The 72,089-nt window shown below is 34.4% G+C and overlaps 3 protein-coding genes and 1 long non-coding RNA gene across 6 annotated transcripts in view; 3 read left to right on the top strand and 1 right to left on the bottom strand.

Annotated features, from left to right (window-relative positions):
* LOC120354436 overlaps positions 1 to 1,256 on the top strand; it is a 5,016-nt gene extending 3,760 nt beyond the window's left edge. For all 3 annotated transcript variants that reach the window (XR_005573017.1, XR_005573019.1, XR_005573018.1), the window contains 2 exons: positions 1 to 259; positions 1,203 to 1,256. The exon at positions 1 to 259 is cut by the window's left edge and continues 240 nt beyond it. The gene's annotated coding sequence lies outside the window, so the exon portion shown is untranslated. The remainder of the gene's footprint in view (positions 260 to 1,202) is intronic.
* A 3,797-nt stretch (positions 1,257 to 5,053) lies between these two features.
* Positions 5,054 to 9,663, bottom strand: LOC120354440. Its single transcript, XR_005573029.1, has 3 exons — positions 8,922 to 9,663; positions 7,350 to 7,439; positions 5,054 to 5,327 (listed from the first exon to the last, which is right to left on the bottom strand). It is a non-coding gene; the product is annotated as an uncharacterized LOC120354440 (long non-coding RNA).
* A 4,414-nt stretch (positions 9,664 to 14,077) lies between these two features.
* Positions 14,078 to 15,758, top strand: LOC120354437. The gene is made up of 2 exons (XM_039441606.1): positions 14,078 to 14,203; positions 14,920 to 15,758. Exons 1-2 carry the CDS (start codon positions 14,083 to 14,085, stop codon positions 15,294 to 15,296), a joined length of 498 nt encoding a protein of 165 aa, XP_039297540.1. The 5' UTR covers positions 14,078 to 14,082; the 3' UTR covers positions 15,297 to 15,758.
* A 3,669-nt stretch (positions 15,759 to 19,427) lies between these two features.
* Positions 19,428 to 58,142, top strand: LOC111060212 (mannose-1-phosphate guanyltransferase alpha-A). Its single transcript, XM_039441601.1, has 7 exons — positions 19,428 to 19,723; positions 21,697 to 21,895; positions 22,125 to 22,345; positions 48,302 to 48,464; positions 51,086 to 51,365; positions 52,728 to 52,992; positions 57,356 to 58,142. Exons 1-7 carry the CDS (start codon positions 19,684 to 19,686, stop codon positions 57,454 to 57,456), a joined length of 1,269 nt encoding a protein of 422 aa, XP_039297535.1. The 5' UTR covers positions 19,428 to 19,683; the 3' UTR covers positions 57,457 to 58,142.
* The last annotated feature ends 13,947 nt before the right edge of the window (positions 58,143 to 72,089 follow it).

Raw genomic sequence — 72,089 nt, 5'->3', positions numbered from 1 at the left:
CAGCTGCCATAAATGCGTTTCAAGAAATGGAAGAAATTCAAGTTCAGCCTTGCGGTTTGTTTGTTGACAAAGAACATGACTTCTTGGCGGCTTCACCTGACGGACTGGTCGGAGGTGATAATCTGATTGAGGTGAAATGTCCGAAGTCTGCTGAAAACCTCACTATCAGCGAAGCCGTGATCAAAGTGAAATCATTCTGCTTGGAAAAACTACGTTGTGAAAACGTCCGTCTCAAGAAAACCACAATTATTATTACCAGGTAAATTCATAGGTAATTTTTGATATATCTAACCCACAATAACGGAAACTTTCAAAACCGTCATGAAATAAACGTGAGATGAGAAAAATAATTTTATTTATGACAGAAAAAACTCAAAAACTTGCCACTTAGGGATCAATATCGGGGCACCGAGCTTCGCTCTGGAGTACAAAAGCATATAAGCATAAACGCATAGTTTATCATATTCATAAGTGATAAGTGAGTGTTATTTTATTATTCAATTTGTTTTGTAAATAATCTAAGTTAGAACGTTTATGTTTTCAAATATTTGAACTGAAAATTTGACCTGAATTCAAGTGTATGGATCATAACCTACTTTTTGGAATATTTATAGTGTATAAATCAAAATTCGGGGAAGAAACCGTTTTGGGCTATGCCTGTTAGTCCTTCCCCAATCATTTTGGAGAATTGAGTTCTGTTTATCAATAAATAAATAAATAACAAGCGAAGCTCGGTGCCCCGATATTTTGTTACGGTAATCAATATTGCAAGCTAATACTTCTCATGGGATAAACTGATTGATTGCAATAGTTCAACAGCTGAACATAATTCTGTCTCACTCCTACACAGGCACTCCCATCTTCAGTTATTGACAGAGGGCTAAATTATCAGCTGTTTTACCAAGGATGAATAACTATTATCCTAGTTTGTCTACGTTTAATCATAGAGAAAATAATAATAGCGTAAATTATGCTATTGTTTCTCTCTGGTTTAATTCATCGAATTGACATTTGAAAGTGACAGTATTTTTCGAAAAATGTTGAGCAAGCCTAAATAACAAGATACAATAAGGTACTGGCTGATTCATTAAAAAAATTAGTAGCCCCTCATGATACCATAGGATGATAAATAGTTTCATACGTGCACGTTTACCTAACAATGTGTGGAATTTTCTAAGTTGGGCTGTTTCTTGATTTTTCAGGTGCAAGGGCAACTACATGTAGCTGAGAAAAAATCTGTTATTTTGTAGTATGGAAAAAAAAGATATCCATATTGAAAAGATCGAGAGGGGTGTTGGTTTTGGACCGAGAAGATGAAGAAAAAATTAATTTATTTCTACCATCACGCCTTGTTGCCAGAGATACTGGATCCTCGAACTTGTCGAAGTATGGCAATCAGGGAGCCATCAATCCCTTTTTCTCATTTTTAAATAAAGTCTCATTGAAAATTATCACATCTATTGGTTTTTTGTTTGTCCTTCTTGGTTCTTATAAAATAAACAGTTGTAATAACATTAAAAATTAAGAGCATGGATTAAAAACGTTGACCACACACCTTAAAGAGTAAAGACCTAAAGGTATATGAACGAACTTAATATAGTTAGAATTAAAATTAAATCAAGATAATAATATTTTTTCAACTTTACTGTATGAACAGAGATATTGTGGAATTTCTCCATATCAAGGTGAAATGAAAGCGATGTTGTCAGTTCCACATAATTTTTTTTTTTTTTGAACGAATAAACTAAACCAATATGGCTCAAATAAATGATGTGGAACTGACAATATCGCTCTTATTTCACTATTCTATTGAAATTATATACAAAAAATATTTGAAAATATCAGCAGTATGTACAACTTTTCTTATCATAAACTATTCCATCATTGTATACAAATCGAATTTATACGATTTCCAACTTGATTAACCTGTATATTTGCAGTTATTGAACGAAAGCTATAACATGATTTGACGACATTTATTGAGGATATAACCATACCTACTAAATAGAAAGCTATTACTAAGTAATAGCGGGTATTGAATCAGGGTAACATTGGAATTATTGTGTAAGAAAAAATGTGTGGTGACATCACCAAACCAGTTGATGGGTGTCTGTGTTTTGCGAGTAATCATACAGAATGTCTGTCGTTTATGTGTCAACACGTGATTTCAGCTGTCTGTCTTGAATTTTGATTCTGACTTATTCCATAATATATAAAGTATTCATAAAGTTCTATAAGTTACATTCACAAACACATGATGAGTAATATTATTATACGAATCGCGGATTTCAAAATTAGTACAATACTTCCTGAGTGAGTTTTACAGCTCGGGAGGTTCACTACAGTCATGTGAAGGAAAGAAAGACATTAGAGGTGTAGGTGGTGATAGACAAAGGATGAGCGGTGTGAAATGGGTAGGTGGTGACAACTATTGAGGGTTGAATTTGCAATGACAATGGAACTGAAAGAAGTTAGGACGAAGGACAATGCTATAGTAGGACAATGTTGACAGAAGAGGGCTCACCTTCATTGTTTTGATGTTTCAAAACTACACTCAAGTTCACACTACAGCTATTCATTTGTTTTATTTTTGTCATTGCACAATAATCGTAGAATTGTTGATTGAAACATTACGCAAAGAAATATATTTTGTGAATTGCAAACTTTGTCAATCACTCCCACAACAATAACCATGATAATGGTCACTGACTATAGATCCAAAGAAAGAAAGTTCTGAGACTAGTTAGAAAGGAAATGAGAAAGAGAGTGAGAGAATATGAGAGAGAACTAGTAAAAAGGCTCACAATCAATGCATTAGGCAGTGAACTGACCGTGTGCTACTGTTCTGACTCTTTCTATTTATATAATAATAGAGACCTGGGAATATGGATTAACAGCTCCTTAGAATGCCCTATTTGTAATATGAAAGAGAAGGAATTTGTGAATTTGTGGAGCATTTTCTGTTGAGGTGCCCGATGTCTGGTGGAATAAGAAGACACTAGAAAAATTCACTACAAATGTAGTTACTGACGATGACAAACTCATGGTTTTACTTCGAACTTTATGGAGCAGAAAATCAACCGTTTGTATGTGTATACAATGAAAGCAATCGAATTCAGATCTATGATAATAAGCACTTGAATAATGTCCGATAATTATAGTCAGGAAACAGAGGATATCATTGAAAATATTAAAAGTATTCGATGCTCATTTTAGACGGTTAAGTGGGGAATGCATTGAGCTGAATAAAGTAAGTTTGATGGGGATAGATTGAGCTCTAAAAATTAGATAGTTGGAAATAGTTATTTGTGCAACTAGTGCGCAAAGTGACAGTTTGCTGCACCGAAAGAAACGTTTACGCCCGAGCCGTAGGCGAGGGCGGAATGGTTTCTTGAGTGCAGCAGAGGAACTTTGCGCACGTATTTCACATTAAGTTTTTCCTACAGTTACCATTGAATATGAAAAGTGGGTAATTATGGGTAAAATTGCCTGAAATGCATCAAATGTTTTTCTGTGTATTTTTATTATTGATAAAAACCTTAATCCTAAAATCCTAAAGTCCTCGTTGTCCTTGGTTATAATATAATAATGAACAATAATTAGCGCGTTGTGCTTGGTTGCACCTCTGCTCACTATAGCAGACCAGTCACTGTTACCAACTTCATTTTGATCTTGCTGCACTGTTGCTCCATATAACCTACTAAGTATTTTGCATTGCCATGTTGCAAATCTGGAGTGCAGAAAAATTTTTCCCGCACTAGAGCGGAAAAGTGATTCTTTGCGTTCTGTAATCAGTGCAGCAATGGCCACTTTTCAACGTAACTGTAGGAAAAGATTATTGTATGTGTGATGGATTATTATATAAAAATGTATTATTTGTCTAGAATTTATTATTGTTGAAGTTAATACTGTTATTACTCGTTTTGTTAATAAAATACGAATGGGTAGATATTTAAGACTAGAATGTTATTATTGTTGATTACTATAAATGGTATTTTATTAGTATGTAAGAAATGTAGTATTGGATAAATTTTATGTAAAATTCATTATTTTCGTAGTTGAACTGTTATTGCACGTTTATAAAATATGTATAGGTAGATATATAATACTGGAATGCTATGATTGATAGATATTATGGAATTATTATTAAATGAAAATGTACAGATTGATATTTTATTTTAAAATTTCAAATTTTTTGATTGTAATAGATATATTCTTCTGTATATTAGGAACATATACTTACTAAAGTACTCTTACTTGTGATATATATTTAAAGCATATATGATTTAAGACATACCAGTAATTTGATATCATGGAATGTAATGACTGTATTCAACTCAACTCGTTTGTATTATCAAGCATATGTGCTTGAAACAAATAAATTTATTTATTTATCATTATTATTTTACTGTTCTGACTGCGTGAACAATACACTGCAATTGAACAATGCATTGGAACTAAAAATGCGCTTCCGACAGAACTGTTAAACCGATTTGTTTGAAATTAAATTTTAAATTTGCCTTTAAAATGACTACCTTCATTACCTAATTTTTTTCTTAATATAAAAATTATCAATTGTAAAAACTTATTCAAATTGGAAAAAAAATTAAGCATATGGTAGCGAGTTTCAAACCTTTAAGCTGATTGCAAAACAGTTTTGGTCTTCCATATTGGACTAAAAATAAGTGACTAATCACATAAAGTAATTTGACCTCAACAGTGCTGCTATCTATAGGGCTAGAATCACAATTTTTTCCATGCTGATTCGCCTTAATAACTCGTGTTATTAACTCCAGTGTAAACGCAACTCAAGCACACCTGAGGAGGCGCAGCTTGGTGATACAAAGTGTTGATCTTATGGAGATTGCCTTATCACACCGTTCCAGGCCAAGTCCGATTCAGTGTGTGTGAGTTCTTCCATTCAAATCAATATAAGCAAGAAGCACCTGGATGCAAAATGCCGCATCGCGCCTCCCAAGGTTTGTCATGAGATGCATTAACTATTTGGTGGTATAAAGTTCGCCGGGCCAGCTAGTATAAAATAATAATCCAATGAAGTACATAATACCTTTTAATTTTTTTCAAAACATATGAAAAATTGCAAAAGTAACAATAAATATTGCTAATTTACATAAACACATTATTATTCATGTCAGAACACATGTTTTGTAATGTACAAAATTATACAATGGAAGTGGATACTATGGTAATGGTGAAACGATGTGTATGGTGTCAAACTATAGGATTACATGTTCACTGTCTTTGCAGAATGAGATACAACACACACGATGAACTGTCTTTGCGGCCTTTGTGATATATTTTGGTGCCTGAAATGAAAAATGAAATAAATTATTTTCAAAGTCTGCAATCGATTGGAATGAAAGGAATACCACTTAATAACAAAAGTAATGAGTTATACAGAAATGTTGTCACACAATAGTCCAGTCACTATATACATTGGTTCTTGCAATTAATATTATAGTTCTGATTTTTCAAAATATCATTTGGATACATGAGAGAAGTCCAGAACCAATTTCTTCATGCATAATTTCCTTGTGCTAGATACAGAATGGCCCAAGAACCTTGTATTTTCGGTTCATTTTCCAGTTTTCAGCTATTTCTGCCAAATCCAGTAATCAGACAGAAAAATTGGCTCTCGCCTTTTAACAGATAAAATGAGATCATTCAGAACTCTCTATCTCCAATGAGTACTGATTTATGATTTTTTTAAAATGTGTAAAATTGAAAGAAAAAATCAATTCTGATGAATTTTAGTTTTTGATCAATATTATCTTCCGATTGTTGCCATTTACATGTATAATTCAAAATCCCTCTAGGAGCATTTTTGTGCTTTACAATCTAAGATCAGGTAGAGCGCTTCATCTCATATAGATTTCCAGGTAAACCTGACAACAATGCTCCTTGTATTGTGAAAAACACCTAATTTTCAGCTTCATCCATCATCACCAACTACATTGTCCTGCACAATGACAAAAGTTCATGAGATTATGTTCTATGAGAATCATTTCCTAGTGGAGAGGCGCGCATAAGGACACCTCAAGGATCAAAATTTCAAACTCTTATAACTTTTGACACAATGCTCAGATTTCATCTTACTACACTTCATTCTTCTCAACTCGTTAAGGCGGTCCAAAATCATGCATCATAAGTCAAATTCGGTTGAGAATTGGAAAAATTGCTGTTGAGTGTACGTAGCCCATATTCCAATACACAAAAATGGCCAATTTCTATATTTCTTTTATTGCAAAAAATAGCAGATAGAACAATTTGAAATGAACCACCTCTCACTCATTGCAAGATTTTATTCATAAGACTGGGTATTATGAATTTACCATGTATTTTTATATACACATGCTTGTTGTTTGCAAAGTCTAATTTAAATGTATTTCCCAGTCATAATAATGTCCACTCTCATCACACACTGAATTAATTAAAGATCTGAGATGAATTTTACTATTATAGATCTAGTCATACTAGTTTCAAGGCCTGAGCAAGCATATTTTATAACCACCTACCGTTAGGGAATTACCTGAGAAGGAATACAAGAGAAAAATTAGAAAGTTCCTATTGAAGAAATTTTTTATAGTCTTGAACAGTATTTTAGCATTAGGTTGAACAGCATAGAATGATGTGATAATTTTTTATGTTAGGTGTTAAGTTGTGATTTTTATGTAAATTCACAGTGTCTGTACAATATTTTATATAATGTGTCTTGGGCAATAAATAGGCCTAAAATTTGAATTTGAGTGCGACCAGCTTTGTTAGTATTTGAACAATGAACGGTTTTTTTTAGTCTATATCTAATATGTCTTCTTAGTTGTTAGGTGTGGTTTCTAATATTGACTCCACAAAATGAAAGTCATTGAACTAATAAAAATTAATGGCCTACCGGCCCGGGTGTGTACCCAGGCTAACAAACAATTAGTAGGGAACATCTACAGAACCCAAACAATGAAGAACGGTCTTGTCTCAAAAATTTGTTTTGGAAACACCAACAATAATTATGAATGTTCCGGGCAGCCTCCAATAGGAGATCAAGGCAGTATTGTAATGTTAGAATGCAAAACTCTAAAAAAGTACATTCGTGTGGCTTTTGTTGGTGGGGAGTCTCTTGTGGGAAGGTCTCTCTGCCTGAATATATTTAAGCCGACAATGGGCCTTACAACTGTCATACTTCAGCCGGGACCGACAATTTAGCGTGCCCATCTGATAACACGATACTGCGAAACTCTATTATTATTGATATTGAAAGTAATTTGTCATTTTTATACAGCATCGACAGGAAAACAAACATGATTTGATAGGTTGATAATTACAAGAAAGCTCACCTGATACTTGATACTGTGATCACCAGCCCTAAACTAGCAAGATAGACCCAGCAGCAAGTTTCAACCATAGCTCACACAGCCTGTTATTCTCTGAAAAAAGAAAAATAATTATTACTAGACCTGCTAAGAGTTTATATGACAGTATATACAGTAGGCTACCTGTATCATACGTATTTCAATGATTCTTTTAAAAAAAATCTGTTCTCAAAACCTGTTTTTTGAATTTGGTTTTGAAGGGTTCAATCCTAAGTGAGACAGGAGTCAGGTGTTATAACGTGAAGCTTTATATGCAACCTAAAGCATGCTATATAATGCATAACCTATAACAAGGAAAAAAGAAAAGATTGATTCTTTATTGATTGATACACTAAGTACATCATCAAAATGATAGGAAAAGAAAAAATAAGTTAACCTTGTGCTATTCCTCTCCCAGATTTAGTTAAGGTTAGACACATAGTTCAAAATAGGTTAAGTCTTGTAGTTGTTCACTACAAGATAATAGGTAAATTAGATGATAGGTAACGTGTATTATTCAATATTCTGACCAAATTTATACTCGTCCATCAACTCCTAAAATGCAATAGGCTACTTGCCCCACTTCAGTGGCGGATCTACGGGGGGGGGCTTTCGGGCTCAAGCCCCCCCCCCAAAACGCCTAAATTTTTTTTTGTAAGAATGTAAATTTTATACAAATATAATTAGTTTGAAGCTGGTAAAGTATATTCATTGGCAAGAATGACCTAATTCCACTACTACGTCTTCAATTGTATGATATCCGTTAACGTTTTAATACTTTGTATAATATCTTAGTTACATTTACATTGCCTGCCCGCTCCGTTTATCTGGTTTCATTGAAACAAACGCGCACTATAGAGGACGCACATACAGTGACTTAGCGGTTTCCCCTAGAGACGTTTTTACTCCATAAAACTTCAACAATTAACTTCATTAAATGTAAGCCCTTTCACAAAATTTTCCCCTGTTCAGCCCCCCCAAAATAAAATTCTAGATCCGCCACTGCCCCACTTTAATAAACTCTATTGAGAAAATAGAAGATGCACATAGATTTCATTTTGATCTTGCTCAATGGCTATTGAATATGTTTGTATTAATTTTGTTTATCTTTAGATTGACTAATAACTACTGTATTCCTAACTCTACCGTTCTGTCTGTAGGCTAAAAAATACAGCAGATTCTAATAATCATAATTTTATTGTTTACATGTTTTATCAATAAAATTTTTCAGTGGGTAGTTAGCCTATTCAATATTACAGTATCCTAATCAACAGTATCCTAAAAAGTTTCCTAATCAGGTCCCGATTTGTAGTAGCCTATTTGAGTATGGATAGGCGAAAATAAGTGACAAGCATTTACTTATATTAGTATATCATTTACTTATATCCAGTGTAAGTTATTCGCCACGGTCCATAGATCGGGGGATTGTTTGGTTTTATTAAAATTAAAAGTGACTGTTCTGTATAATTAGCAATACTTGTTTTGAAGGTACATTTTAGATTTTAAAATCTAAAAATTATTTCAAATAGGGCCAAGGCAATATTATTTTAATCTTACCTGGTACAGTGATGAATAGCCTAATCATAGCCTACTATTAACAGTTTCAACTTTCTGTTTTAAACGAATTTATCAATATTATGTCTTTGTGTTTTTATAAGAATAAACCCACCAAGTTATGAATAATTTTGTATCTACTGTACTTTGTTACAGTTCATATTGTTGATAAAACATAACCTAATCTCCTTACAATCCCACTAAACATAACCCGTCGCTTACGTAACTACAAGGCTAGAACCATCAGGTGATCAGCTGTTCAAAAGCGTACACTTCAACCCGTGTTTACATTGAAAACCCTATGTTGAATGGAATTTTTCGTGAATAAACGTTAATAATTCAACTGATAATCACTCTTTTCGAATAAAGACTTGTTATTTTATTTTTCCAATTCAAATTTTAACCTACATCATAAATTTCAAGGGTAGTAATCATTGAATTATATTAATATTTTTAGTTGTTGGTTAACCAATTTGTAGGTTACTTGTTTCAAGATAGCTTATTCAAATTCAAACTTACTTCTTTTACAAAAATATCAAGTTTAGCAGAGGCATGGTTTATAAATAAGAATTATCATGTTATTGAACAAAAATAAATTATAAAAACATTGTTGATAAACTAAATTAGTTTCTTTCTAAACGAATTTAAGTACAATGTATTTACGGTTGCGCTCAACTCTATTCTGGAGTTTAAGACTAAATTCATTATTATTTCAAAACTTCCAAGTAAAAAAGTGTTGATTTTAAATCGTGTAGGATAAATATTATATATATATATATATATATATATATATATATATATATATATATATATATACATATACCATATATATGATTCATGGCTGGCATACATTAATAGAGAATGAGTTACAATTTATAAAATAGTGTACCCTGGTAGGTCTACAAAATTAACTGTATAGTTTAACACCGTAATTTTTTTATTGAAATTATGACATTTACAATCATGAATAATATTTCAATTGAACTACTGTATATACCTATACTTTCTTCAAAGTTTAGAATCATTAAACTGCCAGTAGTGTTTTGGATTACGGTATGTGTTTCCTCTGACCCCACAACTGTGGGTAATTGATAAAGGAGAAGTTATTGAAGATCGTGCTGTAATTCAAATAGCAGAGCTTCAAAACTGAATGAAGTATGAACATATCAGTTTTTGACATTATATTTTATATTAATATATATTAGGTAGAAGTAAAATGACACTCATTCTTTCACCCATTAATCTATTTACTCACCCGGATAAGTAAGAAAGTCGTGTTTCAGTTGATTCGTTGTTGATTATCCATATTTATTACCAATATTATTACAATGTATTGTATTTTGATAACTTTAAACTGAAAAAGCACATTCTTTTGGTGTAACGACGACCGTTTAGTGCTGGTGTTGTACATTCTCAAGCCAAACAGAAACTCGAAACGGTCATCGCCACACCAAAAGAATGTGAATGTTTTTTCCCTTTAAAGTTATCAAAATGAAATATAGTTAATGTTCAACCTTCTAGTGGCGCACTAAGACACTACCTCCGTAAACTCGGAGGTGTAGTGACTGAGACCGTAATTGAAAAAAATTTCAAAGACGACCAATACGGTATGCGCTTTTTCAAGAATTGACAGAAAAATGTTGTTAATGTTGTTCAGTTATAGGGTCTAGAAATTTAAAATAACTAAACCTTATTGACTTCTATATGGCCCAGAATAGGCGATTTTTCAGCTCTTACCAGCGTTTTCTTAGCTTTCAAGAGAAAATTCTTACGTTTGGTACAAAATTTCAGGTAACTTGAGGTGTATTAGTTATGTAGGCTATTGAAAGGGCTTAGAAGGTGTGCTAGAAATTGGCGTTTCCAGTGTTTATCTCTGTTTTATCAGGATTTTCAAAACCAAATGAGCAGAAAATGTTCAAATTTTATACACATTTTTAGCATATGAAATAACAGTTCAATGAATGAAATGACAAATTTATAGCAACACTGAATTGGGTTTTTAATTGTGCTATGATTCCCCTGCCATTTAGCAGATAATCTTAACTCAGCTGGGGGACTCTAGCCTTTGCATGTTAGAAGAGACCATCATGAATATTAATATAATTTGTGCAAGAGCGCGCTTAATTATGCATAACCAAGCGTGCAGACAAGAAACGTACAATATCTGAAAAGAGCAAAAGGAACACTAGCTCACACTGAAAGCGTGCTTGGTTGCGTTCAGTGTAAACAACGTGTTTCAATAGCACTTTTCAAATTTTGTTTTCTGGGTCATGCATGATTCTACGTAAATTTGCACATATCCATTCAATGTGATCATACAATTATTCTCATGTATCAGGATATTATTCATATTATTACTGTTGTGACCAAGAATAAATCTTTCAAGTAGTATCCTACCAGAGCGTCAATATTTCATTGGTTCATTAGCGCTATTGAAGAATATGCATAGATTTTTCATGATATGACATGGTCTTACATATGATATAAATATAAAAACTCTGATATCTCACTCTGCAATATTATTTACACTGTATCGATCAGCCATAACCCATAAAGAACACTTTACTTACTTACCGGTACAGTACTTACTTCCGATGAGTAAGATGTACTGTATTCCTCATGGTCCTGGATCGGGGAATCGTCAAATTTTCAAATTGTGTCAAACCTCACTTTGTTAAGAGTAGAAACAGATTAGATAAAAATGATTCATGTAAGTTACTGGATCAGGCTGAATATTGAAATCCTTTACTGAGTAAGCTAGCAGTATTATCATTGATCACATATAATCGTTTATAATAATATTGTTAGAGATACCGTAATGTATGTTCTGTTTTAATACTAAAGATAACCTACACTGCAAAATTTTTCTATTTCAAGCCATTCTTGTTATGATTTGATAAGAATTCTTATTCCAATAGTGACTTATATAATAAAATGAGTGATAGCCTACCAATTTACCTTTTCAAAAAAATTATGTTTCATCTAAAAATTCCTTAAATCTAATAAAGCTATAAATATTAGCATACTACAAAAGCCGTGGTTGTAATTCCTCTCGTAGAAATTGAGCAATACTGTAATCAAAATTGAAAAAAAACAATAGTTAGGCCTAATTCAAAGCTCAAGCAACTCAACTTTACACTATATTTTTTTACAATAATTGAAATACGTGTTTGAATTTGAAAAAGCTAATTTAAAACATGGGTAACCTACAAATTGGTTAACCAATAACTAAGAATATTAAGAGAACTCAATGATTACTACCCTTGAAATTTATGATGAGAGATAAAAATTGTATTGGTAAAATAAAATAACAACCCTTTATTCGAAAAAGTAGTTATCAGTTGAATTATTAACGTTTATTCATGAAAAATTCCATTCGACATAGGGATTTCAATGTAAACACGGGTTGAAGTGTACGCTTTTGAACAGCTGATCGGCTGTATGTACTGGCCATGAGTTGAGTAGGCCATGCATAACCTAAAAAATGACCAGTAGAAGTTTTAAACCATTATGTTGGTCAAGATGGCTACGTTTGGTCTATTTGCGTTTTCTCTTTCGTTAAGATCATTCGATCGATACTCGGTTGCAATCAGCTGATGGTTACCGGGAACACAGAATAGTTTCGAATAACTCTATGATAGCTGTGACCGTTGCCGGTCATTACTCTGTATGTTGAGCACTTAGACCAGTTATAGAATAGACACGGCCAATTTTATATTCATACTAAAAGTCGATGAAGCCAAAATCTACTGCCAAATTCGCCCACCTTGACGTCACGCATCGTATAGACATTGTTGTTGAACATAGCTTGTTTTCCATAGCAGATTATCATTTATTTATGTAATTATTATTCATGAAAATGGTAATCCCCTGCACAGCATATAATTGCACTGAATTTTTTAGGAAAAAAAGTGGAATATCTTTCCATGCGTAAGTTGAAATTTATACACATAAATATTGTAAGTTGTAACTGTTTATTATCCTTGGTTATGATGTAAGTGAACTCATTTCAGCATGACAATAAATTAGTTTTGTAGGCTACCATACTTTATTATTTTCAAAACACATTATAACTTTGAAGCCGATATTACATAACACATAATAAATTAACATATATCGTTTTTGCCCGTAGCTAGAAATAACCTAAAAACACCATGAATCTGAAATAGACACAATCTGAAAGTTTTTCAATACGATGCTTGACGTCAAGGTGGGCGAATTTGGCAGTAGATGTTGGCTTCAGAGGCTAGACTTCTAAGCGTGTCTATTCCATAACTGGTCTAAGGTTGAGAAATGAGTCGCTTCTCTTTGTCTCAGATACAGAATAACGACCGACAACGGTCGCAGTTATTACGCAGTTCTTCGAAAATACTATGTTTTCTGTGCTCCCGGTAACAGTTACTCTGTCTTCTGTAACGGTCAGCTGACTGCGACCAAGTATCGATCAGCTGATTGGATGCCGGCAAGATTCAACTTGCAAGATTCAATTCTCATCTTCAAAATAGGTTTGGTTAAGTTTGGTTAGGTTAGATTCGGTTTGGTTAAGTTAGGTTAGGTTAGGTTTTGATCAGGTTAGGTCAGGTTAGGTTAGGTTTGGGTCAGGTATGGCTAGGTTAGGTTAGGTTGGGTTAGGTTTGATCAGGTTCAATTAGGTTAGGTTGTGTTAGGTTAGGGTTAGGTCAGGTTTGATTAGGTTGGGTTGAGTTGGTCTAGGTTGGTTTGGGTTAGGTTAGGTTGTATTGAGTCAGGTTGGTATAAATATAAAAGGTTAGGTTAGGTTAGGTTAGGTTTTTTAATATTCAATAAGAGTTGGTTAGGTATTGGTTGGAATGAGTAAGGTTGGATTAGGTTAGATATAGGGTTAGGTTAGGTTAGGTTTTGGCTAGGTTTGGTTGGGTTAGGTAAGATTAGGTGAATTTTTTCATTTATTGTGATTTGGTTTTACTTTTCAGACTTCTTGAAATGGAAATTTGAATTACGTAAGAGCTCACTGTTGCAATATATGAACAGTAGGAGTTCAAAAGGACGAGATGGTGTGCCAAAAAAAGATTTTTTAGTCTGTCACCGATTACAATTGAGTAGGGATTTAAAACCAAAAGAAGGAAGAAAACGATCACTAAAATCACAAGGATTGAAAAAGACAACTCGGTCTTGTCCATCTCGTATGACTGTGATGCATAACCCAGATACAAGTTTGTCAGTAATGTACTGGACTGATCACTTTGGGCATGACAATGAAATTGCTCATTGCTCCCTTGACAAATCAACAAGGGATAATCTTGCAAGTATGTTTATTCATAATGAGCAGTAACTTATTTTGCTTACTCATAAACAGTTTATTATAAATATTGTTATATTTTCCAAGTATGTATTCATGACAAATATTTGTGGAGATGATATATTCTGTATAATTTGTTGTTGGTACATACTTGTTCTTGTTACAATCATTGATGAAAATGCTGACTTTTCAAGGTAGACACTCAACGTCCATGCAAAAACCAGGAAGTGGACTCAGAAAGAAGATTTAAAATGATATTCATCTTTCTCTAATAAATAATATTTTGTGATTTGTAGTAGTTCATACAATCATTATTAAGTATAATTTTCATAGTTGGTTCATGGGATGTAAATCCTATCATATCAAGCGAGCAATTTCTGTATATTTATATCTGGTTATTTTTATAATTTGTTATTTATGTTCAACGGATCTCGGAAACGGCTCTAAAGATTTCCACGAAATTTGGAACATAGTGGGTTTATGATATAAAAATTCGATTGCACTAGGTCTCATTCTTTGGAAAACTCGCTGAACGACATTAAAAGAATAATTCATCCTTAGAAAACAGATGATAATTTCGTTGTCTCTCGATAACAGAAGATGCGTGTGCCTGTGTGGGAGAGAGACAGAATTATTTCAATTGGCGAGTAATTTTATCTAGCTAACAGTCTATGAATGAGTAGCTGTTCTTGATTAATCAGTCACTTTCCTCATATCTTTCAGGGAAGCTGCAGGATGGAGTGTCAATGCAGCACATCATGGATGACATAAGGACACATGGAATAGACAACGATCCAAGAGCACTCCTAATTGATAGGGTGGATCTCCATAACATAAAACGCGACTACAATATCGATTACTGCACGAAACTTCACAACGATGATGCAACAAGTATAAAATTGTGGGTGCAAAAGATGGGAGAACTCAAAGAGGATTCACCAGTTTTGATGTTTAAAAATCAAGGTTATTATCATGCAAAACTGCATGATGATGATTTTATTCTGATTCTAATGACACATTTCCAAGCAAATCAGATACTTAAGTTTGGCTGTGAAAAACTTTGTGTAGATGATACCCACGGCACAAATGGTTATAAATAATTAAATAAATAAATAATTATGACATAAGTCTAACAACATTATTAACAGTGGATGAATTTGGTGCAGGCTGCCCAGTTGCTTATTGTTTTTCAAACAAAACTGATGAAAATCATATGACTATTTTTTTTGAGACAGTAAAAAAGAAAGTAGGAAATGTTAATTGTAAAACATTCATGTCTGATGATGCATCAGCATTCTATTATGCCTGGAGTAGGGTGATGGGTCCTCCCGAACATAAACTTTTATGTTCATGGCATGTCGATAGGTGCTGGCGTAGAAATTTGTCAAAGGTGAAAGGGGGCACAAGTAAAAAAAACTTGGTATATGAAACTTTAAAGGTTTTGATGCAAAATCTTGATGAAGATATATTTCCAACACTATTGGAAAAGACTACAACAGATCTATTGAATGACCACGATTGTTCTGCTTTTGCAGAATATTTTATAAGGTATTATGCCAGTCGACCAGATCAGTGGGCCTATTGTTTTCGAACGAACCTAGGGATAAATACTAATATGTATTTAGAATCATTTCATAGATCTCTTAAACACATCTACTTAGAAGGAAAGAAAGTCAAACGTTTGGACAAAACTATCAATGCAGTAATGAAAATGGCTAGAGATAGTTTGTTCAAACGTTTGATAACTCTTTCAAAAAAAAAGTCATCAACACGAATCAACAAAATAAAAAAATCACATAAAGCCAGTGAAGTAATAGCTGCTTCCGACTTCACAGTTGTCAAAGAAGGTGAAGAATGGGTAGTCATTGCTTCAAATGGCATTGGGTCATATGTTATTAACAAATGTGAGACAATATGTGAAGAAGCCTGTATGAAGTGTACTCTGTGCAGCATTTGCATTCACAGTTTCAAGTGCACATGCACTGATAACATGATAAAAATGAATGTTTGCAAACATATTCATGCCTGTTGTAGGGTTTTCAATCTTACTAGCTCCTCTGATTCCGCTGTTGTTGACATTGATCCTCTCATAGAGGAAACAAAATTAAATTATGTTTTTGAAACGAAACAAAAAATAGATGTAAGAAGTGCAATAGAAAAACAAAAAAGATTTACTTTCAAGAAGAAAAAAACCCTAAATGAAACTATTACGACACCCACAGAACATGAAAGAATAATTATTTTAGATGGTTTGATTAACGGAGAAAAAATGATAAACACACATACAAGTAGCGAAACAGACCATTCCTATTGTAAGAAATTATAATTTTAGTAATATTATAAATATAATCTGTTGTTGAAAAATTATACACTAATCTCTTAAAATATTTAAATAGGAAACATAATGCCAAGTTATGCTCAATATAAAAGAATTTATAACGATGGGAAAACATTTTGTTGCCAACTTTACTGTAAACTTGGCTTGACATTAAAAAAAAGGGTTACGGTATCTATTAATTATCATCATAAATATTATAGCTGATACTTTCAAACATATATTAAGGAAGTAGAATAAATAAAATATATCCATTTTGTTAGGTATTATTGATAATTTTATTCATGGTTGCTTCTTCTTTATTGTAATTATTATTGTTATATAACATGTTGTCAGGGTCGTGTTATGTAAATAATAGATACAGTTAAAAAAATAATAATTACCAATTTTATTACACTTCATGAAACTATTACCTACAGATTAAAATAGGCTACTATTGGGAATTCAACAATTCATTTCCACTGTTTTGAGATAGAACAAGAAAAAATTCATTTTATTCTCTGGATATTTCTAATTATTTGATAAACTATTATAGAGCATGATGCCAGGCTCAATGAACCCATTAATTGTAAATGAATAATTTCATTAATTTTATTTACAAGTGACTATGAAGAGTGACAGCTGCGTTTTTTCCATGTACAGTGAACTTTGAAATGATTAGATAATATAGTAGTATTAATATGTGTTTACAGTAGTTAGAATTGAGGTTTATATTGGTATCATCTCAGCCGCCAACAATTCCATACTACAGATTACTATATTCAAGTACAATGCAAAGCTTTATTGTGTTATATCTAGTCCAGATTGATCGAAACTTGTCAAACATGATGTTGAAAATAGTAGAATTCAGAATGAAAACACAATTTGCTGACAACTTTGTTGTGAACGTGGCTTGGCATTGATAAAAAGGTTATCTATTTATTATTATTAATAGTATGAATATTACGTGATATTTTCAAACATATATTTATGAAGTAGAATAAATAATACATATATTTCTTATTTATTGTTGTTAAGTTCTATTGAGTTATTTCTAGTCGTATTTATGAAGTAGAATAAATTATACATATATTTCTTATTTATTGTTGTTGTTAAGTTCTATTGAGTTATTTCTAGTCGTAAAGATTTAAGATATACAGTTGTAAAGCTATATTGTGTTATACCTAGTGTGTTCTTATTAAAAGTATGAACAAATCAAATGGAAGCTTTTTAGGTGTTGAATTTTTTCAAATATTGGGTTGTGATTTTTCACATGGATAATGTAAAGCTTACATGTTTATTTAGTTTTGGATACAAATAAATCTAGAACTCATCCTTTATGTTTAATGTCTCACTATCATGTCCAAAATCGAATATTGACTTATTAGGCCTGCCATGTGTTTCGTATTTTTTATTATAATTTTTCTCAATATGTGAGACATACCATTTTTGTCTTTATTATCAATATATTGCCTTAATTTACGGTGCTTATATTTATAGTGAAATACACAATTTAAAAATTAATATTGTTCAGATTTCTTATTTGAAATAGCCTACGTTAATCTTTATGACATAAACATCATGCTATTCTATATAATCAACATATTACAGTGGAAAACAGATCCCCAAGGACTTGGGGTAGTTTAAAAGCTTGTCTTTAAGCTTATAGTGATAAGCTTAGTAGAATGTAAGCAGAACAACTGTGCTAACAATTCATTTCAAACGGCTTGATGAGAATATTCCATTATATACACTAATAATTGAGATGAGAATTGAGTGTTACACTAGACATTACCTTGTAAAATGATTATATGTAACTTGTAAAAATTATATTAAGTTGAATTAGGCTACAATACTGCTTGAGTTCTTACTCAATAACGCTGCGTTTACATCAAATTTATTAACAAAATGTTTATTTATCGACAAGAAGGAAAGAACATTGGGCCCTGTCTGTGGTTCATAATATTGTATTATTGAATACGCTACATATATATATATATATATATATATATATATATATATACCAGGGTTACTTAAACAAGTTATAATCTATACGTATAGATCATTTCTATTGAAACTAAACAGTCTACAATAATAAATTATTGTTATAGTAATTTACACTCGAAGACCACTTTAGCCAACACTATAAGCATCACTTGAAAGAAGCACTTTAGAAAGGTACGTACTTACCATATATTTAATAGTTTAATATAATATATTTATTCCAGTATATGATAAAAGAGTGCTACAGGTATAATGTTTAATTAATACAATAATTTATTACAATTTATGAAAGACCTTAAAGAGAATTTTGCTTTTTTAAGGTCATTGGAATCTATGATAATATATAATTATTATTATGATCATATGATTGCGTAGAGGTTATGTTTGGTGATAGTGATAGTAGTAAATTTAATTTGTGATTACTTATTCTTCACAGTGAACTCTAAACTAACTCCAAACTAGTTTAGAGTTCACTGATTCTTCACAGCTGTATGCAGGTTGCAGTTGTGCCATAATGTTACAATAATTATTACTCGAAATTTATTCAAACTTTGAAAATTAGAAATAGGAATTTACAGAATTGAAATATAAAAACTCTTGGAATATCATAATTCATTTTATTAAAATGTAGAAATTGCAATTCCGTATGATATTTCATATTCGTACAATTATATTACTCAATAGTACTCCTTTTTCGATTAAATAAGATAATAAATTCATTAACTATGATATTAAATTGAATTTTATATAATCATGGAATGATAATATTATAATCAAATAGAATAACAGTCTTTTTTAGTGGTTGCACATGAACAAATGTAGTGTAACTGTTCGCTGCCAGTTCCAGTTACAGTGCTCGGTAGCCGTCATGACAAAGAACGGTGAAAACCCGCTATTTGCGCATGCGCAATTTGGTGCTGTCTGAGACAGAGTGGTTTGTGAGAAATGAAAGTATTTTTGAAATCGCGAGAACATCTGTTTTATAATAATAATCAGCTGTCTGTAAGCGAAAACAACATCAAATATTAGCAAATTGGTTGAAAAAATTGTATGATGACAATAATTATAGTTATTTGAAATGAGATGAAGTGTCTTGCATAATAAATTTGACGTGGCTAACGCTGGAAAGTTTCAATGAAGAGAATCTAACTCAAAATATTAATTCCAAAATGTTGAAAGCTGTGATACTTGTTGGTGGCCCTTCGAAAGGTAGGCTAACCTGTGTTGTTTATACAATTATAATTTAAATTTATTGTTCTGTTGGTGTTAAATATTTGAAATACATAATAAATTACTCATTTGGTCAAACAAATATTCTTTCAATAATTATTATTGGAAAATAATTATTTTTTCCATGCATTCAAACTCTCAATTGGGGGGCACTTTATTATATGGGCCGCGTAATAACACCAGTAGGCCTAGTTGACCATTTGATACATACATTCTTTAGAATACGATTTCTGTATGCTCTAACTATTAAAAATCTGGTGTGATACACTAACACAACTTTCCTTGCTCATATTTGAAACTACGATCAGACTTCTGTATATGTGTATTGTTTTCAGAGTACGTTTTCCTTTGTGTAAATTGTGAAATTCGATTAATTTTTTTAAAGTCGTCAAAACAGCTGTACCACAGATGAAATATCTCGACTATGTGTTCTTTTTATGAACTGCGCTACCTACCTACCTCATGCACGAGAAGGAGGCTACTAAGTTCATTTCTCAATGATGGGGTGGACCCCCCATTAGTTTCCCTGAAAGGAGACTCATGCCAGTTGATAGAGCTGATAAATAACTATACAGGGTATGAATTTGAAAAAAATCGGTCTAGTTATTTCTGAGAAAGTCGTGAAAAACATGGTGTTTTAGTAATTATCCGCCATTTTTCTCAAGAATAATACGGAGCTCCTGCAATTTTCCCACAAATGAGACTCATGTAAGTTGATAGGGCTTATAAATAGCTATCCATGGTATAAAATTGAACAAAATCGTCAGAGCCGTTTTCGAGAAAACCGTGAAAAACATGTTTTTTTAGTAATTATCCGCCATTTTTTCCGCCATCTTGAATTGAATTTCTTATTGTCGGATCCTCATGGTATAAGGACCTTAAGTTTAAAATTTCAAGTCAATCGGTTGATTAGGAATGGAGGTATCGTGTTCACAGACATACACACACACACACACACACACACAGACCAACACCCAAAAATCATGTTTTTGGACTCAGGGGACCTTGAAACGTATAGAAAACTTGAAATTAGGGTACCTTAATTTTTTTTGGGAAAGCAATAACTCCTGGTATTTTGGGTAGATGACTGTTTATTGTTCCCAAGCAGCCTTGCATTGATTTGAGGCTGATTTTATTCTTTCCTCAATAGACTTTCTCTTAGCAGCTTTCCGGTAAGCTTTGTATAGGTTAGAGTGTGCTTTAAAGAAAATGTTTCTCTTTTCAGGTGAATTTGCTGCTTTGTAGTGTGAATGCATTAGAACTACATTACCCTTCAAGTCCTGTAGACTTTCATTGAACCATGACTTATCTCTGAGAATAGTTTGTTTCGTATATGTCTTTGGATCTTTGGTTATAGTTTGGGGAAGCATAGGCTATCATTTAATTTGATTATGTATGTTAGAATCAATGTGTCAAATTGTGATTTAGGACTAATATTTTCAAATATTGAGCCCCAATTCAGTTTTTAAAGCTTTTTTTGAAATTGGGTTATGTGGTCATCGCTGACAATTCTCTTGTGAAACAAGTAGTTGTTTGTCCATGTTTCCTCTTGACTATGTATGTTTTGCTGTCCAATCACTTCAAAAACTACTTCAGTGTGGTCACAAATGATTGGTTCATTTTACATATTACCGTAATCATGTGTTTTAAGCAGTGGGGAAAAAAGGTGAAACATATGGGAGTTGTTTGGTAATTTTCTGATATTGATTTAGTGGACACCCTGATTAAGTATCTTTAGTAAATTAATGTTATATTAAAGTATACTATTTGAATATTAAAATTTATCAATAACAGCTGTCAGTAATCGATTTTTAATCGAATGTGGTACTTTAAAACCGGGCGTAGTTACCCAACAGAATGATTTGTTGATCTGGAAAACTGTACAAAATTCAAACCAAAATTGATTGTTTTGTATTAGCCTATATTGAATCTTGCTTCTGTTTGTACTGCAGGTACTCGTTTCAGGCCCTTGTCACTTGACATTCCAAAACCACTGTTTCCGGTGGCCGGGCTGCCTATCATACAACACCACATACGAGCTTGTGTCAGTGTCAAGGGTTTAAAAGAGATTCTTCTTATCGGTTACTATCCAGCTAAAGACTTACAGGAATTCATCCAAAGTATGATTCAGGAATACAAAATCAATATAAGGTGAGCTATCGGTTTTATTACTTCTGAGTACAGTTCCGTATCTGGCTCTACGATCGATATTGAACAATCAATTCTCACTAATCCAATTTGCAACGTTTCTGGTGAGGAAACAAGAACATAATATTTTAACTTAGAATTTACGCACTTTGAATTTTTTACTAAATCATCTGTATTATTGCAGTAGAAGTCTTCAAATTCAGTTGCTGACTTTGTTGATTTGATTCGGCAGGTACCTCCAAGAATTTATGGCTCTAGGCACGGCAGGTGGAATGTACCATTTCAGAGATCAAATCAGGAGCGGAAATCCAGAAGCATTCTTTGTAATGAATGGGGATGTGTGTGCTGATTTCCCATTGGTTGAGATGCTGTCTTTTCACAAATGTCGACCACAGAATGCACTTATAACTGTGATGGCGACTGAAGCCACCAGGCAACAAGCATGCAACTATGGTAATTGTTCGTTTCTGCTTCACTATTTAAACTGAACCGTTCAAAGGTTATGTATCTTCTCTATTATACCTGAAACACACTGTTGTAAATGTGCTTTAGTAATTGACACTTTATTCATTAAAAGTTTACATTGAACAAGATAAAAATTAAAATACTACTTCATATTTTAATATCTCTCATAAAACTCCAACTAGTTATTTACTTGTAAACGTTCGTTGCTAAAACAGTCACCTTGGCAACCGTGTTCACATGATTAGTATCCATGTAGGGCTAGCCTACATCAACACTATATCACAATAGCAATAATTCCTTTATTCGTTATCATATTTATAATATATATTTATGTATTATGGCATGTAGCATGCAAATGCCTTGTCATGAAAACATTCAAATACGTTTTGAATTCTTAAACTTCTTGAGATTCAATATTGAATGAAAACAACTTGGTATTGTTAGAAACATTGACTTATTGAAAAAATTTAAGATTATAGGTTCAGTTATTACAGGATTATCAATTTCTAGTAAACTAAAAGCTCAAACAGAACATATAGTTTGGACCAAGCCGTAAGATTGGACTTTAGTTATTGACTAATCAAGGTTGATCTCTATCATTAGCAGAGATAATACACAATTGCAGTTTACCAAATATGGTAATGAGAACCGTTCAACAATGATAAATAAAAAAAATTCAAGTATCTAAAAAATATACTATATTAAAGCTAGGTGAACACAAAAATACAAGAAATAACAAAAGCACAGATAAAATTAATATTAACGACGATGCCAATATCAAATGTGAAATAATAGAAAGATTGAAAATGGACACTACTCTTGAGATAAATCCAAATTAGTGGTGTGCTGACTAAAATGAGCTTGTTTGTTTAAACTGAACATAGCATCGTTTTCCTTTATCCTGGCTTTTTATACTATATTTGAAATGTTCAACCATTCAATTCACCGTTGTCTTCAGTCTTGAACTTACAGATAATTGTTATTGAATGTTTGGAATAATTTTAGTCACCTTTCTGGTTTCTCCAATCTGATATACTTTTCCACCCTATAATATTAGCTTCAAACTAATTGTCAATTATTACCGAGTTTTTGCATATATTTAAGGTCATGCCACACCGAGCTCGCAGCCGCTGCGGTAGCGAAGTTGAAAAAATCTAGCTGTTGTTATCGAATAAGATTAGGCCATACCGAGTTTGCTACCACGGCGATATTATCGCCTCGTACAGTAGCGCTAGCTGAGCTATTTCACGAGACTTCCGCCGTGGTACTACCGCAGCGCTAGCTAACTCGGTGTGGCCTGGTTCGGTTTGATTAGATGACGAGAGATTTTTTAAACTAATCATGATGTTTTAACGATCCCAATACTAGAGAATACCGCCGCGAGCGCGAGAGAAAAAATGTCCTAGCTCGCTACCGGTACTAGCGGTGACATGGTCTTTACTTTAGACATATGAAATATAAATTGTTCTCGAAAAAATACTTTGGTGTGAAAAGTGGAAATCCTAAATTTTAAGCCCACTATAAGCTCCAAGTGTTTATTTCAGTATTTCATTGCGCAGTAGAACCTCGTTAGATATTTATATTTTTGAAAGCTATATCATGATAATAATCTAAGTATGTCATGATTCTCATTGAAATATTTGATGGCTCAGGGATATCAACAGAGTATACAACGTTAGATTAAAGTTTTTGAAATCTTATGTAGATGTATCGCTTCTTGAGCACTGTTGTGGAAAATCAATACCAGTATGTTCTACTAACACCAGCTGAGTCAGGTGTCAAGTAAGAAACTCTGTAAAACCGTTTACTTCGCTATCATCTATTATTTATTCAGTATGGTGTACTCGTTTGGGGTGGACTGTATTCTACCCTCCTGGAGCCGCTTGCGGTGTTGCAGAGGCAGATAATATGAACCATTTTAAATAAGGAGTACCCATTCCCAATCGCCCAATTATTCACAGTATTCCCGGTATTAAACATAAGATATTATTATTGTAATGGTTATGATATTGAAATAAATTTATTGATTGGGTTCATTTAAAAAGTTATAGAATTAGGACTTTTCCAATGAGACTTTAGTGATCTTTTAGCTGAATTTTGTCTGTAAACTTTTATCGTGAGAAATTTATTTTTCTGTTGAAAAATAATTTTCTCACATTAAGATTTTGATAACTTGCGTCCGGGAAGACTCAAATTTTATGCAGGGTTGAAGTAGTCTCACGGAACTGTATTTCCATTAGCGATGAAAAATACTCGAGTATTTGGGAATATTTCAAACTTGCATTTTCCTTTCCCACGGAATTGTGCTCTGTCTCCACGTGTACCGTCGTCTCGTTGGTTGAAGGGGAACATAATATGCGTGGAAAAGTTCAGTTCTAATCAAGCCGCGGCCGGAATCAGATTAAAATCTAGAGGTAGCCTTGGGCCTCGTATTACCCTAATTGGCCCTAATTGAACGTATTACATGTGATGAAATATAAGTAGTGTATAAATTTTCAAAATGTTTGATTCGTCCGATTTCATGAAGTTATTTAAAGTAGTTTAAATTGTGTATGTATTTTATTGTTTATTATGAATGTCAGTGAAATAAACATCAACAACGTAGTGTAGTGCAAAGTTTCAGTCGTGATGAGATTAATAGATTCAGTCTTAGTCGAACAGCCGATGAGTAAACCTACATCATAGCGTAGAGTAGTTTTAAAAACAGTAGTAAAAAGTAGGTCAATAGCAAGGTGTTAGCTTTCAATAGCGAATACAGTGTAGTTATCTAACTTCCAAACATCAGAATTATCCGATTTAAATCAGCAAATGTTTCATTCACCAACAAAGCCACCATATGGATTGATTTCGGAATACGAAGAGGAGGAGGAAGAAGAAGAGGAGGTCAACCCACAGGACAAGGTACAGGGCCAGGAAAGGAAGGATCAGCCAACAGAAGGTAAAATGCATAGTAACATAACTTCAGTTATGAAATCGGAATTTGAAAAAGACATTCAAGATATTAATAGAACTATTCTGGAGCTCAAAGAATGGGCTGAAGAAGAATTTGAGAGGAGGAAAATCTTGCGTGAAGATTATGACAGGTTTTTAAATATAATAAGTCGAGCTACGGAATCTGTGATTAAAATTGATACCCGTGCAACTACAATAAGCCAGTTAACATCCATATTGAGCTCAGGCGGCCCAAAACTGGAGTAATCAATTATTAACTTGAGTAGATCTGTTCAAGAAATTAAGAAGCCCACAAGTTTCGCTGATGTTATTAAACTGCCAAAAAAAGATAGCTTCAGTAGACCAACAAATAACGTCAGGAAGTTACAAGCAAAAGAGCATGCTGTTCTACTGAAACCTTCCGAGTTGAAAGGGGACGAGAAGCAAAGCAACGAAAACTTAAAAAAAGCTTTAAAAGAGAACATCCCAAAAAAGACAATACTAGGGTCAAGAAAACAGTCAACGTGCGAGGAGGTGGACTTCTTTTAGTATTAGACACATTAGAGGATAAGAAAAAAATACTTCAAAACAAAGGCTTGCATACTTCAGGAACCATTAAAATCACGGAATCCACCAACAAGAAGCCGAAAGTAATTCTGTACGATGTACCTTCTGACATCACCAAAGAAGAGCTATCTGAAATTGTCGATAGTAAAAACTTGAGTAATACTGAGATTTCAAAATCAGATTTCAAGAAAGGTTGTATCCCAGCTTTCAAGCTAGGCCCTAAAAACAAGGAAACGCTGCATTGGGTATTAGAGTGTGACCCTGAAATCAGGAAGCTCATCATAAATAAGGTTAAGATTTATATTGATTTTACTAGTTGTAAGGCAAGTGATTACATCGCAGCTCAACGTTGCTTTAAATGTCAATCTTTCGGACATATAATGAAGCACTTTAAAGAGGGAGCTGTAGGTTTGCGGTCATTTTGCTGTTTCAGGTCATAAAACCAAAAACTGTCCTTCTTCCAAGGAAAATCCAACTTGTTCTAATTGTAAGAAAATAAATCATGAAGCAAATAATGCCAAATGCCCATGTTACAAAAAGGCTTTACAACAAGTAATTGACAGAACTAATTATGGGATTGTTTAAAAAATTGAAAAATAAAATTTTGAACCACGAAATACAAAGTAAAGTGAATATTAACGAAATAGAGTCGATCACCCTTGAAAAATCATTGAATAATATAAATAGATTGAACGTGAATAATCAAACAGCAAAAAGTAGAGTATCAGTGATAAATAATTTTGGAAAATACTCAGACATCAATTTATCATTTGCCTACGTAGGTAAAAAGAAAGTTCGAGTGTCAGATGGATTGTCAAATTTACTACAATCGAAATCGCTGACGCTCGAAGAATGGAATAACCTTGATTCTATTTATTGCCAAAATAGAGTCACATCTGTTTCATTTCAAACTATAAACAAACCTGACAAACAAACTGTACGTAACTTCTTGCTGCCAGTGAGTAATGAAAATGTTCTTGAGGAAACTAAGAAATTATTATCAGAGATAAATGAGTGGGCATCACATAATTACCCACTTGTAGGCATAGATGAATTTAATCAGCTTGCTGATATATCATCTGTTGAGTTGCTCAGCTTCATCTTATCAACTGGTCATTTGAAATATATATTCTTTCATCGAGGCACTGGTAGTATGAATTTTCTTGATATTCCCGAAACAGAACGACCGGACGAGAACGAATGTCCAAGAGGCTATCTACCGGAAGATGATGTGAACAATAGATTTGTCAATTGCATGACAGAACTTAGAAATCTTTTACAGCAATACGATAGAGTCAATGGAACAATTCTCAAAGAAGTTTTGCTGACACTCCAAAGCACAAATATACATGATTATTCGGCAGTTTTCAGAATTTGAGGGGTATGAATGTGTATAACAACGAACTGAAAATGTTTTTAAAACCAACAAGTTCAAAATACAGAATGGGGTTTAGTCTTGAGGGAGGCGGAATTTATGTACCCTTCGATAAACACGATAAACACAGGTTCAAAACTAACGAAAAATATATTATTGTTAGTAGAGATGTTAAATGAGGAACTGATGTATTCTATCAACAAAGTTAATATAGCAAAATGTGTATTACCAAAGGTCAGATGGATAGATGGTGTACCTGGTAGTGGAAAAACACAACTAATTATAGAAAAGCATGAGCCATTGAAAGACCTCATATTAACTCAAACAAGGGCAGCAGTTAGAGAAATAAGAGTAGCCATACAAAAAAATACGAGAATAAATACAGTTCTATAATCAATTCCAACTATAGAACAGTGTCGTCATTTCTGATAAATGGACCGCACAACAAGAAATATAATCGTGTGTTTATCGATGAGGCCGTACTAATGCACGCTGGCTTCGTAGGATTCGTCTCTGCGCTGACGGGCGCTGATGAAATAATTCTGTTTGGTGATTCGAGACAAATTTCGTACATTGAGAGAAGTGATTTACCGGCAATATGGAAACATATTTCTGTGTTTTCGGAGCCAAATCATTACCAATCAGTCTCTAACAGATGCCCAATGGACGTATGCTGCCTACTGTCGAATTACTACAAGGATATCTGCACGAGGAACAAGATTATACGCTCAATCATGCCAACAATCAGTAACGGAGGCTATCATCAACTAGGACCAGAGACATTAATCCTTACATTTACACAGGCTGAGAAGCAAATGGTGATGGAAGCAGTGAATAATAAGGCTCCTGTCGGTTCACTTAAGGTACTCACAATACATGAAGCTCAGGGTCTAACATTCAAAGATGTTGTATTGGTGAGGAAAAATATAAAACCGTTAAATATTTACAACAGTATCCAACATGTGATCGTTGCACTGAGTAGGTCTACCCGGTCTTTCAGATACTTAACAATTGGGGAAGAAGATTTGATGATGTCATTAACGAGGAAAATACTAGATATCAAGGACGAGGATATTCTCAACTGGCATATAAATAACTACAAATTTTCAGTGAACAATGAATAACAATGATGTTCTAACATTGAGAGAAGAACTAGAGGTTTTCGAGGAGATATATGATTTATCTGTTAATCAAGCAAACAACTTAGTAAGATTGCTTGAAGAGTACAACTTGAAGATTTTCTGTCTCAATATAACAAGTATAAGAAAAAACTTCAATCAATTGATGGTACAACTGCAAGATATGTCTGTAGAATTCGATATTATTGTTCTTACTGAATGCTGGATAAAAAATGATAATATTCCACAGCACATGAAGGATTACAATATAATTTCTTCGGTAAACAATCCACTCCAAAATGATGGAATCGTCATCTACATCAAGAAATGCTTCAATATCGAATTAATAGTTAGACAGGCAAATGTACTGAATTTGAAGTTGGAAACAAGAAACAACTGTTATAACATCATTGCAATTTACAGATCTCCCTCGCATCATGACAACAGATTTTTTATGTGATATGAGACAAGTTCTGGATAACCTGCAACGTAATGAAGTCATATGTGTTGGAGATATGAATATAAATACACAGCTCCGTCACCCACATCAACAACTACAGGATTATCTGAATTTTTGTTGTGAATATGGTCTTAAACATTGTACCAAAAAAGCTACAAGGACTACTGGAGAGACAGCTTCCTGTATAGACCATATTATGATCAATTTCGAAAAGCAAGTATTACTTATAATTTATGAATCCAGCATCACAGACCACTTCAGCATAATCCTGGGATTAAAAGAAAGTACTTCTACTGATGTCAGCAGCAACGACAGCAATACACTTCGAAAATCCATAGATTGATTAGACTGAAACAGAAACTTTCTACAGAGAACTGGGAAGGCGTCATCAACGCTCAAGACACCAACATTTCCTACGAAAATTTCATCACCATCCTCAAGAAACACATAGAAGATGATACCAACTACTACCACCAACGTAAACGTCTCAAACCTATCAAACCATGGATCACAAGAGGACTAGTCTCAGCTATAAGGAGAAGGGATCTGCTCAACAGAAGGAGGAAGATGCATCCTGACGACTTCGAATTAGCACAACACTACAGACAATATCGCAACACTCTAGCAACATTAATTAAAAATACAAAGGAAGAATATTATAGAACAAAACTAAATGGAGTACAGGACAATCTAAGAAAAACCTGGCAACTGATAAGGGAGGCAACAGATGCAAAGAAAAGGAATGAGGATACATTGAGTAAGATCATTATTAACAACAACATCTTGTCAATCGAAAATGATCACGAAATCATTCTTGAGAAGACTAATGAGCATTTTGCTAACATTGGAGCGAATCTAGCCAATAATGTTGCAATCACATTTGAAAACTCGCCATCTTCGATGTATTTCCAACCAGTAACAGAACAGGAAGTACTGGAAACTATCAATACTCTTCGAAATGATAGTGCCCCAGGTCTTGACGAAATCGACAACAGAACTCTGAATGCAATAAAAGAGCACATTGCAATATCGCTAGCGGATGTTTTCAATAAGAGTCTTTCAAGTGGCGTATTTCCAAATTCAATGAAAGAGATTTGTATAAGACCTTTACATAAATGGTGGCGATAGATCTGAACTCAACATCTATAGGCCAATAGCATTAGTCAGTAATATTTCAAAGATCCTTGAAAAACTTGTAAAAAAACCATTAGTTAATTATCTTGAATCAAAAAACTTGTTGTCTCCCAATCAGTATGGCTTTCGACAAAACAGATGTACAGATGATGCTATATTTGAGTTGACAAGGTCCGTAATTAACGATTTGGATAATGGTAAGAAATGCCTTGCAGTATTTCTGGATCTAGCATAGGCGTTTGATACAGTTTCTCATGGCATCTTACTGAAAAAGCTTCAGGCTATGGGTGTAAGAGGTGTTGTCTCAGAATGGTTCAAGTCATATCTGGAAAATCGTAGGCAGAGAGTCAGGATTGAGAGAAACCTAAGTGCAGGAGATGGCCTTCCAGTTAGCTTCGGAGTACCATAAGGAACCGTTCTTGAACCAATATCATCTCATCTTTGCCAATACCTCATCTTTGCCAACGAGCTGTGCTGTATGGATGTCGGTGGCAAGATTATCGCCTTCGCCGATGACACAGCAGTATTATTCCAGGGAACCAGCTGGGATGACGTCTTCAGGTCAGCTGAACTTGGAATGGGAAAAGTTACCTCCTGGCTCTTCAATAACATTCTGACGATCAATGCCTCAAAAACTGAATTTATTGCTTTCTCACTAACAGACTCCAAGAAGCCTTCTAAGCAGACAATCAAACTACATCATTGCAAATTGGATAGTATAAATGTAATTGTCCTTCAATAGAGCGCACAAACAATATAAAATATTTATGAGTCATAATAGATGAATTACTTCGCTGGGATAAACACATTTTACATCAAACGGCTAAAATCAGAAAATTAATTTACAAATTCATCCAACTCAGGCAGCTACTATCAATAGACATGATGAAAAATGTTTATTATGCAATAGTCGAGTCCATAGCAAGATATGGCATTTTGGCCTGGGGAGCTACAAATTTCTGCCACATCGATCCTATCTTCAAGGTTCAGAAACTAATTTTGAGGATAATAGGACGCAAACATCCACTCTTCCCTTCAGTACTACTATACTCGGAGCTCAGCATCCTCAGCATTAGACAGATTTATATTCACAGAATTCTAACATTCACCAGAAAGAACTCACAACTCTTCATCAATTTGAATCACCCGCAAGGAACACGCAGAAGGAACATGGACTTGGCAATTCCCAGGATGACATCAGCTGCTCAGAGGTCAGCCACATATTTAGGACCAAAAAATTTCAATAAACTGCCAATAGCTATTAAAGAAACAGTTCCAATCAATTCATTCAAATCGAAAACAAAAAAGTGGCTTCTGTCCAATAGAATCAATCATGGAGAACAATTAGTTCTATGAAAAATTTTCCATACTGTTTCATTCTCATTTTCTTCATTATAATGATTTTTTTCCCATGAGTATTATAAATGTTTTTTATGTTAAATTATTATAAAATTTCTACATCTTAGGTTATCAATTTTCTTTTTTAAATTTGTGTATAGAAATGTGGTTTTTATGAACTTCTAATGACTGGCAAAATGTATCTTTATTAGAATTTTTAACTTTTGGCATAAAATCTTAAACAATAGCAAAATTAGTGGCATCCCGACACATATTCATATATGGTGGGGGCCACATTTTCTTAGATCAGCAAGTAATCAACCAATTGTATTAATACTTTGTAAATAATTGTACCTTATATGCTTTTTGTAATCATGTCTATAATTTGAATAAACTCCTCTGGACGTGTTGTACCCTCGAATTGAATTGGTTGTACATTATTATTATTATTATTATTATTATTATTATTATTATAATTTCGTTACTTGTGTATGAACAGTCAAAGAATTAAAGAGCGACTCAAGTGGTGAAAATCGGAACTTACTGTATGTCAAACTCTCAAGAATTTCCTCATTGTAGAATAAATACAGTAATGATTGAATGTGAATATATTATTATTATGTAAATGATTTTGACACTCCTCAATTAGCTATAAGCTAGAGGAGTACCTAAAAGCACTGAGTGTATTATGATTGTAATGTAATTTGAAGGAATGAATAAATTGAATTGAATAAATTGAATTATTGTATTATCACGAATTATTATCATATTATCACGAAGGCAGTGACTATTATAATAACGTAAGAATAAGCAAGTGAGAAATAAGTGCTTCAGTATAAAAGTTGAAAGAAAAATAATAATGTTTTAAGTTATTTTTTGGCAGAGAACTTGATAATTATTGTGTAAATAATATTTGCTACGAGTCATGGGAACTTTGAAGTCGGTAAGCCTAGATTTCGAAAAAGTGAGGTTAGGAAAACAAAAACTTTAACCAACAATCTTAGAATTTAACTGTTATTCAGTGAAATATTATCAATAGATTAAATATGGATTGTTCAGTCTGCGATAAGGCTTTGCCGATTGATAACGATTGTGTGGCTTGTGGTGTCAATTGGAATATCACTTTCACTGTTCGGGGGTATCTAAGTCAACATGGAAGGCGAAAAGTGCCCAAAAAAAGCAGAATGGGAGTGTCCTCAATGTAGGGGTGCAGCAAGACCAAGGAAAAACAGTACGGAAGAAGAACTCACCGATGGGACACATTTGATGCTGAAACGCCTAGTGGAGAAGATGCTCAGTGACCATGAAGCAGTGATGGTGAAAAAAATGGAGGAAATGAAGAAGCTGTTCACTGGAATTGAAGAGAAAATTGGGGGGGTTTTAGAAGAAATAAAAAACCTTAAAAAGAAGACAGAAATCTTAAAAAGCGATATTGATGACTTAAGAGTGGACTTGGAATGTGAGCGACAGTATGGAAGAAGCAGAAACATCATCATATCCAGTATTCCGTTTTCGAGGAATGAGGATCTGAAAGAGAAAATACTCACGCTTATGAAGAAGATGGATATTGAACTTAGAAGAGAAGACATAACTACTCATCGCCTGCCGCCGAAGAATGCAGAAAGCCCAACTATCCTACAGCTGAGCTCTCGATCAGTGAGGGATATGATAGTTAAAAAGGGCAGGGCGATTAGACCTACCACGTCCATGTTCAACGAGATCAAGACAGTCAAATCAATTTACTTCAATGACCATCTTACCCCCTATTTCAACAATTTATTCAAAAAAGTGAAGGAAATGAAAATCACAAAGAAATACACATTTCTGTGGATGAATGGGTACAGAATAATGATTAAAAAAGATGAGACAGCTAGAGCAATAAAAATAATAAGGTTTGAAGATTTAGAAAAAATAATATAAAGATAATTAAAAGTTCTCAAGGCCAGGATATTACATTTACAATTTAATTAGTAGCTCAATAGGTTAAGTTACTATCTTTTCTCCCTAATAAATCTACCAAACAATAATATTATAGGTATAAATAAAAATATAACCATAAAACTTTCTAGAAATCAAAATTTTTCAATTAAATGAAGAAGATTTAAATAACGACAGGGATTTCAGAGTATTTCAAGACTTGGATCAGTCCAAAGAATTTTTGAAGAAGAACAAGACAGTGAATGAACTAAATATTTTATGCACCAATATTAGATCACTCAGAAAAAATTGGGATACATTGAGAGCAGAAACTAACAGTATAATCAATGAAATAGATATTCTTGTGCTTAGCGAAATTAATATTAATAGTGAAGAAACAATTCAGGGTTTTACAAGTATATTTAAATGTAGGTCCGATGGGAGAGGGGGAGGTGGATTGGGAATTTTTTACAAAGCCGGTATTAAAGTTGAGAAAAATGAAATAGATTTTGTTTCTGCTGAATTAATATCTTTTAAGTTTTGTGATAGAAATACGACAATAATAATCATAGCTATTTATAGACCACCTAATCAAAATGTGAATTTATTTAATGAAGAATTAGAGAGGCTTTTAACATCAGAAAGAATGAGTCAAGAAAAAAATATTATCATGGTAGGAGATATAAATATATGTTACCTGTCAGATATGTATGGTTCGAATAATTATATAAGTGTACTCTACTCTTATGGTTTATACAATACTATACAGAAGCCAACTAGAGAGGAAACATATGGTAACACAGTTGTATCATCATGCCTAGATCATGTTAATGTAAAGTTAGATCCTAACAACTCTTATATTTCATTTTTGATTGAAAGCAAAATTGCAGACCATTACTGGACAGGGATTAAATTGTTAGAAACATGTACAGATGGTACACACCAGACTATGGAAAATGAATATAAAAGTGTCATTTTAACGGGGAGAGTAAATGAATTGATTCTAACTGAAAATTGGTGGCCGATTCTAGACTTGAGAGAACCATCAGATATTTATAATGATATAGTCAGAAGGTTCGAAAATATATATGCTAAAAGTGTCATAAAGGTTAAACAAAAAACTAAGCAACTACATAATTCCTGGTTCAATGATAGAATTAAGCTGATGATAGAGAGAAAGAACTATTTATGGCAAATGGTTAAAAGAGATAAACATAATGTGGATTTGAGAAATCAGTTTAGAAACATACGAAATAAGTTAACAGACATGATTCGTAATGAGAAAAGGAAATACTATTATAGGGCTTTCAATGATAACTCCAACAATACTAAGAAAATTTGGGAAATCATCAATCATTTTATAAATAAGAAGAATAGGCCGTCTCTAAAGGAATCAATTAAGTTAAATTTCAATATCAATGAAGATAATCAAATTATGAACCTAACAGAGAAATTTAAAAACAGCTTTAAAGAAAAAATAGAAGAAATTACAACAGAAATGAACGGGCAACACTTTGATATAATACCACATTTAAAAAGGTATACAATAGGGGATAGGATGAGTATGAATTTTAAAAAAATGAAAGAACATCAACTTTATAGTATCATTAACAAACTAAACAATAGATCATCTGCAGGACCTGACAAAATTAGGCCAAAAGATATAATAAATAACATTTTCTATCTAAAGCTGATCCTGATGCATTTGATTAATAGGATAATTGAAACAGGAAAAATACCTCAGCGCCTAAAAATAGAACATCTCAGACCAATTTTCAAGAATGGAGCAAAGAAAAATGTAGGTTCTTATAGGCCAATAGGATCAATCTCAGTAATTATGAAAATTCTAGAACATTTCATCTGTATGCAATTGAATCAATACCTGATCAATCAGAACATAATAAATGATGCTCAATATGGGTTTATTCCAAAAAAATCAACAATAGATGTATTAGAAAAACTAACAGAAAATATATTTGAAGCTTTAAATGACAATAAATTTGTCATAACTGTTGCAACAGATTTGACAAAAGCATATGATTTGGTTCCATTTCTCATTTCTGAGTAGCAACAGATATATATTGATTTCCAACAGGCATATGACACTATCAGTAGGGTGAAAGTGTATGAGGCACTTAGAGAGTTAAATGTCCCCACAAAGCTGATCCGTCTCATAAGTATGACAATGAAAGGAAGCAGAGCTGTGGTCAAGATTGATGGAAGTGTTACAGATGATTTTGAGGTAAGAAGGGGACTGAGGCAAGGAGATGTGCTGTCAACCATGTTATTCAATGCAGTGCTGGAAAATATTATCAGAAAGGTAACCACCAACAACCCCGGGGGCACACTCTTCAACCGGATGTGCCAAATAATGGCTTATGCAGATGACGTGACCATACTAACAAGAAACAGGAGGGAACTGACAGAGATCTATGAAAAGCTGGAACATGAGGCAAGAGAAGTAGGCCTGGAAATTAATATGCAGAAAACTAAAGTGATGGTTATGTCCAGGAGGCCAGTGAATGATGGAACACAGATACAGTTATCAGGTAGAACCTTTGAGAAAGTGAAATCATTCAAGTATTTGGGCACCCTAATAACGGAAGAGAATAATGTAGCAGAAGAAGTGGATGCTAGGATAATGTCCGGAAATAGGGTGTATTTCGCCCTGCAGAATATCCTGAAGTCCAAAAATGTGTCAAAAAAAGGCAAAATAAAAATTTACACAACAGTTTTAAGACCAATAGTAACATATGGGGCCGAAGCTTGGACATTGACTACACGAGAAGAAGGTCTGCTTCAGAGATGGGAAAGAAAGATTTTAAGAAGAATTTTTGGAGCAACCAAGGAAAATGAAATATGGAGGATGAGAACAAACGAGGAACTAGGAAGATTGTTCGAAGAGACCAGTATTTTATCTGTTGTGAAAAGTATGAGGCTGAGATGGGCTGGTCATGTGTGCAGAATGCCGGAAGGGAGGGTGCCAAGAATGGTGCTGGAAGGCAAACCCGGAGGAAGAAGATTACAAGGAAGACCAAGAAAGCGGTGGGTTGACGATGTGGAAGAGGATTTGCGCAGACTGGGTGTAAGAAGATGGAGAAGAACAGCAGAATGTCGAGAGGGGTGGAAGGATGTGGTTGTGAAGGCTAAGGCTCTACATGGGCTGTAGTGCCAATAATGATGATGATGATGATATGATTTGGTTAATTATGAAATTATGTTACAAAAAATCAATAGAATAGGTATTCGTGGAAAGCTATTCAACTTGTTTGAAAACTATTTTGAAAATAGAAAAATACATGTTAGTATAGATGAATATATTAGTACCGATTATAATCAATCCTGTGGACTTATTCAGGGCAGCATTTTGTCTCCTGTTCTATTTAATCTGTATGTAAACGATCTAGCTAGTCTCAGTTTCAAAAGTAAGGTGCTGCAGTATGCAGATGACAACCTGCTATATATGACACACACTGATCTAATAATGGGCATAAGTTACATGCAAGAGGATCTCAATTTGGCTAATAAATATTTTTTCAACAACGGTATCAAGATAAATTCACAGAAAACAAAGGTAATTATATTTAGAAATCCTAGAATTAACGTAGGTTTATACAATTATAAATTAATTTGCCATAAAGCAGAATGTCTAAGATATAATAATTTGAGAAACACATGCGGGTGTCAGCATTTGGAATTCAGTGAGAATATTAAGCATCTAGAAGTTGTTTTTGATGCAGACATGAAATTCAATTGATATGTTGAAGATTATTGTTAATATTCTAATAGGTTAGTTAGTAGATAGGTTAGTTTGCACATAGCAGACAATAATAGGCGATTGGCAGGCCTGAATCTGCCGGTTTAGTACGGTTTGTAATAGCTCCTTTTAAAACTCTAATTATTAAAGTATTACCTAGTATTTCTCCAGAGATTTGTGATTCAAACCATTTGGAAGTGTGAGTTCATCAAGTGAAAAGATTTGTTTAGTGCTAGAACAATCTATTTTAACTAGTGTCGTATTTCTTATGAACTAACCTAGAACTGAATAATTTACGAAGAGTTGTAGTGGATTGTTTTTCATTGTCATTCTCACTTCAGTACTCGTCTTATCATTTATCTTGATAACCGTAAACTTGACTGTCGTTTGTGATATAAACATTCGGTGACTCACCAGTTACCGGTAGACTATCTATAACCTAAAAATTGTTAAACTTTTAAGCGGGAAGCCAAGACAGCTGTCAATCAGCTGTTTTTGACAGTTCTTTCCACAACTGACCTTCCGTACTTTCTCTTCGATAGTCTCGTTTGTTTTCCTTCCAATAATTTCTCCTCTTCCTTGTTCCTCATTCTTTCTCAGGAGCTTCCAATTATATCCTTGCTTTGACGGCTCTCTTAGCTTGAAGACCTTTTCCTTTAAATAGTTCCATCATTATCATCCACAATGTCTTTAAATAGAGTAAACAGACTTACCCGATCGGGCCGATATAATATTATTCAAGGAATGGACGACGAAATTGAGAGTTTAAGAGAGGGTCTTGTTAACAGGGAGGTGATTGATATTGCTATTGACTTGCATGCTGCTCTTGTTGTAATTAGCAATAAATACACCAGTGAAGCTATTATTGACTTTATTCCCATCATGACATCTCTTTTGAATAAATACGACACTTCTTTGAAAGAAAATTCTGATTTAACTAATTTGCTAAATGATGTCAAATTCGAGAAGGAGTCTTTAATTGAAAAGTTGAGGATGGAAAGAGAAACTAGAGCTATAATAGTCGAAGACTCATTATCTATGGAGAAACAGACGGAAAGTGAGATTTGTGCCTTGAAACTCAATATCAGGAACATGGAAGAAGAACTACGGTTGTTACACTTGGAAATGACATCAAAGGATGAGATAATTAAATTATTAGAGTCTGATTCTAAAAGAATTTCATCAATATTTAATTCTGGCGAAATTAACCTTGGTGCTAGGCTCACTCTCGATTCTGATGACCCTTTCATTGCACCTCGATCATATTCCAAAGTGGTTCACGCATCAATTCCTGATCCTGTGATCACTGGAAATCGGTTCTCGCCTCTTAATGTCGATGAATCGTTATCGTCACCATTGGAGTCTGGACGGCGTAATTATAGGGTCACAGCTCAGGTTCATAGATCTGCCGCCGGTTCACCAAATACGGGCAAATCCATCTTTCGCAAAAAAAGGAAAGTAGTTATTTTGTCGGATAGCCAGGGGCGCGACATGTACAAGTATCTGAATGGGTTGTATGATTGTGATGTATTTGTTCATTGTCAACCAGGTGCGAAGATGAAGCACGTCATTGAAAGAGGTCTGTGTTTCACTAAGGACTTAACCCGGTCTGACTGCGTCATTGTTATGGCGGGAACGAATGATTTCGGTAGACTTGAACCAGGTCATCTCACCGTAATGCAGGGACTTGATGTGATTGAGGCTGCTGATTTAAACACTAACATACTGTTGTGTGCCATTCCTTACCGCCACGATTTTCCGTCCGTGAATGACGACATTTGCTTCGCCAACTCAGCTATTCAAAATCGACTTGTCAACTTTGAGGGAAGATCGACAATGAAATTCTGTGGTGTTAGCAGTACGCTGACGCGTAATTACTTCACGAAACATGTACTGCACTACAGGATCTCAGCTAAGAGACTGCTGGGAAGGTCGATAAGCGAATATGTGAAAAATACTCACAATCAGATTGTGAGTGATCGTTCTGTGACTGTAGTAAATGAAATGCAGTTAATACAGTCGGGCATCCCGAGAGCGCCGGATTCTCCTATCTTTCGTCACATGGAGTCCTGTCCTGTTACGCCAAACCCAAGCTGCTCTGATGCTCCCCACACATGTGTTGATGTCAATGTGAATCCAAGTGAAATTTCTTCTGTTTATTCATCTATTGAAACAATTGACAATGACATTTCTCATATTGAGACAAATGATTTAAACTAATAACTAATGACAACGATCTTGTTTCGGCCAGCCGACTTGTACACACTAGTCATAAGGTAAATAGTAATTATAATAGTAGTATTGCTCGTTCTGGTACTTTCAGGAATAAAGGGGGTAATCATTCCACTGAGTTGAGTTTCCTGTCGTGGAATGTTCAGGGGTTGCGGAATAAAATTGATTATATTGAAACTATTGTAGATGATAATAAAATCCATATAATGATGATAACGGAGCACTGGTTGAGAAATAACGATTTGAATTATGTAAATATAAATAATTTCAAATTAGGTTCTTATTTCAGTAGATCTAATAGAATTCATGGTGGTTCAGCTTTATTCTTAAACGATTTAATAGAGTTCAAGGAAATGCACAGAGTGAAAGAATTATCTGTTGAAATGGTTTGCGAGGCTTGTGCGATTAAGTTGCCTTCATTGAACTTGATAGCTGTTGCCATTTACAGGCCATGTAGTGCTTTATTAAGTACTTTTTGTGAATTCCTGGACACCTTGGATAGAATATTGACTTATTTATCGGCCTTCGACTGTTGTATTGTATTAGGTGGAGACTTCAATGTAGACTTTAACTTGGAGAGTAGCTTCAGAGATGATCTTTGTAATTTGTTGGCCAGTTTCAATCTAACCATCACTACAAGACAGATGACAAGACCCGCCAGATTAGAAGCCGGAGGTTCCTGCATAGACAATATCGTCACAGATATCCATTATACTCGATGGGAAAGTGCAATTCTATATACGGCATTTTCCGATCACTTAGCTTTAACCCTGAAAATAAAAATTGATAATAAATCCTTTGTCAGTAAGACACGCAATAGTCCAATTTTTTTAAGACAAATTAGCTCAAGTAGGACTAGTATATTTTTAGCATGTATGAAATCAATCAACTGGATAGCTGTTTACAAACTGATTGACCTAGATGAGAAAGTTGACATGTTCTATGAACTTTTCTTGTGGGCTGTCAACTCGGCTTATCCACTAGTCCTCAAAAGTACATTAAGGGGTGCTAGGAGTAAGTGGTACACACATGAATTGAGGGACTTGAAAGCGAAATGTGAACAACTGTTTCATGTATATAGCATTCTCGGCTCAACAGCGGTCAAGTTAGAGTATAACAATCTTAGAAAGACTTACAGGTCTAAAATCAAACTGGCTAAACTCAATTACAATAGTAAATTCATTAATGAGAGTAAAAACAAGAATAAATCAGCCTGGGTAGTAGTAAAGAAGCACCTTGGTTCAAATAATTCATCTCTGGACGATGCTTGCAAGTTGTCTGTAGATGAAATAAACAAGTTTTTCTTGGAAAAAATAATTTTACAAAGCAAAGATATCCCTAAGAGTAGTTTTGACTTCAGTCACTATGTATCATTAACGCCTGAACCAGAAACGAAGTTTAGTTTTCAGGAATTCACTGTTGAGGAGGTTTTTGACACAATTCATAAAATGAACCCCAGCAATTGCTTAGATATCAATGGACTCAACTCCTCAATATTAAAAATAGCAGCTCCATATATCTCAGAAGTCCTAACCCATCTGTTCAATATATGCCTAGCGTCAGGTATTTTTCCTGATAAACTAAAGAGAGTCAAAATGATACCCGTGTTCAAGAAGGGTAATAAGGCCAACATTGAAAACTACAGACCCATCTGTATCATAGAAATAATATCAAAATTGTTTGAAATGCTCCTTCATAAACAGCTTGTCAATTACTTTGAAAACAACAGTCTACTTTCTCGAGATCAGTACGGTTTTCGGAAAAATCTTAGTACTTCTGATAATGTCTTGAATCTTATTGAGGGAGTCATCAGTAGCTTAGAGCACAAGAGACTTGTGAACCTCAGAGCATTTGACTTTTCTAAAGCTTTTGAGTCAGTGAAGCATAATATTCTATCTGAAAAGCTTTCTTTTTATGGCCTTGACAAGTTAGCTGTGGATCTAATTGGTTCATACTTGGGTCGCAGAATGCAATTTTATTTGTCTATAGAAAGGGCAAATTCTTAAGTGGTAAGCTGGTTAGATTTGGTGTCCCCCAGGGTTCAATACTTGGTCCACTGTTGTTTATCATTTACATAAATGATTTGTCAGGTGTGATAAGGAACTGCTGTGATCAAACACAACCCTATCTTTTTGCCGATGACCTGGGCTTATTGGTGAATGGGACGAGAAAACAAAATGTTGACACAGTTGTTGAATTGAGCACATCAAATATAATGGATTGGTGTGCTTCAAACAATTTGTGTCTCAACCTCCTGAAAACCTGTGACCTACAGTTTAGCTTCAACCCTAGGTTTACTGGCACAGATTCCCTCAAATTCCTGGGTATCATGCTTGACTCGAATTTAAATTGGAAAAAGCACATTGATTATACAGCTGGTAAACTAAGTAAGGGTTTGTTTGTCCTACGTAGATTAACTCACATAGTTAATCATGAAGTTTTAATGAGTGTCTTTTATGCTCTCATCCATAGCCATTTAGCCTATGGGATTCAGCTCTGGGGAAATTGTTCGGCATCTATTAAACTTTTCAGACTCCAGAAGAAGGCCATTCGAATAATTTGTCAGGCACCACCCCTAGCAACATGTAGGCCGCTCTTTCGTAAACTAGGCGTCTTGACTCTCCCATCTTTATATGTTTTTACTTGTCTGATGTACATGAAAAAAAACCTTAATGAATATAGTCAAAATGGTGACATACATAATTATCATACCAGAGGAAGGCTGAATCTCAGAATTGATTCTCACCAATATGCGAGTACCCATAGGAATTGGAGAAACATGTCCATTAAGCTATTCAATGAGCTTGCCCCTGAAGTAAGACTGTTGAGTACCTCACTATTCAAGTCACACATAAAAGGCTTACTTACAGAAAGATGTCTTTATTCTGTTGGAGAATTTTTTGAATAGCTTCAGTGTTCATCTGTTTAACTGTAACAGCTTTGTTGTGACTTGTGTTGGATCCCGTTTTAATACCTGCTATTTATCAATTGCTGTTGTTAATTGCTATTTACCAATTTAGTTGTATTTTTTTTTTACAAAATTACTACTTTGACTATATTATTATTATTTTAAAAATATTTTGACTGTTTTTAATTTTATTGTATATTGACGTTTGTTACAACACTTTGTGTTTTATGACAATAAAGGATTATTGATTGATTGATTGATTGAATAAACTGCACTGTACAATGGGAAATGGAAAAGAAAAAACTATGGATGAATAAATAAATAAGAATAATTTTAATATTGTAAACAAAAAAGTGCTTTAGAAGCAGTTGAAAATGATTAAGAGAGTGTATATTACAGTTTGTAGTATAATAAAATGTTTTTTTGGAGGATAGGTTATGTTTTTGTATTCTATGACTGTGTGTGTGTTGTAATATTGTTGATGTGCATGTTGGTTCAGCTAGTCAGCTGTTCACAGCCACCTAAATGCAAGAGACAATAATGTCTGCAAGGTTGATCACCAATTTAGTAGAATATAGAGTGTAGTATACCAGAAACCAGATGTTATGCAAAACAGATGACATAAATCAGTTATAATATTTAATAGTTTGTTGATTGGAATTCACTCTATCCTACATGTTTTAATAGAGATTACACACGTTGAGTATTAATCTTTGAGACTTATTTATTTCTAATATTCTACATGGCGCAGTCGGTAAATAAAAATCACAGCAAATGTCAACCATTCGACGGAACAACCGAAGATTGGATATATTGGCACGAAAGGTTCAAGATTTTCCTACGAAATGGAAACATCAAAAACGAAGAAAAAAAACGAGACTTACTACTTGAGAATCTGGGACCGCAACCATTCAAGATAGTTTTCGATTCTATGCATCCGACCCCCATAAACAACATTGGATTTAATGATGCGATAGAAGTCTTAAACAAATACTACACGAAACCACAAGCACCTCTATCCCAGAGAGTTTGTTTTTCTCGACGATTCCGGAATGAAGGTGAGACCATAACTCAATTTGAACTAGATTTTAAGGTTTCTCGCAGGAAATTGTAATTTTGGTGATAACCTGGATGAACGTTTAAGAGATCAGTTCATATTAGGCATCAACAACGATAGTTGGCAACTTTAGTTATTGAGAATGCATGCATCAACACAAACAACTTTTACAAAAATAGTAGAATCAGCAAAATTGCTAGAAACCGTTAACCTTCAACAGCAAGAAATTAAAAACAGTTCTACAAATTTGAATAGAGTAAAAATTTCTGATAAACATCAGGCAATGGAATCTAACCCTCAAAAGTACAACGAAAAATATGAAAAGAAATTGACTCTAAAATTGAACAAAAATACACATTGTCTCCGTTGTGGAAACCGGCGACATTCTGATGGTGTCATGTGCACTGCAAATAACAAATTTTGTAAAGCTTGCGGAGGTAAGAACCATTTTGCTAGAGCATGTCTAAAAGTAGGGAACGCTACAATTGTAAAAGACAAACAGATAAATCAGGTCCGCGAAAATTTATCAATAGAAGATGACAACCTGTCACTTTCCGATATTGAACATATAAGAACTCTGGAAAAAGGCTGTAAAGTAATGGTGAACGTTAAACTCAACAACACAGTGAAAATGCTGTATGATCCAGGTGCCGCTTACAGCGTTATTAACGAGAAATTATGGAAAAAAATTGGAAGTCCCATTTTAAAACCAACAAGAAACCTCACGGCATACACAGGGATTGACATTGAAACACTTGGAGAAACACATATAAATGTCAATGCTTTTGGTGACTCCAGGAAATTACCAGTAATTGTTATAAAGAAAGATGACATACCTTTGTTTGGACTTAATTGGGTCCTCAAATTCAATCTACCCTTACCTCCCGGTGCTGAAATATGCTCAGTAAAAAAAACGATAAGCTCTCCACAAAAAAAGAACTCAGTTTTGGTAAATAAAATAATCACAGATTTTTCTGATGTTTTCAATCCAAATCTGGGAACAATAAAGAACTGCAAGGTACTTTTCCACATGTCAAAAAATGCCATACCAATAGTTGCAAAACCACGTCCAGTTCCGTTTTCCTTAAGAAAAGCAGTAGAAATGGAACTACAACGTTTAGTAGACAGTAATGTACTATCACCTGTAAACACAAGTGAAGAACCTATCACATGGTCCTCACCAATAGTTATTGTGGTGAAACCTACAGGAGCAGTCCGGATATGTGCTGATTTTAAAACCACCATAAACAAGTTTATAAGTCCAGACAACTATCCCCTACCTAGGTTTGAAGAAATCACTTCAAAACTTACAGGAGGGAAAGAATTCACAATTATTGATTTGAAGGATGCATATCTACAAATGGAAGTTGATACTTCTGTACAAAAGTATCTCACTATTTCTACTCATAAAGGATTTTTCAGATATTCACGCCTTCCTTTTGGGATAAAAATAGCAACAGCAGCTTTTCAGTGTAAAATGGATCAAATCTTGGCTGGCTTGGAAGGCGTTGCATGTCTTTTAGACGATGTAATAATAACAGCTCCCACAAGAGAAGAACACATTAACAGAGTCAGGGAAGTGTTAAAACGTTTTGAAAACAATGGACTTCGAGTACAAACCACAAAATGTAAATGGTTTGAGGAATCAGTAAACTATTTGGGACACAGAATAGATCAAACAGGTATACACCCCACAACTGAACACATCAAAGCCGTAGAAGATATGCCATCACCGAAAAATGTCAAAGAACTAAGATCCTTCTTGGGATCAATCAACTACTACAGTAAATTTGTTCCACATTTACAATCACTGTGCGTTCCGTTACACAAATTACTTCAAAAAGGAGCAAATTGGCACTGGGATAAAAAACATGAACAAATCGCTACAAAATTGAGACATTTATTAACAACATCAGATACTTTAGCTCATTATGATGAATCACTTTCTCTAATTCTTGCCACAGACGCAAGTGAAGTCGGATTAGGTGCAGCTCTTTTTCACAGATATACTGATGGTACTGAAAGGCCAATTTTGTTCGCATCAAGACGACTTGACAAAGCTGAAAAACGGTACAGTGTGATTGAAAAAGAAGTATTAGGTTTAATTTTCGGAGTAACACGTTTTGAACAGTTCCTCTATGGCAGACATTTTGAGATTCGTACTGATCATAAAGCTTTAGTGAACGTTTTCGGTGAAAATGACTCTATTCCAAAAGTTGTTTCCAACCGTATTGCTAGATGGGCTTTAATTTTGAGCTAATACGACTACTCAATAAATTATCACAGAGGTGCAGATAATGCAACGGCGGATATGCTATCAAGGTTTCCTTTGGAAAATGTATTGAAGTCAAAAAACGAAAAGTTAGGGGAAAACAATAGAGCACATCTTTTCCACCTTCGATTTCAAGATATACCATTATCAACAAAGAGCTTACAAGAAACAACAAAACATGACACAACACTTGCAAAAGTTACAAACTATCTCCGAAGTGGTTGGACAACAGATACAAATGTAAACAAAGAACTACTACCATATTACAATAAACGAGAAGAACTATCATTTGAAAATGGCATACTCCTCTGGTCGGGTCGTTTAGTCATACCCACAAGATTAAGAACAAAAGTACTACAAATTCTTCATGAAGGTCATCCAGGAATTGTAGCAATGAAAGGAAAAACACGATTCCAAGTATGGTGGCCTGGACTGGACAAAGATTTAGAGGAACATGTAAAACACTGCACCGCATGTCAAGAAAACAGAAACAGAGATGTTGAGATGCCACTTTTCTCATGGACTCTTCCAACAGAAGTGTGGTCTAGAATCCACATAGATTTCGCAGGACCATTTTTAGGGAAAATGTGGTTAGTCGTTGTAGATGCTAGATCGAAATGGCTCGAAGTAATACCCATGTCAACAACCACAACAAAATCCACGATCAATATATTACAAGATCTATTTTCTAAATTTGGCTACCCAAGAATAATTGTAAGTGACAAGGTCCTCAACTGACTTCGTATGAATTCCAAAATTTCTGCAAAGAACTGAACATAAAACATGCACGTATCACCCCATATCACCCAAAAAGCAATGGATTGGCGGAGCGTTGTGTACGAACGTTCAAAGAACGTATGGGAATTTCAAAAGGAAGTACTGGCACCTTACAAGAAAAACTAAATTAATTTTTATTCGCTCATAGAACATCCCCAAAGAGAGCAACGGGAAAAACACCTGCTTTTATGATGTTCGGTCGCGAGTTACGCTGCAAAATAGATCTATAACTACCAGATGTTAACGACAGAGTAGACGAAGAGTTAGTTAGACAAGGGAACAGCAAGCCGAGAGTCAACGCAAAGGTGTTCGGAGAGGGCGATGGCGTATGGGTACTAGACAGATCAGGGAAAGGCTACAAAAAAGGAAAAATCGTTAAAGTAAATGGACCATACTCATACCTAGTGAATGTTGAGGAAACGATGAGAAGATGCCACGCAGATCAACTGCGATATGCAGATTGAACTTAAGAAGAAAGGGGGAAGATGTTTTAATAGAGATTACACACGTTGAGTATTAATCTTTGAGACTTATTTATTTCTAATATTCTACATAGAGTGACTAATATTGTGATTCAAGTGGTAGAAATTAGAACTTTAATATCAAATCCCAGATAGAAACTATAATAGACTTTCAATTTAGTTTATTGAACACTTTACAAAAATTTTCATTTGTAGTATTTATAGAATGTATAACTATTATGATGTAGTATGAAATTTGAATACTCCTCAATTAGCTCTAAGCTAGAGGAGCAACAAAACACTGTATGTATATGATACTATGTAACTTTAAATGAAATAAATTGAAATTATTATTATTATTATTATTATTATAGTTCCAAAGATAGCGAGTGCCATTATATTGTCCAGCTCATGTTTTAGAAACCCAAATTGATCGAGTCCCCAATTATTCATTGTAGTAGTAAAATGAATAAAGATCACGCTACCATTGTAAACAGTTAGAATTCCAGACGAACAGTAAGCAAAATCTTACAGGCAGTTTTATAGAATGTGCAATGAAACGATATAGATTATTTGTTGTTCAAATTTAAATTAGATTAATCAATTCAATAAAATTTAGAAGTTTAATAGAACGCAAAAGTTTGTTGTTAATAAAGTCCCATGACTTGCCCATTAGTATTTTAGAGTACTCTTAATTCTACCCCCTGGTGGCGGTTAAATTATTTATACCTATCTCACAAGCTATAGTTTTAGTTGTTGCTATGTGACGCCTCAGGTGGTTCATTTAGTGGAGCTCAGAACTAAGAGTCTATCTTGCCAAAATGGTGCACAGGAATCTCCCATTGTGCCTGCTGAGATAATGGATATCATAAAGGCTTGCAGAGTTGGTTGTTGAGTTGAAGTCAGAAGACCTCCTACGGTCAGTATATCGACACTAATAACAGGTGTTTTTGTTTCCCTTTTTTTCTCCTGCTTCTTGTTTATACTGCTTCTTTCATCTCTTTTTTATTCAATGAGAAGTCACTGGGCTATCCGCAGGTCTCTATTATTAACATGTTCCCTAACTTGAATGTTGGATTTTTCTACTGAGTTGCATCTATTATTTATTTATACATTCTTTAATTCTACTATTATAGATACATAAGTATAATGTACACTAGTTTGAAATACTACCAAAAGTTGCTTTATTTTTATTTAAGAGTATAGTTTGTAGCATTTGAAAAATCTCTATTGCTTATTTCGTTTAGGCTCATTCAGGCCTCGGCAGGCTGACCAGAACTCACCTCTAAACACAGATGTATAGTCTTTGTAGGGGTATTCCATTCATTACTCTATTACAAGTATTGTGATTGTAGTCATTATTGTATAAATGCATTTTCTGGAATAAATTATATTTGGATTTGTTGAAATAAATAAAAACAATATAAAAACTTGTAGTACCCTTTATTATTAAAAACTTTATAATATTACAATAAACAATGTTTAATATTTTTATATTTTTTGTTGAAATATTTTAAAGTTTTTAATAATGAAGGGCACTACAAGTTTTTATTAATTTGTACAAAGTAGCCCATATAAGTGAAGTGTTTTGGATTTGTTATTATGATAGTTTAATTTGTATAATCCCATTTGATTTTCAGGTTGCATTGTAATGGATAAAGAGACACATGAAATAACACACTATGTCGAGAAGCCATCCACATTCGTTTCGACCCTGGTTAATTGCGGTGTCTACGTTTTCTCCCTGGAAATTTTTCAAATAATGGCTGAAATCTTCAACCGGAAAAACCAAGAATATTACAAGTGAGTCAAGAAGTGATTTTGATCTCCGTATTTAATATATACATTTTTTTCTACAGTTACCCGAAAGTGTAAATATTAAAAGTGTTCATATTTGCATCAACTATAGTAGGCGATTGGTAGTAGTTAGTATTTACGTGGGCCATGCATAGGTGAGGCCTGGCGGAGACTTCAGACTGTGAATGCGGTCTGCTTAATCTAACACCAGATGCCCTACAGTTACTTGGAGGCTGCAATTTAAAATGTACCTATCAACTTGTTGTGAATCGGTGTTTTACCCCTGAATATATGTTACTCATGTATGCTCCTTCTAAATTACAAGAGGGGTCGCCGCTACCTGTCTCCCCGACAACTAAGCTCCTCGCAATTTTTATCACAGGCGTCAGCCAACCCCCTGGCAAAATAAACCATTGCCGTCAACTAGTCTCCCTGACAGCTAATCCCCTACTGGAACGAAGAAGCTTGGTTGTCGGCGACAACGACAACTTCTTACACGCTCACGACAACCAAGCTCCCCGCCAGCTGATCCCCTGCTGGATATGAGGAGTCTGGTTGTCGTGATCGTATCCGACAACCAAGCTCCTCGCACGGCAACGACAAACTCGCTTCCCGACAGCCGATCCCCTATTGGGCATTGAAACCAGCTTGAAGCGGGCGGGGAAGAAGGTATAATCACAGACACTGTCTCACACATTCTATGAATTCGAGTATTAGAAGAAAAGCTTGTTAATGTTGTACACTTCTATCACTACAAACATTAAATCAAATAAACTATTTCTCTTCAGAATCCAACCAACTTGGAAATGTTTATATTATTGAATTGTCAAGCATTTTCAGAATGAGTGTTTGTACATCTCGCAAGTGTTTCCTGTATGTCTTTATATAATATATTATTCAAGTACGTACAGGAGCGGCCTAATGGCCATGCGATCCCTCCGCCCTGGACGAATTGTATCAATATATGTTACCAGTATATACTGATGCCACTAAATACGTTGAAAGCTGAACATAATTCAATGAACTTCTGTCCACGAAGTACGAGTGTATTCACTTACAATATCTGAACAGCTGAGGTTGGAAAAACAACCCATATTATCATAAAGATAAACTCTGATCTACTGTTTATCTGTCTGTTTACTGTCTACTCTGATCTGCATGAAATATATGTCAGTTTACTCGCGAAAACTCCGGTACTCAAACGTAAGCATTTGAAAATTGTATCTTGCACGCTGACGTCAACGAGTCTACCCGACAACCAATCCCTTACTGGTTAAGAGGGGACTGGTTGTCGGGACCATAGACGACAACCAAGCTCCCCGTCAGACAAGCTCCTCTCTCAGGAGCTCAGTTGATGCCGTCAACCAATGCCCTCGAAAGTGGCTTTTAAAGGAGCTCAGCTGACGGGGAGCTTAGCTGTTTGGGAACTTGGTTGGCGCGTTCCTGACAAGAGGGATACACAATTATTTCAACTTATTAACAAATGAATATTGATATGGATAGTTATCAAGAAAACAGCACTCCAGAAAATTTATTGCAATTAGCGAATACAGTATTATTGAATTTTCTACTTGAGAAATCATAGATTAAATACAAAAGAAAATACAACTTATTCTGTGTATGGTGTAAACCTTGAGTTTCAGTACCTAGTTCATTTGACGAGAAAATAAAGTAAAAGCATTGAGAAATCATACTCTCTAGAGATCTGTCTGTACACAGATAATCTTTTACTGTTACCATAAAACACACACATAATCGTATTCTTTTACCATAGACAGATAGACCTCTAGAGACTTTGATTTCTCAATGCTTTTACTTAATCTTCTCGTCAAATGAACTATAGGTAGGTTAGTAGGTAGTTGAACGTCTCATACTTCTCACCAACATGATTCTGAGCCAAATAATTCTCTGGACAAAGTGATCTCACTTTTGCTGTATTTTTACTCACATAGTAGCTGAAATCTATCAAAGTGATAAATGAGATAAGCCTACTATGAATATTGCCACTACTGGTAAAAAATAAACTTGGACCAATCACAGACCTTGAAGCCCGGAACGTTTCACCGAATATTTTCGACTGATAGACGGACAGTATTCTGTGACAGCTGATCCTCAAGAGCACACACACCTGCGTTAAAAGCGACTAGCACTAACTGTCCGGTTTTCGACATTCGACTGTACAGTCGAATAATATGAATAATTAAAGTACGTGATTCAGTGTGAATGAATGCATTGTCAGTTACCATTAATCAGTCTACAAATTAACAGCTGATCACTTCTATAAGCTTACAAGAGTAAACTTTATGTTATTGTTGTCTCATTATCAATGTTTCTTTGCTGTCCCAAACTTTGTTTTGAATGAAAAAGACTGAGAAATTGTCAAAAACCATAACTTTTTTGACAAGGTTTTTTGACAATTTCTCAGTCTTTTTCATTCAATATGAATAATTACCACAATATCAACTTCTCAACTACACAAAAAGTAAAACTTTGTTTTGTTTCGATGAACAAACTATAGAATCAATTTTTCGACTGTATGACTATCTGGTGTGTATTGTGGCATGACAACTGTTGGATTGTGTTTACACAATGTATGACGAGTAATAAAACATTATTATTTGGGACAGTTGTGAGGAAGTGATGAACGGGAGCGCCGAAGAGTCAGGCCGTATACGACTAGAGCAAGAGGTTCTCGGCCCGCTGGCGGCAACGGGACGCGCCTTCGTCATGCATACGACAAAATGGTGGTCGCAGCTGAAAACCGCAGGTGCTGCCATCTATGCCAACAGGCATTATCTACAGCTGTACAAGTCCCTCAACCCCGAACTCTTGAAGACTGACACTCAAGCAACCACTCTGCCGGATGTTTATATACATCCAACTGCTGACGTGCATTCTACCGCTGTGGTCAGTTGAATTAATAATGATTTAAGTAATTAATAATGATACATGATAATGATAGAAAATAATTATTACTTTTAATCAATTTATTCTCACATTACATTATATGACAGTGTTTACAAATTGAAGTAATCATTGAAGTAATTGAGTAATCATTGATAACAGCTGATATCTGTTTTTCAATATCGATAAGTATGAAAAGAGCATAAATAACAATAAAATAATAAATGGTAATTAAGTTTCTTCCTTACCACGTCAAGTTGGAAACAGATTTTCACTTCCTCTAGCTTCAAAGACAGTGCATACCGTAACACACACTTTGCGATAAATTATGAAAGATGCTATAATATATGTGATACATATAATGTATATCATTTGATACATATATTATAAGTCGTATGTGCATCTATTCACCACATATTGAGCGTGAGAAGTTGAATATCATGCATGAGCTTTTGTGGCGGTTATGCTTCTCAACAGATTGTTAAATTTCGAGTGCTATCTATTTGATCATGGCCACCACATATTTGATATCGTTCGTAACCGAACATGAATCTCTTGAGGATTCGAAAAAAAATTATTCATCATTGAAAAACCATATGAATCTTCATAGAACTTATGCGAAAAATGTAAAACAATGAATCTGACTTCAGTATATTACTATCAGGATTATTATGACTATGTTGACTATTATGGACTATCAGGTTTGTTTCATGCTTTTACTCATGGTTGTTTTTCCTTGTTGTCAAGTACTTGAATTTAATTAAAATGAACAATCAGTATCATGTTCTTAAGGAACAAAGAGAACAGTATATGCATCGCAACAGCTTAGTTAAAAATGTTCTCTCCAAAATATCCTCTTATGCAGAAGGAAACATACCTAATGAAGATGTTTTTAATATAAGAAAGCCTTTTCTTATGTTTTAAACATATTGGACGGGCCTAGCTAACTGAGAACTGAGAGGGTTCAAAATAATGCATGTAGAAGAACGCGTCAAAACACAGTGGAGCGGCGAAGGTAGATAGAAGCTCTGCATCGAGCTCTGATAGTATTTTTCGTTTTCATACGCGGTGGAACATTGGAACGACACGGGTAGGATGCTTCAACTTCATTTCCCGGTTTATTCTACCTTCGCCGCTCCACTAGGTTTTAACATTTATTGAGAAAATTCTGTTCTCTTTCAAGAAGACAGTAATTGTTATTTTTATTTGGCAATTTCAGGCTCTATTGTTTGAATTTATAAAGGACCATCAATATTGTTTGATATTCTTCAGTAATTTTCTTTGTTTCTTTAAAAGTCTTGACATTTTTCATGTTACACTGTGTACAATGACGAATAAAGATTGAATTTGAATGCTGTATTTCAGTTGGGCCCGAATGTTAGCATCGCAGCAAATGCCGTGATTGGTCCAGGGGCCCGCATCAAAGAGTCTATTGTGTTGGAGGCTGCAGTCATTGGTGACCATAGTCTTGTGCTTCATAGCATCATTGGACGCAGATCGCAGATTGGTGCCTGGTCCAGGGTCGAGGGCACGCCCAATGATCCCAATCCCAACAAGCCTTTCGCCAAAATGGACAACTCTCCTCTGTTCAACAAATTGGGTAGACTCAACCCGTCAATCACGATCGTTGGTGAGTTGCATCTTAACTATTTATTTATTTAGCGTATGGCAGATACACAAGACATTTAAAGCACATGAGTCTCAAATGTCTACATATACACTATATTTTTCAATTTCTTCAAGATGTTGTGTAGTTTTTGGTCAGGAGAACATAAGTTTGTCTGACGCCATTATATGCTAGTCCATTTAGCGCTACCCAATGAGCACCATGGAGGCGAACTAGCGTTACACATATTTAAGTAAAAAACTGATTGCTGGAACAATTTTGAGGTTAAAGAAGGTTGAAACTCAATTTTCAATTTTCCCAGAAAAAAAAACATTTTCAAAATTATCTTCACCATTACCAATGTCCAAAATTGCTTCAAATTGTAATTTATCACATAAAAACAATCCAAATATAGAATCTCTGTTTGAAATTTGCACCCAAAAAACGTTTAGCTATGTTGCAAACTATAATCTATTCTAAAGCCTTATCACAATAGGATACTTGACATTTCAATTCAATTTATTCACTATATTTTGAATCTATTTAAAACACTATTTATTTGAGTTCTGTTTTCGCATAAATTCTGCTCTGTTGGGCAGAAGAAGAGTACCATTGGCTCTGACATTGGAAAACTAGCTAGGCAGATAGCATTTGTAACACAGACGATCAAAATATTTCTGCTGCTCTTTTGAGACTTATTGATTAAATTTTTTTATCAAGTAAATTTTGTTAGTCGACTGGAACAGACTGTTCCTATTCTTCAATTTTTATGCACTACGGAAGAAAATTGAGCAGAAACTAAGTCGTTATCTCAGATTCAGAATTTGGAAGCTTACTTTTTCTAGTCCCAAAACTTTATTTTTTCTAAAATCGTTTTTATTGTAGCTCAAGAGGTCAACTCAGATCTCACAGTTTGAGTATGAAGATGTCTATTTTGTAATGGACTGTTATAGAGCTGTTCAGGTCTTCTTCATCCTCAATATAAATCTCTTCACTGCCCTTAATATAATATAGGAAACAAGAGAAGAATATATCCTAAATTATTAAAAAGTATGAATATTTTCAAGTATGAATATTTTCTCAAGTTGATGATTGACGAATATAAATACGATATCTAATTTTGAAAAGAATATTCAAGCTGGACTTGATTATCTGTAAAATAATTTTGTACACATTTTCTTTCACTACTTCGAAGTAGACTTTTTAAGTAGTACATTTTCTCTGTTTCTGCCAAAAACATTCATTTTCTGTCATAAATTTAGAAATCATGCCTTCTGTGCCTCTACACTCACTTAGTTACATTAACACTTCACGCAGGCATCTCCGTATGCTGATGAAGGTTCCCAGTACCTTGAAACTCGTTGGGGTTCTACAAAACTATTGTAAAAGTGATACTGCATAAGATTTGCTGAATTTATAATAAAGTCCAAACATACATTCAATACGTTTTCTCTAAAAAGTAACTTAATAAAGATTTCATTTATATACTTTGTAGAATTGAAAAGCTATTTTCAGAATACACGATCCAAGGGAAATATTTACATATAGTATTTGCTTTACACGCTTTTTGTAATTCGTATTAAATGCATGAGTGATACAAAGAGTATTTATTATTTATACAGAGTGATTCAGTTGTAGTTTACTATTCCAAGTTGATTATAACTTTTCTAGCTTACAAGTCTACCTTTTAGGATAACAAGATAAATGCTTGTAGCTCTGTGAAAAATAAACCTCGGTCTTCAGATTTTGGTAGGTCTAATTCAAAGAATTTTGAAAATTCATGAGTAGAACTCCCTTGAACAAAAAATTTTAATCACAAACCTGAATAAATGTTCAGTACACAAAACTGAAATTAGAACTGTAATAAACACTAAAAAATATTAACAAAAAGGAAAAAACCTATAAAAGTAGACCATGTAATTGCAATTACTCCAATGTGCTTTCAATCTATAGAATAGTTTTCGGGAGTGCCCAAGTACTGCGAGATTTCAATTCGTATAGTTCATGAACATAACCTAAAAGGTACTGTTCAATTAGGTTTTAAAGGTAAAAGGAAAGGTTATGGAGGTTAGGTATTGTCTTTTAGAAGGCAATATGATAATATTATTTGAAATTTGTTGATAATTTTATTTTAAATAATAAACACAAATAACGAAAAGTTGAAATACTCGCACTATTGAGATATCGCACTTATGAATGATACCCTCTTTTTCTTCTTGAAAATAACCTCTCTTTGTAAATAACTTTTGACAGCCGCGTGCTCTCCATTCTTTCGACATGCTCCAGACTATGAATCTTACAATGCCAACTCATTCCCCAAGCATTCAACAATCTCATTGTTCTTCCGTCTCCGCCAATCATCACCATTCCTAGCAGGTCCCATAATGCAACGTACAGTCTTTCTTTCTTTCTTTTCCCTTTCTTTCTTTTCTTTCTTCCTTTCTCTCTTTCTAATTGTCCATACTTCAGATCCGTATGTGATTATGGGACCTATCAAACTTATATACCGGCTGATTCAAAAAGGACTTTACAACTTTCAAAATTCATATAAATCTCATTAAACAAGGTACATAGCTGGTTTTGGTGTTGTCTCAAAGGAAGACACTCCAAGTTTTGACTCGCGTAGTCCGCTAGTGCCTGGTCGCGCCGCACAAGCGCTAGCAGCAGTTACGTCAAAGATGGCTGCCTTCACTGGACCCGAGGGTGCTAGCTGTGTGTTTTGGTTTGAAGTTTCGAAGTCTGCGACAACAGTTCAGCGTAATTTTCGAACACTAAAGTACACTAAAGATCCTCCTAGTAGGCCTACAATTTATGAGTGGCATAAATGTTTTGTAGAAACAGGGTGTTCAGTAAAACATACAAAATCCTCAGGTCGTCCAAACACATCTGACGAAGTCGTTAAGCAAGTGAGACAAAGTTTTGTCAAGAGCCCTACGAAATCGACCCGGCGTGCATCTCGAGAGCTTCAAGTCCCACAATCGACAGTTTGGCGAGTGTTGAGAAAACGTTTGCATTTGAAACCATACCGATTATTCGCTTTTACAAGCAATTAAAGACACTGATAACATTGCCCGTAGAAACTTCTGTGTGGATATGTTGAATCGAGTGCATGATGATGAACACTTCTTGGACAACATAATCTTTTCTGACGAGTCAACTTTTCATTCAAGTTGCAAAGTTAACACACATAACTATAGGATATGGGGCAGCCCTAAAGTTAACGTTTTTTGTGCGTTAAGTAAGAGGAAAGTGTACGGCACCTTTTTTCCAAGAGAGAACCATCAACGGGATAGTGTACCTTGATATGTTGCAAAAGTTTTTGATACCAGAGATCGATGAGGATGACCGAGAACGAAATGTTTTCTTTATGAAAGATGGCGCACCACCACACTATCTGACTGACGTCCGGGATTTTCTTTCCGGCCGCTTTCTTTCTTTTCTTTCTTGACGACCGCTTTCCAATCAGTGGTTTGGCCGTAATGCGCCAATTGCATGTCCCCTCGTTCCCCAGACCTAACACCGCTGGATTTTTTTCTTGTGGGGTTTCATAAAAGATATGGTGTACGTAACTCATTTGCCAGCCACTCTACCTGAACTTAGAGGAAGGATTTGCGCTGCTGTTGAGCAAGTTACTTCTGAAATGCTAGTGTGAGTCAGGGAAGAAATCGAGTATCGATGGGATGTCTGCAGGATAACCAACGGAAGTTACATAGAACATCTTTAGTTCAAGGTAAAAAAAACTTGGAGTGTTTTCCTTTGAGACAACACCTGGACCAGCCGTGTACCTTGTTTAATAAGATTTATATGCATTTTCAAAGTTGAAAAGTCTTTTTTGAATCAGCCGATATTATATTGTGAGTTTTTTGGAAATCAGTTTGCTTTAAAATCTAGCTACTGATAAATTATGTTCTCAAGATAATGGAGAATGAAATATTTTTCAATCTTTCTTTCAATTAGGTTTATGAGTACCTTTATTTATCCTGGAGTAGACTTTAATTGATATTAGACAATTTTTCAATTTATTCTCACATACATGAATAGGCCAATTCATTTATTTCATTTATTCTTACTTACATGCATATTTTTCCAGACGTTTGGCACATTACATCTAATGAAATACAGTAAAAATGTAAACCACTACGGTATTGTTCAACAATTTTGACCACGTAAAATATCAAATTCTAGGTAATCATCCTAACTTTTACAAAATACCTCTTCCTTGGTAATTAACTAGAGTAATAATTTTAAATGAATTAATCCTTGAATCTTATTTCTCTAATATAGTAGGGTTTTCATGTGATGAAGGACAACAATATTCCACATTTCAATAAAAATATATCATGAATATTTTAAAACTTTTTCATTCATTATTTACACTGATTTACAGGCTGCAGTGTTACAGTGCCAGATGAGATTGTATTGCTCAACTCTATTGTTCTTCCCTACAAAGAGCTTACAAGAAGTTTCAAAAATGAAATAATTCTATGAAAAATGTTTGAACATATAAATGTTCCAAGAGCTGCTGTTCTCATAGAACTATTATCGAAAAAGTAGACTTCTCTGGAGTGAAGGAAAGACTGCATTTATAGGAAAATGGTTCAAGGAAATCTCAAGTTCAATGAAATGGTATGTTGTGGACAATAATATGGAATACTTGAAATAATTTGATCAAGATTGATTAACACTTTTGTAATATTATTTTGAACAATTTTATCATTATTGAGCGGAACATTTGTGTTAATTCTTCAAATAAGAACATTCTGTGATTTGATTAAAAATGTTTATTCCTCACAACTAACACGAAAAGTCCAAAATATGTCAATATATAGGAGGATAGTATTTAATGTGTACTTCAAAATCTCCATTCATCAACAATTATTATATGTGGGGATCTTTTTGCTCAGGCCTCAGTTATTCTTACTCTACAAAATTGAAATATTACATAAAAAAATTATGTGGAGCAACCTTCAACTTGACTTTTTATGTTAATTATGTGATATATTCCAATAAATTTGAAATTTTGATCTTTGAATTTGGTCAATTTATGGAGGTGATCTTTTGTTCTTCTTTCCTACTATAGTAATTCGAATTTCTACTTGATGTGAATTTATAAGAAGTTGTTTTCAAAGTATAAATGAATATTTTCTGTTCAATAAAGCGCTTCACCTCTTGAATTAAAATTTCTTCCTTTGAGAATCCTACCACACCTTAAATTAATTATATTTAAGGAGGTTGCATGCTATTAGTTTTTATTTTCTTCTGCTATGAATCTGTCTTGGGAAAAACACGTAGAAAATTTTAATGTATTATTACATTATATACTGGTATGTAATTATAATTATTTGTATTTCACAAAGTATATGAAATGGTTATGGTATATATGTGAAGGCTTTGGTATAACATGCAAAGGTAAGGTATACACCTACAATCTTTTATATACACAATGTCCCATCCCTTCCTTATAATAATAGAAAGAAAGAAATACATTTATTTTTCAATTCAACAAAAATTAACAAAGATATTAAATACATAACAGTTTGAAAAACAAAGAATGACCCTCCTGAGTGTGGCAACTGTACGTGGTCGATCATATTACAAATAAACATGAGTCATCTATCATATAAAAATGAAACAGTAAATTGTATAAACATATTAACCATAAGATCCTAAAAAGACAGTGCAAAGCGCCTTATTAATTATTAAACATTAGATAAATTGCTGTAGTTGAAATCAAGATGATTTAAACTTTTGGTCTAGTAGTAGTCCAGACAAGGAAAGGTTATAGAGGGAAAAGTTAGGAAGACAATAATTTTTGACCCCGCAGTTCTGTTTAGGGTAGTGAGGAGGTAAACATATCAAAAGTCCCCACCCCTACCCCCTGTGCTAAGGGGGTGGGGGTGGTTTAAAGGTACCATTTTTTGGTTTCTCGCATAAAACTCACAAAATATGTATCCTAAAGACTTGATTGTCATATAACAAATTAAAGCTAACATAATTTCCTACAATATTCATTCTGCAACTTTTTTTATATCTCCTCTAGTTTTCGAGATATCAGTTCTTGAAGGTGTGACATTTTTGAGCTAACAATGTAGAATAATTGATGATTAATTAACAAAATATTTCATCTTGACCATGGAAATTTATTGAAAAATTTAATTCCTTGCTTAATAAAATCAGAGAAGCAATAGCGCAAGTAGATATCCCATGGTATAGGGAATTTATGTCGCAACTTTTACTGTTATCTCAAGCCGATTACTGTCAATTTTCATTGTTTTGTTGGAGTGATAGTGTATGAACGGCACAATTTGAGAGACTACCAGCGTCACACAGCTGCATGGGAAAGAACTACATGAACTATCGGCTTGGGATAACAGTAAAAGTTGCGACATAAACGCCCTATACCATAGGATATCTACTTGCGCTATTGCTTCTCTGATTTTATTAAGCAAGGAATCTAAATTCTCTTCAATTTTATGTATAATTTTACGAATTTCCCTACACCTTTTGCAGTAGCTTTAGTGTTGAGTGTGAAGTCTCCATTTTTGCAACAATATACCAATTGAAAAAGGAATTTGGAGGGAATGTTTCAAACAAAATTTTTGACTTTGCAGCTTTGTTGAGACTAGTTAGAAGGAGAACATATCAAAAGTCCCCATTCCCAACTCATGTGCTAAGGGGATGAGGGTGGTTGAAAGTTGAGTTTTTCAGCTTTTTGCTTCCACGAGAACAATGCTTTCAACCGACATAACTAACTGTTCAAAAATAGCTTGATAAATTCTCTACACTTTTTGTTCAGTGGAATTTTGTGATATTCCCAACAGTTCCCGAGATATTCGCTCTTGAAGGTGTGTACTTGTTAAAATAACAGGCTCTTATCCAATGTTTTGCTCTTTCAGAGCTTATAACTCTCCAACAATGCATCATAAAAACTTATGCTTATCGTAGGTTTGTAGAGCATTGAATTGTCTTTGAAATAATACATCTATTGACTAATCCAAGTTTTCCTTTCATTGTTATAGCAGCTTCAATGTAGAGGGGGGAATTTTCATTGCTGCAACAATTGATCGTTTGACAATGACATTAAATGTCATCAAATTTTGAAGGGGGTGTCTGTGACACAATTTTTGACTTTTCAGCTTGATTTGGACTAGTTAGTAGGTGAACATAGCAAAAGTGCTCATCTTTATCCCCTCTGTTGAAGGTGTGGAACCGCTCAGTTGACACTTGTTGCAGCAATGAAAATTTCACCCCCTACATTGAAGCTGCTATAACAATGAAAGGAAAACTTGGATTAGTGAATAGATGCATTATTTCAAAGACAATTCAATGCTCTACAAACCTACGATAAGCATTGTTGGAGAGTTATAAGCTCTGAAAGAGCAAAACATTGGATAAAAACCTGTTATTTTAACAATCACAAACCTTCAAGAGCGAATATCTCGGGATGTGTTTACCTCCTTACTACCCTTAACAGAACTGTGGGGTCAAAATTTGTCTTCCAAACATTTCTCTCTATACCCTTTTTTGGGCATCCATTGACTATAGGTGATCATCTAGATACAGAACATGATTTACTAGTTTGTAATGTTACAGTAAAATGTTTTTGCAAAATTTGTACTTAGTACAAAGTTTTTAAAATCTAAAACAGAGATTCAAACAAATCTCTTTTCAATAACCAGTTTTTAATAATTAAGCTTTTGAAAACATAATTACTAATACTATTTTTAATTTCTAAAGGCAATCCGTTGAAAACGTGAAGTGCTAGATACAGAAAAAACCTTCTACATTTTTCTTTTCTTGGTCTTGGAGGAACAATGGCACCTCTGGACCGTAACGTAGGATGGCTGTACGTAATTTAAATCATTGGGGTTTCGCCCTAAAAAAATTCTAAAACTATGAAACTTAAATACAGATACCTCAAGGGTTAGATTTCTCTGGCTCTCAATAACGCTAGTGAATGATGTCTGGCAGGTTTTCTACTTACAATCCTAATGATAAATTTTTGACTGACAATCAGTTTAAGAGGATTGATGGAGTTGAGATAAGCTCCTCCTCACATTGTTATGCCGTACTGCAACCTGCTTTCTACTAGTGCAGAATAAAGCATAATTATTGCGAATATGATCAGAACACAACTTTCTCAATAATAGAATTTCCTACAGGCAATGACAAGTTTTTGAATATTTCGGTAATTTGAATATTCGGTCGGATATTTTGGTCATGATTTTGAATGTGATGGTTCACATTCACGTGATGCCAAGATTTATCAAGTGTTCAACCTCCTCTATATGCTCACAGTTGCAGTTATCCACTTTATCACAAATCACAATTAATGTCATGGAAAGAATAACTTAATGATATCGGTTGCTTTTTTAGTTGCAAAAAGATTCGTACAAGCCATACATTGAGTAATCTAAGGTCCTGAAGTAAAACCATCTTTTATTTCAAATCTGTGTCCACGGCATAACATAAGACGTATCATCTGCATAAGAGGTTATTGTTTCATCAAATTTATAGTTACGAATGCCATTCATATATATTAGGAATAATTCGCTGGAGACCTTTATTTATGGGGACTTGCTGCGAACGGCCCGAAAGGAAATCAATCATTACATATACCTCTTATACCAGCATTATATGATTTTTCTAGTAGCGTTTCATGACTGACATAATCATTATTTCCATGCAATCGTTTTCAATTCCAATTATTTCATGATTATGTGTTTTTATCATTCTTAAAATTAAAAAATACTGCAGACCTGTTGTAACCAGTACACTGTAATTGACTTCACAATATGTTTTTTATTCAGTGATGCTATCTTGCGATAGCCACACTACGAATATGAAATTCCCACATGTCACAGACATGTTTATCAGATGTTCGCGACATAATGAATTTTACTGTATTTTATTGGTTCCTTGATTTTGGTTTAAAAGTGATTTTGTGAATGTGCTGTTAAATCGATGAAACAAGTTATTTTAAAATATTTGGCAAGATATTCTAGAAACGTTTTATTTTTTCAAATTTAACCTGATTATCTCATTTGTAAAAATGACAGACTGTTTAGAAATCCATTTTGGATTTCAATTTCTTGGTTATTGAGTTTTGTTAAATTCTACCAATATACGTTAACTAATTATTAGTTGATTGAAATTTGTTATTGTCTGGTTTGACACATTGCTATCCTTATAGATTTGGCTTAAGTGTATTCTTGACTTCTGGAGTAACAGAATAAATTTCTCCTCAAGAATGAACATCTATCAATTGAAGGGGAAGCGGTTATGAAAGTCTGTCTCCATGGTCGTGTTGGTAAGCTATCGATCGCTCAGATAAGTCAGATTCATCCACCTGCTACTGCCGTCGGACGGGAGACCACGCTAAAGCCCCTATTACATTAGGACACATTGCTGGGACACCAATGAACCTGTGTAAAGCAAACTGGCGCAGCAGTGAGACATTAAGGCTGTGCAATGGCTGAAAATAAACTTTTCACTGGTGATATTTTTCTAAGTTTTTCGTTATGTATATCATCAAGCTATAAAAATGGAAAAGTTTTCTCAGGAAAACATATTTTTACCGATCATTACTTTTTGAGATTTGAGCGCCTAAAGTTTAAATTTTTGGGACAGAACATTTCAAATTCGGTAAGAGTTCAATCCATGAGATTCAGAGGATAAATTCTTCACGGTATTGTTGATTTAATAAAACAAAAATCTTTTGTAAATATCAGTTTTTGATAAAGTTATTCAATTTGAGAATAACTCAACTAAAAGTTATTTTTGTTAATTTTTAGTAAATTGATTAACTTTCTCAGATTGATATTTTTAGAAAATTTTTGTTTTATTCAATCAAAATTACTATGAAGAATTCATTCTCTAAATCTCATGGATTTACTAAATCTCTTACCGAATTTTAAATGTTCTGTCCCAAAAATTTAAACTTTAAGCGCTCATATCTCAAAACGAAAAGTAAGGATTGAAAAAAAAATGTTCCCTGAGAAAACTATTTCATTTTGATAGCTTGATGATATACAAATCGAAAAACTTTGAAAAATATCACCAGTAGAAAGTTTATTTTTAGCCTTTGCACAGCCTTAATGGTTTCATAGCCAGGTGTCATAATGTAATATGGACCTCAATATCATGAGTTTGAAAATCGTTTCCCGGTGTTTGGGAACCCTTCTGGTGCAGTAGGTTCACTCATCTCTCATCATTTGATAGATTAACAATACGGCATACCCATGCACATGCTTAGAGCTCTTGTGGGCATTAATTTCAGAACAAAAATTGAAGATTCGGTGATTTATGAAGCTTATGAAATTAATTGTTCAATCATATCAATAAAATAATACGTTACTTTCTGTTTTCTATATTTATCATTGTAGTTTTTATTTTAATATTTTACAAATCTCACTTTTGCAGGTGAATTGATTCTTTGGTGTTTCACAATATTCAGTTATTATTACTGTAAATATGATAATATTCCAAAGATTAATTTGATTAGCTATTTTGATAAAGACAGTAGTTATTATCTCACATCTCAAGTGTCGTCAAAATACTAACTTTTACTATATCTGAATAAGTTTGTCCAGTTACTCATCAATTACCCTCTTACTCTAAATAAATCAGAGAAGTATTAATTGTTTTTCTGTAAAGTATGCCTTCTAAAGCAACGTGTCTAGGGACTTTCAAGTGTCTCGAAACTGATTATTCGTTTTCTGGGTGATTGCCACATTCGCTTTTGACCTTTAAGTGGTTTTGAGATGAGATTGATTACATGAACAAACAACATATGCTTAAGAAACCACCACTTTCCTTGTCGTACTTTACATAATGTAACGTTTATAAAAAATAATTACATATACATTATTATTCTGCTATTTCAAGTACCATTTCCAAACGTACCACATTTTTGTGAAATATTGTTTTTATGATTAACAAATTATATTTTTGCGAATATTGTAATAATAGTGTAATAAATAGCACCCCACCATGAAGCCTATTTTTTGTATTTTCATTTGAAATTTATATTTTGTTTCTTCATTTTGACTTTTATTCTGTTTTCGTATTGAAATGAATGAAATAACAATGTACTGTAAAAATATTCTAGCAAACATTATGTACTATTCTAAAAAAATTCATACTTTCAGCGGACAACCGAGAGAAAACACTATTTTTGCCGATTTTTAAGTTTTTAGTGGTGATTACATTAACATTTTTTCGTTATGATATTTGTAATCCATTAAAGATTGTGCCAAGTAGTGATGTCCACGTTATATGGCAGAAGAGAAAGGTAAGAGAACAGCGTTGCCGATACGAACAGCCTTGTCAATGCTTTCTATAGAAGATAGCTGATCCCGGTAGATCTGTCCATTCTTGTTAAAAAAGTTCAATTGTATTTTATTCGTCAAGAAAATATATTTATGATTGAGATTGAATATTTTAATTATCGCTACATTGTCGAAACGTTTCAAGGAGCTAAAAACGTATAGCGCTATCTGCTTTGTCGAATAATAGACAAGAATAGCAACACCAATGTTAATGAAATACTGCCATTATGACATAGAGCTCACTATAGTTAAGGTATCATCTGTGAAAACTTCTCTCAATTCTACATAGAGGCCTTGATTTTTGATTTTGTGCTTTTGTAAATCAAATTAAATAAATAAGTGGATGCTTTTTTGAAGTCTTGTAGGTCTACGTTATCTTGACAATTTCCAGATACTTTCTTGATTTGTAAGAGCTGAATAGACAAATATTCCTTTCCTTGAGTATTTTTCTTTTTTCTCTCTATTGGAATCTTGACTATTTTTCAAGAAGTCTTATCAAGCCGGTGTCATCTTGATTCGTTTAACAATAATAAATAGTAATAGTACTGTAACTCGATTTGCGTAAGGAACTATTTCAAACTCAAGAGTACAAAAAACTCGAGCCGAGTTTATTTAGTCTGGGAGTCAAATTAGAGATTGAAGTATTGTGATTGATGCAAGCTCGTTTCTCTCCAGATGCTTATCCAAATTGTTCAATTTCAATTGAAAACTTTTTGATGCCGATCAAGAACTTGTCGTTCCATTGTATACTGAAAAAGCGAAAAATGTGAACCTGTAAAAATGTCTTCGAATCTGCTAAAGAAATTACAATATACACCTCATATTTTTAAAACTATTCAATACTGTAAAATTTAGCTCATACCATAAATTCTTTCTTGATAAGCACATGTGCACTGCGCACATGGTCAAACGAAATGATAATTTTTGTATTCAAGAGAAATATCGCTCAACTAATGATATCATACTGTGGTATGGGGGTTTGACAATATATTTAATTCCCGGTCAATAACCGGTTCCATAGGGGCTGATAGAACTGGCTACTATAAACCAGTTCACTTCAAGCTGTCATCATTCCTTTCATCTCTTTTGTCTTATCCATATATTATTATAAATAACATCAGTACTTCGTATTCAGCCGATAGTGATGAAAGGAAAGAAATTACAATATACACCTCATATTTTTAAAATATGTTATTGAGTAAGTAATAAAATAGTAAAGTTAATCACAGTAAAGTTAATCATACTTAAATGGTACTGTATAATGCAATTCTAGAAAAGACAGATGGGTCTTTTAAAGCTACTAGAAGACAATAATTCTTGTTACTAGTTGGTGAGCCCCTGGGCTGCAGAACTCGCTCAAAATGCCGCTGATATTCTGTTGAAAACCAGTCACAAAATAAGGAGTGACTAAGAAAATAAGGAATAAAGAAAAATTGGATGAAAATCTCTTTTTCAAAAATTTCAGTTTCAAGAACAGATATCTCGAAAACTTTATTGGATAAAAAAGAGTGTTGTTGGATTAATGTTGTAGGAATCTTAGTCAGCTACAATTTTGTGTAGGATAATCATGTCGATAATATGAATGAATGGTTTTCGAGATATCATTAAATCATCCCCATCCTCTTAGCACAGGGTACAAGGGTTAGGACTTTTGACATGTTTACCATCTTAGTACCCTAAACAGAGCTGCGGGGTCAAAAAAATGGTGACCGGAACTTTGGGACCATGCATTTTGCCTCCAACTGGGAAAAAGAGGTATTTTTCCACCAAGTCTGGGGTCTCTACCTGCGAGGTGATTAGCAAATAAAAGTCAGTCCTTTCGACAGGTTCACACCTGTCACTGATTGAAAACTAGAAATTCTTATTTTCCTGATTGAAGTAGAAGAAATAATAATTTATCTTTAAAAACTGAATAAATTTATAAAGCACATTTAATAAATATTTATACACAGTTGGCGAAAAGTTTGGAAACAGCTGAATATTTGGGGTTTTGGAAACGAGGGGGGGGGCCGCCGAAAACAATTATTGGACAAGTAGAAATTCGAGTGACCCTTCAGCAGTCATCTATTGGTACCTATTAAATTTTGACGTTTTCATAATTTCGTAAAATAAGAAATTTCAAGTTTCCTACTCCGATCATATTGGTGGACCAGTCTTGTTTCTTAAAGACACTTTCAGGTGTAAACCAGAGGTAGCCTATAGTGATTGGATAAACACACATTACTATTGATGATAACTGCAAATTCAGTCAAACTAAACCATATATTTTGTGTACATGATGAGACTAAACACATTACATAGACACTAGTCCAATAATTATCAAATTGTAGCCTATGTAACTCAACTTAGTCTGTATACAGCTTGTGAGCAAGTTCAGTTCCATCAAATTAACCATTGGGAATAAAACAATTATAAGTACTTATATACACCGTGTCCCACGAAGAGGTTTGCACATTTAATTTTATATTACGTACCCATTCATACACCGAACATTTTTAAATTTACCCAGTTTACAAAGTAGGATCTGAAAATATTTCCCCTATGCAGAAATACAATGTGGGAGCCCCATTTGAACGGATAGCCATTGACATTGCTTGACCGCTTCCAATAACACTGATGATGCAAACAAATACATCTTGGTTGCAATGGATCGTTTATTGTTTTGAAGGGACGGATTCAAGGATCCTAAATTTCAAAGAACCCCACACGTCAACCGAAGCTCATTGTGTTCCCAAGTAGATAGTATGTTAGTTAGGCAAACCAATACATGTGTTCTTCACAAGAACCAGGAGTTTTTTCCTATACTAACATCTCATTCATCAACTGGTTGCAATCCTTGTCGCAATCCAGTGTGATATGCTTGGCAGTCTCTTCAGACTGATTAGTCCTCGAGACCAAAGTGAGTTCCACTCCTGGCCCTGGCCTTCTTTGAAGGTCCTACCGCTGAGGAAGGGGCGGCCAAGTTGCCTCTAGGGCGCTCGGCTACCCCTGATTCAGCCTCTTGACCCACATTTGTGCCTGGAGTTTCACCCATCTCTGGTCTCTTGGGTTTTTGTTTTTGCCCCTCCGAAACTGCCCTGATGGGGCAGATACCGTGAGTTTGAAGGCAAGGCAACTTCTGGAGTTGCCTTGAGGTCCATTTTAGTCGCCTCCTACGACAAGCATGGACACTGTGGGTGAATTCTGGTTTTCAACACATTCTTGAGTACGATGATCGGCTCAAAGCTCCCCCAACCCACAGGGGGCAATGCAATGGATTACTTCAGCAAGTGGGTAGAAGCCTATGCACTGCCAAATCAAGAGAAAGTTACTTCTGTACAAGTGAAGGAGTTATTCAGTCGTTTTGGTATTCCATTGGAGTTACATTCAGACCAAGGGATAAACTTCGAATCTGCAGTGTTTTCTCGGATGTGTGAAGTATTGGGCATCAACAAGACCAGGACTACACCACTGGATTCCCAATCTGATGGAATGGTGGAGAGGTTTTATTGGAAACGGTCCAGCAATGTCAATGGCTATCGGTTCAAATGGGGCTCCCATTTATGTATTTTATGTATTTCTGCATAGGGGTTCTCTTCTTAGGCATAGGGCCATTGGCAGATGCACATACTGCACATACTGCACAATTTCGGCACCAGTTCTTGACATCCTCTTTTAAATTATTTAATTCAATTTAATTATTTAATTTGCCAGTAGAACCTCTCTCGTACCTTTTCCAGGGTCTTGTGCACTCCAAAATGTCCACCAGAAACTCCATCATGTAGCTGTCTCAATACTTCTGGAATTCTCTTCCTTGGGACAATGATTTGTCTCTGATACCTGCAGCATTCTCCATCACCCTCTTCAAGATTCTTCCATCTTCCACAATCGAATCCCATTGTGCCCAGAGAGTTTTAACATGTGATGACAATGGAGCTAATTCTTTCCAGCTGAGTCTTCCTTGGGTAGAACGTTTCCAAGAACACAAGTGCTTTAGATCACGATCTTCCTCCTGGTCCTTCAGCATTTCATCTCCTTCCCAGTAATCTTTAGCTACAGTTATCCTTTTCACAGTTGCTCCCTTTCCCTCCTGGCATAAACAGTGCTTCCAGTCCTTATCACAATCCACAATCTCCTGCTTCTTGTCAAACATTGACTTCTTTGGGCACTTGCTTCGAAGATGTCCTCTCTCTCAGCAACCCCAACACTTCATCTCCTTCTTTTCGATCATGAGCCTCTCCAAGACCTTCATAATTATTTCCTCCATGAACTCATTTAGATAATCCTCTACAGATACTGCTCGAACATGTACATGGCCCCTCACTGATTGTGTCACAGCTCCATATTCCAAAGCCTGAGTGAGTGCCTCACTGAGGGTCTGAGGACGAGCAAATTCAATGGCTCGTTGAGTTTCCAGCTCACGAAGACCATCCAGGAATATTTCAACAGCCAAGCTCTCATAAACTTCATCATCCACAGATGGGTAAGCATTTCTCACGAGTCGAGCAATTTCAGTTTCAAATTCTTGGAGTGATTCATTTGGCATCTGAACTCTGTTCCTTTATTGGGAATGGTACAGTTAATCCATATGTTGTTGGGGTGGCCGAATCTCATTTCCATGTGCCTCAATAGTTCATCAATGTCTTGGCTGTCAGCCATTGGAATCGTCTGAAGTACGATTATGCCAGTGCATCTCCACGAAGGAGAGGACAGGCTCAACATTGCAGCCTTCACTACTGGCGTCCATCCATGTATAACTGCAGCTTTATCAAACAAGGCACGGTAATCCTCCCGTGGCATTTTTCCATCAAAAGTTGGTAGTCCACTGTGCTGAGTTAGCATAACAATAGGCCCATTGTAGTTATTGACTGGGGTATCTTTCTAAAATTCACACTTGAGATAAAAGTTCAATCAATTGGAGAAAAAAGTTCACTCTCACTCAATAAATAATGATTGTTCACACACGAAGATAACAGTTTACAAGATCGCCTCAAACAATAATGTCCCCAATTCTGACACCAATGTTACGGGTTTCTACACTAATAAAACAATTGAGGCGATTTATACTGATTTGATTTTTAACTTATAACACTATAACACACGGCGGTAAACTAGAAACTACTATAAACTGATAACTACCTAATAAATTTCACAGAACTATCACAAGCTTATGTTAACTAATATAAATAACTGTTCAAGAATAACTGTCACCAAGAATAACTGTATTAGCAACTACAAAAGCCCACAATAGTTATTTGTGCAACTAGTGCGCAAAGTGACTGTTTGCTGCACCGAAAGAAACGTTTACTTGGAATGGTTTCTTGAGTGCAGCAGAGGAACTCTGCGCACATATTTCACATTAAGTTTTTCCTACAGTTACCATTAAATATGAAAAGTGGGTAATTATGGGTAAAATTGCCTGAAATCCATCAAATGTAAATCTGTGTAATTTTATTATTAATAAATAAAATAGAATGTAGTATGTGTGTTTGAATGGCGGGGTGGCTGTGTGCTGTCAACTGCTGTCATCCACTGTTGTCCACCCCATCAAGATTCTTATAACGTGCACCAGTCACAGTTACCAACTTAATTTTGATTTTGCTGCACTGGTGCTCCATATAACCCACTAACTACTTTGCGTTGCCATGTTGCAAATCTGGAGTGCAGGAAAAATTTTTCCCGCACTACAGCGGAAAAGTGATTCTTTGCGTTCTGTAATCAGTGCAGCAATGGCCACTTTTCAACGTAACTGTAGGAAAAAGTATTTTATCACTAGTCTGACACGATTAGAAGAAGCAAACAATACGACTGTAGTCTGTCAACTGGACTGCCGACTGTAACACGCTCCATATATGCAACAGAACTTTCGAGAGGGTTCTGGAGGTGTCGAACACGCCCGACCAATCACAGTGCATGGAGCTTGCCAGAGACTTCTAGATCACGCTTGCCATTGGTCGATGGTTCCCCTCACCAAAACTGGAACACACTAGACCGATCTAGAAGCCCCCCCCCCCTGCCTCCTCCGTGTTGTTTACCAGAAACCCCTCGCCACTGCCATCCTTCTAAAGGCCTCATCCATAAAAGTATTGTGGTAGAATCGTAATTTTGCATTACGGCATAAAGACTTAACTCTATTACGCAACACTTTGAAACTGATGAAATCTGCCTCACTATTAGACCTTTTGAACTTCCTTTCACGCCTGGCTTGTAGAATCTCCCTAGTAATCCATGGCACTGGTTTATGTTTAGTCTGAGCAACACGGATTGGTGCATGCTTATCGAAAACATCCATAATAATTTGATAAAACAGTGATACTTTATCATTTATATCATTTAAAAAATCAATTTGATGCCAAGGCATATCAATTGCCTCATTCAATACCCTTTCAATATCAAAGTTCCTGAAATTCCCGTAACTGAAATGTTCCCCAGCAGTTGATTGTACCGCCAGATCATAAATAAGAAGAATCAAGTCGTGATGAGAAAATCAAGGTGCAGGAAACTGAGCATAATGATAAACAAAATCAGGTTCACTAACAAATACCAGATCCAAAAGTGTTTGAGAATTGGGAAGAAGATAAGTTGGCGTTGATGAATTAACAACTTTGAGATCCAAAGAGTTAATCAAAGTCATAAGTTGATTCCTTTCAAAGCTATCTTTAAATAAATCACAATTGAAATCTCCAAGCAAGACTATATATGCTGATATAAGTGCATATAATTCAGTAACGCTTTCTCAAGAAGAGACAGTCTTCACACCAATGAGAATCTTACAATCATCCGACGAGATCTCAATGAAAAGAAATTCTGGAGACTTGGAATAGGGCTGCGGAGAAGAATGCAACAGTTTAGAAGAAAGCAAAGATCGTACATAGACAGCGACACCCCCTCCACCCTTCACCAGTCTATCATTACGAATTGATTTGTAATCAGGCAATTCAAAGATTGAATCAGGCAAAGAAGGCTTCAACCAAGACTCGCTAATACCAATTACATCAAAACTCAATAATGAAAACATTTCCTTAAAATCATCAAAATGACCTGGAAGGAACTCAGCATTGATATGTCACAACCTCATTGAATTAGGATAATCCTTGAGTTTTCTTTGAATTTCACACACATCCATCGTTACAATCACACTCAATAATTATGTACAATAAACTTGAAAAATGGTATAATTCAAATAAAATTAAAAGGATGATGGAGTTATTTAATCTTATTATCCAACCAACTCCATTATGTATAGCCGATAAGCCGATAGTGGTTCGAAGAATATCTGTTGAAAGTTTGAAGTTGATAGATGGAAGCATTCTAAAGTTATCGTCAAACATAACACACCGAACCTCATAAAAAACGAAAGACTCGATCCTCGAGCCAAAAGTAGGAACAGACTAAATTTTTGTAATTGTTTCAGTTCTACATAAAGACACGTACAGTTTACAATATTTTTACATTATTTTATTAAGTTAATTTTCAATAACTTAACATGGCGCAGTTGGTAGAATTCAAACAGTTTGCCAACGAATGAGATTTCAAAGTCCTTATTTTTCACAATATAATGGACTATTCTGTTTGTTGCAGAAATGCCAAGAAACAAAAGTGTCATTGGAGATGCACCTACTTAATTTTTATAAAAACTCACCAGTGTCGAACTTGGAATTTTCACCTTCCCAACTTTTAAATAGTAGGCATGTCAGGACCAAAATCTCCCTCAAGGAAGACTTATTGAAGTCTTTGTTCCAACTGTCGTTCCTCTTTCTACGTATGAAACTATGTTATCTCAGAAAAAGAACCAAAAACATTATTATGACA

This window comes from Nilaparvata lugens, chromosome X (assembly GCF_014356525.2).
Source record: "Nilaparvata lugens isolate BPH chromosome X, ASM1435652v1, whole genome shotgun sequence".
Classification (NCBI taxonomy): Eukaryota; Metazoa; Arthropoda; class Insecta; order Hemiptera; family Delphacidae; genus Nilaparvata; species Nilaparvata lugens.
Note: the sequence above shows the minus strand (reverse complement) of the source record. Positions and strands in the feature narration are given on the sequence as shown.

Coding starts and splice junctions, on each gene's coding strand:
- LOC120354437 (XM_039441606.1), top strand. CDS start 14,083: ATGACTGTGATGCATAACCCAGATACAAGTTTGTCAGTAATGTACTGG. Junction 14,204..14,919: donor AACAAGGGATAATCTTGCAA/GTATGTTTATTC, acceptor CATATCTTTCAG/GGAAGCTGCAGGATGGAGTG.
- LOC111060212 (XM_039441601.1), top strand. CDS start 19,684: ATGTTGAAAGCTGTGATACTTGTTGGTGGCCCTTCGAAAG. Junction 22,346..48,301: donor GCAACAAGCATGCAACTATG/GTAATTGTTCGT, acceptor TTTGATTTTCAG/GTTGCATTGTAATGGATAAA. Junction 51,366..52,727: donor ACGTGCATTCTACCGCTGTG/GTCAGTTGAATT, acceptor GCTGTATTTCAG/TTGGGCCCGAATGTTAGCAT.